Raw genomic sequence first — 71,186 nt, 5'->3', positions numbered from 1 at the left:
CTACAAAAAATATCAAACCCAGGTGGAACACGTTTTACTTTAAATGGGGATAATTAAGGCAGGAGTGAAAAGACTACACACTGGGCTGAGAGTGCTCTGTGTTTTTCTATTGCATCAAAGATGTAGTAACATTTTCGTTTGCTGAAATAATCTAGAAGATCAAAACCCTCACTGAATTCACAGATCTATGACAGATGAGCTGCTGGGACAGCACTGAACTCTGACACCAAAGACTTGCAATCACGTCATTAAAATTGAAGAGGAAGCCGTTATGGGGCAAACCTGTCCATTGCATAATATCCTAAGAAAGAGCTATTCATTATCTTGGAGTCTAGAATCACCTGAAATAAAGGTATTTGTGCCGAAAACATTCAGACATGTAACTATGTCACAGCATTTTTTAGAAGCAACATCAGCTCATTGAGCCTATCCTTATTTTCATTGATAAAAACCGTCAAATGTATTATGAAGGCTAAAAAGCCTTGTGTTGCAAGGACAAGAGTCATGGTACATGCAGTGAAAGCTTGGGAATGAGGGGGATTTGGACTTAGTGGGGAAAAATGTCAAGAGACAAAAACTGACAATGAAGTGTTGGATAAGAAATGGCACGAGAAGGAGATAGTGGGGGACAAGGGGAGGAAACTGTAAGGAAATATCTCCACATAAACTTTATAGAAGGTTTTAACTAGCAGAAAATATGAAGCATAAATGAGCACAGCTCCTCTCTGACTTCAGTGACCTCCTGACACACTACCTGGATTTCATAAATGAAAATGAGGTAAAATGACATGAAATCCTGGCTTCACTCACATCAGTAGAAGTTTTTACATTATCTTCTCCTCAGAGCAGGACTTTTAAGTTTCTTGGTTTTGCATTCACCAGGAGAAAGGGAAATCTGGCAGCAGAACGCACGGCCTGAGTACCCCATAGCCAGATAAATCATCTACGTCCTGTAAAGAATTGACAGATAAGCTTATTCCCAGTGGAGAGGACATGTTGGAATAGAGTTAATAAGCACAAGATTTTAGGCATTGCTTAAGCAGGTAATAAACCCTCTGGGACTTGTTGAAGATGTTGCCAGGTAGAGCACAACAAATATCATCTGCAGAGGCTGTTCAGGATGTTGCTTTGTGAAGAAACGTGGTCTGTTCTGAGGGTTATATCTACCAAGTGTGAAAACAAGCAGAGGCATACTGTAAAGAAAATGTGGTTGTTGAATATATATCCAGGGTAGCAGGTAAGTTGTTACGGCTGTCACTGTTACAGCTTTTTAGTTTGGATTCCACTAACTAATTGGATTATAGCTAGATGAATCGTGTTTCTCTGTTCATGTTGCAGTTGAATCTCCCAGGTGCCATGTCCTACAGCCAAGCTTACACTGGCTTCATAAAGATGAGAGCAGGAGAGGCTTATCAAGCTTCACTTTCAATTGAAAATGGACTTCTTATAACAGGAATTAATAGAAAAACAAGTGAACAAGAATGTAGTAAACAAGCAAGAGCACATAGTTCATCACAGCAACCTGAAGCGAGCACTGAGCAGGGCTCACACACTGAGCTCTGGAACACAAAGCTGCAAGAGCACAAAGACCAGAAAAGCAGGGTTATTTTCTAAAGACACAAGGTGAAACATTGCCTTTTATTTGGCTACCAGCTTTACTACTTCCTAAAGGCAGTTCTTTGCTAGCCTGGCTTGGTCAAAAAAAAGTATCTCTCTAGACAGAGAGATCATCCAAGACTTTATGCACCAAGTGAGGACAGTATGTCCCAGAACTACCACAAAAATATTATTGTTTACAATACTACAGTGAAAGGGAATGCAAAGGAAGAAATCTGTGGGCAACTCTCCCACTTTCCAGCCCCAGCAAATTTTCGCAGACCTGTGTTGTGTGTCTCATTCACCTCAGACTGCTTCGCTTTAAAGGTTCTTATGAAAAACACCTTCTGCAGAGGCTGCTCAGGATGCTGCTTCTGGATATGTGATACTGCCTAGACAAGGAGGGCTGCTGTGAGTGACTGCTGTATCAGATTTAATTAAAAACTCAAGGCTAGCACACACAAAACAGCAATGAGGAATTCTCCCAACTGCAGACACCAAGTTTGGCATGTCAAGATTTGTTACCAAATCTTATAATCATTCTAGGCTGGTAAATAGTTTCCTTTCCAATCTATATTCGGGAATTACTGCAGAGAATTCAAAGACAATGGAGAGATGGGGTAAGGAAAGCAGATGGCAATTAGTTTTGTGTTAAATAAGAATGTGTTTTGAAAGGTATAAGAATAAATGGTCTTCAGATGCAGCTTTAGAAATTGCAATACCAGTAGAAAAATAACCTCTTAAATGTTATTTTCCCTCCAGAAAAGTGAGCATTCATGCTGGCTGCTTCATTTCATTCCTTCTCCTGACTTCCAAGCTGAAATGTCAGCTCAAACTCTATTTACAGTCCCTCACTTTAGACTTTGCTATGTCACTGTTGAGGTAACATTTGATTTTCCATTTCAACAGCTCAAAGAAAAACAACTCCAAACTTTGGATATACAAGATACAGGGATTAAAACTGTAGACTGCTTACATGTCTCCCAGTTGTTTTGTCTGAAACAAAAGGGTTGGTTGGGTCCATAATTCTGTTGTGTGTAATATCTAAGCTATAAAGTAACACTGAGACTGGACCATACTCAGAAAAGTTAATCAAGGATGTTTTCCTGTAGGATATTTACCTGAAATCATGTCACTGCCCTTCCCTGCTCTACTTCTTTCTGACTATGGTATAAGTCACTTAGTGAGGCTACAGCACCAAAAGAAACATTTTGTAGCTTCTCTGCACAAATACTCTAGGTGTATACATTCATCTTCTACCGCAATATTTTTAAAAGTTTACAACCTCCTCCTAGTTTTTGTGCTGGCATCCATGCTCTAAAGCAAATAAAAGAAATCATCTGGGTTAAGAGCATCTTTGATAGCTTTTATCTAAAGTCTGGTCACTTCCCCGATCCACTTCCCTCATAACCTGCAGCAAAGGCACATCTGAGAGGTGGCAAATTCTGAACTTTAAATAGAGTTGAAAGTATCCCAAGATTTGAGGCAGATAGTTTTAAAAACAAGCACAGAAGTTCCTAAGTTGCTCTAGTTTCATTGGAGAGCAGATCACCACTGCTCTTAGGATACCTCGGTTTAAACTCAGAGCCATCCAACTCCACCTTGAAAATGTGTCCAAATCTTTTTCAGGAGTTAGTCTGGTGGTCCTAAGATATTAGGACGTATGCGTAGCAACTCTCAGCTTAGAGTGAGATGGAGTTAGTCTTGTCCTGTGACTCTCAGTGTACTTGTCTAAGTCGGGATGGCATCAAGAAAACTGTAAAACATCTGTATCAACTGGTAAGCCAATGGCTTTTAATTTAGACTCCAGGCTGTACTGATAATGCTGAATAGGGAGGACCAGGAACTAATACCTAGTTCTAACACCAGATTTTACTTACCAGCTCACACCCGCACTGCCTGCAGCTGGCCTTTTGTAGAGCAAACTTATCTTAGAGCCTGTTGAAGCGGTTGAAACGAGAGTCCAAAGAAACTGAACAAAAAAAGCATTATGGACAACCAGGAGTCCTACTTTAATTTTTCTCCCTTATTTCCTGGACCTCTTTTATTTGTCAGGACAGACCTGCTGACAGTGTACTCATGATACTCATATGATTTCAGGTGTTACTGAAACAAATCAGTAGCCAGCTCTTCTTAGTGAATCATTAGACACCAAACCTTGTCACATTCGTAGCAACAGTACCTAAACTAACATTTCCTGTAATCAGAATGGCTCTCATTACACTTTCTGGAAAGTATGGCACTAAAGGACGACCTTTACTTGTCAAGCCATTCCCAAAGAAACACAGGAAGGTGTTTATTGGAGCTGAGGTCAATTAAAGGGAAGCTCAAGCTTCTAAAACAGCTAAAGCATTAGGACTGAGTCTCTGAAATATGCCAGTGCAGAGTAGTTTAAAAATAAACAAGTACTCAAAAAAATTAAAATACCCATGTTTCTCATAGCAACACTAAATTACAGCAATCACTATGCACTAACGAGAACCGCTAAAGCAGCATTTCATCATTCTTGTAGATTTTACCACCAAGGATGGCCACTACACAATCAAGACCATTTTGTTTTCCACTAAGGACCAAACTCTTGACTCTTTGGATTGTGTCTTGGGAGCAAGGATTCCACTGGCAAGAATTAAAGCATCCTTCCTGAGTTTCATTTGCCTGCTAGTAAGGTGGCGGTGAAAGCCCTGCAGGGTTGGGATGTAAAGGCACTTAAGGGGTTAGTCCCTGAATTTGGACTCGAGATTAGAGTCCCCGGCTTTGGCATATCATCAGGATTTTGGGGTCACAGTCTCCAGTTTCAGCATATAATCATGATTTTGTTTCAGTTTGCCTGCGATTCATAACTGTCTGTGTGATTGTCTGTGTGAGCAGTCAAGAGTTCCAATTTGTTTAAGTTTGGGAAAATGACTTTGGCATGATTTGTTTTGTCTAATGTCTTGACACTGCAGGGGTAATTGCAATTTATTTTGGTTGGTCTGTCCATAATTGACTGTTTATAATATGGGTGTGGGATCATTGCAGAGAAATCCCTTTTGGTGTGTGTTTTAATGCATTGGAGACAACTCAGTGGACCTCCAAATCAGGTGGTAGCTAGAGAAAATCTTATTCAGTATTTCAATACGACTTTAGATTCTAATAATTTGCTGCAGATGATGTTTTTGTGAAGGGAACAGAAGTGGCATGAGGCAATATATGCTGATATGGTTTTCACTTTGCAGAATCGCCCAGAGCGGCCAAAAGAATGGGATCTTAGCACCTGGTAATCCCTTTCTCTTAGCCTTGGAAAAAGATAAGGGAAAGACTTTGAAAAGATATTGCTCCGCTTGTAGTATTGGACAAAGATGTTTGGAAGTTTATGAACAACAAAAAGTGGTGGACCTGAGGACAAAACTGATTTATTGATCATTTCTGGACACCACCTTAGAGGGTCTCACAATGAGGGATGAGAAGTAGATGAATGAGAGAATGATGCTCAGGGTGGCTGATCATTAATGGGAGCAGAAGGCTTCAGTCCGATAGCGGGACGAATGAGAGGTAAACAAGGAGAAGTTATACAAACTCCCTTATATCAGGCTGTGGGAAATGAAGAACAAGTGATTATAAAAGTCCCTTTTCTTATTACTGATTTGAACAATTGGAAGTTAACAGTGGGAAATCATAGAAATAATCCAGATCGGACAGTTAGCACTTTTGAGATAATGATTAAAATGCAAGACACTGACTGGGAAGACATTATGGTGATTAAGCAAGTAATGTTTGATGGTACAGAGAAGGAGCGGATTCATAAAGCAGGCATTGGGAGTTTTATGGGGAATAGTGGCTCCGTTGTTTTACAAGGAGCTGAGCACGAGACTCAGGAAAATTACTGGATGTTGCTTGAGTGGCATACAGAAATAGGGAGAGAAAGAGATTATTAGCAGTGCTGGAAGGGAATGCTTGTGGAAAAGGAGGATATAGGGGAGGATACAGGGGAAGAGGCCAAGGCTCAAATAAGATTTGGGCAACAGGAAACTGAGGTCTATATATCAGAATCCAAATATATCAAACGACAGCTTTGTTATTACAGGATGTCAGCTTTCAAGGAAAAGTAATCCCTTGAGAGGCTGAAGATGCTGTGGTCCTGGCAGTGCGGGCTAGAGAGACAGCTGGAAGGTCCAAGTAAACAGAAACTGTAAGGAGGCGATTTGAGACCAGGATTGGTCCCAACAAGAATTAAAAAATATCCTACAAAACTGGAAGCTAGCTTGGGTTAGCATCAGTAATTCAGAAATTCTTGAAATATAAGTTGTTAGTGGAATGTGAGTCACAATAGAATACTCTGATTTTACCAGTTTAAAGGCAAATGGTAAGTGTCACCATTTAGTATAGGATACATCCAATGGTTGTGAATCCATACACTCTTTTAACAGGTTTAACTGAAACACAGGGTAGGTTTACACTGTTAGACTTCTAAGATGCCTTTTTCTGCACTTCCCTTGAAAAGGGAAGCAAAGCGCTTTTTGCTTTTGAATGGGAAAGCCCCGAAACTGGCAGAAAACCTCAGTATACATGGACTGTTCTACTCCAAGGCTTTAAAAACAGTACAATTCTGGGGAATCAATCAGCTGAAAAACTAGAAACATGGAAAAAAGAAAAAGATGGGGGAACAATATTACAATATGTGGATGATATCCTCATTGCTACAACTGCTAGAGAGGATTGTTTGCAACTGATCATAAGTCTTAAACTTTTTGGGTCTACGTGGTTACAGAGTTCCTAGAGAGAAGGCTCTGCTGGCACGATGAACTGTGACTTAGCTTGGATCTGAGAACAAGAACAGCGGCAATTGGGAACAGAAAGAAAGGAAGCTATTTATCAACTCCCAGAGCCCCGTACATTCCACAAGTTGAGAGCCTTTCTTGGGATAGTGGACAGTGTTGGCTTTGGATTTCAAATTACAGACTGTTAGTAAAGCCTTGGTACGAGGCATTAAAGATATCTCCCCCTGAGCATTTGGACTGGACTGATAACAGCAGAGCAGCCTACAAATATTTAAAATTGCCTCTAATTAAAGTACCAGCACTCAGGCTACTGGACTTAATAAAGCCTTTTGAGCTTTTTCACGCATAAAAGACGTGGGGCGGCCCTGGGAGTACTATCTCAGTTTCTGGGAGAACAGTGACACGTAATGTCCTGTGTCTCAAAAGAACTGGATAACATCAGCCAAGGATGGCTGGGCTGCCTGAAAGCAGTTGCCACTACAGTTATGTCGATCCAGGAAGCTCGCAGATTTACAACCCCCAGAAAATGTCAGTGTATGTACCACACACGGTTATCGCTGTCCTGGAACAAAAAGGACGACATTGGCTCTCTCCTACTTGAATGTTAAAGTACCAGGTGGTATTTTTGGAGCAGGGTGATGTCCTGCTTAAGATCACTTCAGCTGTTAACTCAGCAGTGTTTCTTTCTACTGACCATGTAGAAGGGACTCCTGAGCATGATTGTTGGCAGACGACTGAAGAAGTATATTCCAGCCACCTGGACCTTAACAATCAACCACTTCAGAGTGCAAATTAGGGATTATTTACAGACAGGAGCAGCTCTGTGCAAGGAGGAAAGAGGTTGTCAGGGTATGCAGCTACCACAATAAGCTCAGTAGTGGAAGCTTGTGCTTTGCCATCAACCACCTCTGCTCAGAAAACCAAATTAGTGGCCCTAACCAGGGCCTTGGATTTAAGTCGAGACAAGAAAGTAGATATCTGGACAGACTCCAAACATGGGAGTTGTGCACACCCCTGGAGCCACATGGAAGGAGAGGGAGTTTAACAGAACAAGGGACTGGAATTAAGTATACAGAACAAATGAAAAAATTACCAGCCAGCATTCAGCAACCTACAGAAGTGGGTACTATGCATGGTAAGGCACATCAGCTGGAGAAATCTAATACCATATTGTGAAATCAATTAGCTAATAAAGCTGCAAAAGAGGTTGCAGAAACAGGCATCGTGGCCTTAGCACCAGATAAGGGCATAAAATTGCCAGAAACAGTTCCTAGATATGATGCTTGAATTGATTAGGACACAACAAGCGAAGGAGCAGGCGAAGGACTTTGTCATACCCCCTGGTGGTAATGCCTCCTATTCCTTTAAGGGAATTGGCCAAATAGAGCATTATAAAGTACACTGAGGAACAGAAAATCTTTTAGAACACTTAAAGAAAGTAGTTACAGGAAAAGCCATGACAAAAGTTGTTCCTTCTGTGTGGAAAAGCGTGGGGTATGCCAAAGAAACAATCCCGATCTCAATAATCGAGTAATACTTGGGAATGTTAAGGCAGGAAATTCCCCTGGAGAATGGCAAATAGATTTTACTGAGTTAGTCCAAAAATAAGGATATAGACACATTCTAGTTTTAGTAGAAACCTTTTTGGGCCAGACAGAGGCTTTCCCATCTCACACCGCTAAGGCAAGAGAAATGGTAAAAATTTTACTTAAATAAATTATTGCAGGGTTTGGGGTGCCTTAAGAAAGGTCTTCAGACAGAAGTCCTCATTTTGTGGCAGAAGTAATCAAACAAATAAGCAGTGTCCTAGGAATATCTTGGGATTTGCATATGCCTTACAGGCCTCAGTTTAGTGGGAAAGCAGAGAGAATGAATTATACTTTGAAGTTGCAGTTGGGTAAAACATGTCAGGAGACTTCTATGACCTGAGTAGAAGCTCTACCTTTAACATTATTAAGAATTTTAATTCAACCTTGGATTGGATAAGGAGGCCTTATCCCATGAGTTATTTTACATGGAGATGCCACATACCCCAGGAGATATCACCACTCAAGGGAACTTGGACATTAATAACTATTTGCTGTCTTTAGGAAGGACTCTCTAGGAGTTGCAGAAATTAGTGACTGCTAACAAATTCCAGGCCTTGATACACCAGCACATCCATTCCAGCTTGGAGACTTGGTGTATATCAAGTCCTGGGCCTCCGAACCCAGGTGGAAAGGACCGTACAAAGTACTTTTGACTATATACAGAGCTGTGAAGTAAGCTGGAAAAGGACCTCGGATTCATTATTCACCGACTAAGAAGGCTGCTGCTACATGGACTGCAGAACAGCAATCCCCAACTGCTCACCACATGGGAATCAAGGAGGTACAGAGGCCTGAGGGGAAAGCCCAGCTGGGCTAACAATGTTAGTGTCATTCTGCTTTGCTTGTTATCTTGTGGGGAGAAAGGTGTGGACCTTTAGATGAGAATCAACGGGTCCAAAAGAAAAGGAGGGATATGATGCAAGAAGTAGCAACTGTTGCAAAACTGGGATATTCTGGTTTGAGCTAATGTAGAATCAGTTTTCTAACTTCATTTAAGACTCATCCAAGTAACTATTTTGTTGAAAGCCAGCTGCTGCTTTTCAGACAGCGTGTCTCCCAGCATGTTTGTCAGACACTGTTTTCGCTAGGAATAACACCTTGTGTTAGGTATATTACGTGCTGGACAGATGTGTCTTATGTTATCATTTCCATTTGTTTATAGGTTCTCCTTACCTAAAGAATACACAGTTGAACAGACAAGGGAACTGGTACAAATTAGGGGAGATTTGCCTTTTGTGAAGTTCATAATGATATTAAAATTAATTCTTGGAAGTAACAGAATATGCATGAGATTACTGGGAAATGTTATACATATGCAGGCAGATGGGAAATCAATTCTGCAACAAGCTTGCGTCGTTAGGCACAATCGATGGAATTATTCCTCCATGCATCCAACACTGTAATCAAGGATGCTTGCTTTCTAAAACTCCATAATGAGTCTTAGAGAGTTTATTTGCCAGCATTTTCAGTATCATTCCTAGTAAGAAATAACAAATGTAGCTGGAAGGACTCACAGTGGATAACAGAGGAGGTTGAGAGCTACTAAGACAGCAAAAGGGCACTCCAGGAGAGAAATACAAAGGAGTAATGACCAAGAATCCCTCCTCCTGGAACTAAAGTGGGGTGGTTGTTTCCCAGTAACAAACCCAGAGTGATGGTCACATAAAAGAACAGCCACCCTCTTCCAACAATTGCATGGAAACCTACAGCAGCACATAAGCCTCCAGCTTATCAAGGTTCTCAAAGGTTCCATTCTGCAACGTCATTAGGTTTATAGTCAGTAACCTCTCATAAAGGCAAGTTGTTTGCTCCCCAGAGCTGTTTCACAGCCTGTGAACCCATTACAGAACAGCTGTGCCTCAGCTGGCACTTCAGATCCACTCTTGTGTCAGAAATACCTAGATAATTTTAGCTGAAAAGTGCCAGTTCCACATGGATAGGAGTCCCTCCACTGGTAACATCCTGCTACATCCAAGTCTGCCAGGTCACACGCAAACTAATATACAATAGCCCTCCTTCCACTTGCACTTTGAAAGCCTTTACAAGAGATACATTAGAATCATAGAATCACCAGGTTGGAAGAGACCCACCGGATCATCAAGTCCAACCATTCCTATCAAACACTAAACCACGTCCCTCAGCACCTCGTCCACCCGTCCCTTAAACCCCTCCAGGGAAGGTGACTCAACCCCCTCCCTGGGCAGCCTCTGCCAGTGCCCAATGACCCTTTCTGGGAAAAATTTTTTCCTGATGTCCAGCCTGACCCTCCCCTGGTGGAGCCTGAGGCCATTCCCTCTCGTCCTGTCCCCTGTCACTTGGGAGAAGAGCCCAGCTCGCTCCTCTCCACAACCTCCTTTCAGGTAGCTGCAGAGAGCAATGAGGTCTCCCCTCAGCCTCCTCTTCTCGAGACTAAACAACCCCAGCTCTCTCAGCCATTAGCATTCTTCTTTTTCATAAGACTCACAGAAGCATAAGCTACATAATATCAGTCAACATGAACACATGAGCAGAACTATTAAACATTCTGAGGGCCTGAAATGGTCAAAAACAGAATAATGAAAGCCAAAAGCCTGGAGAGCAATATTCTGTCTGGCCTGAAAGGGTCAGGAACAGAATATCATGCCAACAACAAAAGCTGCTCCTCCTGAAAGGGAGGATGTGGACTATCAGGGCTCTTGGCAACACGCTTAGTTTCTCATCATTCCAGGGCCCAAGTTAATAAATATATTTCAAGAACACCTGCAGGTCTAAGATAAGACCAGCACAAACAGAATAATGTGTGAATCCTTGGACAGACACGTAGTCCCTCACTTGTAGAACTTGCAGAACTTGTATTCTCACGGTAAGAATAGCAGTAATGTAAACAGTGCACTCAAGCTTGGTAGGAACTGACAAGTTCTCACAGGAGAGTATAAAAACTCTGGTTGAGAAATAAAGAATTGCTACTTGCCACCAGAGCAGTAGTCCGTCTGTCTCTCTAAGACGTCCCTGTGAGCTGGTCTCCGTCAAACACATCCAGACAGGCTTGAACAGAGACACGGCATTAGCCCCGATAAGATATACATTCACTAAAGAAATTAAATCCCAGGTTTAGCAATGCTATTCCATGTTATAGAATATAAGAAGTGTCCCACCAGAAAAAAAAACCCAAAAACAAACAATAAAAAAAGTCTTTACTGCAATGAATTCTATCAGCATTCCTCAGCAGCAAGGCAAAACAATGTCAGAACAATTATTACTTTAATGGGAGAAAGTTAGTTCTAAGTACCATTCTTGTTGTGTAATATGGAACTGCTAAGGAATACTATTGTAGACTTTATATTTATACTTATATTTTACCTTTATTTTCAGGTTTTTCTTTTCTTCCAACACAGCTTCATATTTTAATTGCATCTCTGCCACTTCCAAGCAAAGTGTCTCTATTTCTGGATTCTCAGGAACTGAAGCTCCCAGATGATGCTTCAGAAAGCTGATGTTCAGATGTTAAGTATTTCTTCAGTTAGACAGCAGAACTGCATTTTAGTTTTCACACTTACAATGAAGTCAGTGCTGCAATATGCATGACCAAAATTGCATTAAACTGCTCAAGATTACTACATTTTTTTTATTCTCCAGGAAGAAGTTACAAAAATAAGAAAGCTTTTCAAGTTCATTGGTCCCTAAGGAAAAAAAAAGAACAAAAACAGGACATCAGTTGACACAGCAGAAATTCTCATGTTTCACTACACCCTCCTCCTCTTTTCCTCTCTTAAATGTAGAAGTTTTGAAGTTACAAGGAATAAACAAGAAATAGAAGCGAGAGCCAAAAAGGGATGCTGCTTAAAACCAGCAAGAAACACAAGATGTTCCTTTCTTGTCCCTCTTGTATCATTAAAGACTTCAGAAGCCACAGATACTGTAAATACTCAAATCTAATGCTACAAGTCATTCTGTAACGGCCTATAACTTAACATTGTAATTGCTGGCGCACACACAGTTCTCTTGCATTCTGTCAAACTTTGTTAGCTTGTAAGAATGCAATTATTGGCTAAAAGACATCCATAAAAGCCATATTCTCAGCATATGTCTTCTAAATCAGCCTCTTCAGCTCTTCTACGAGTCAGTAGCAGTATTGCTGTTTGGCGTGAGATCTCTATGAACCATTCACAAGGATAAAAAGGATACTCCGGTGCATTACTTGGTTCCTCTGGTTCTTCATATAATGCTACCAACCCTGCAAACAGAAAATATTCAACAATTGCAAGAAGTTCATGCAACTCCAAAGTTTTTAAAACATTTACCAGCAGTCAAAAGGCATACATGTTGCATGCCACATTTGTAGCACAATTTCCTGTTTAACAAGTTTCTCCTGTCTACTTTAGCAGGAAAAAAAGAGGTCTGGAACAGAGCATCCCAGCCAGTAACAGGCAGACAAAAGCTTTGTTCCCTCCTAACCACACCCTCTGGCTAGTCTAGCACAGAACACCAAACAACCGGGATAATTTTCACGTATTCCACATGCAACCCTAGTCCTGCCTTTTGTCAGAAAAATTGAAATGCAACTATTTTGGATTCTCCCTTCATAAACTATTACTTCCACTTATGCTCCATCTTTGAATTGCAGCACTTCCATAACTTTCAGCATAAAAGCAAACCTCCTTCGAGCACTCATCTTTATGGATGGGCTCCAGTGGCCAACAGAGAGCCAGAGAGGTCAGGCACAAGCAACAACACCCTGAGAGCTTAACTGAAACGAGCTGTACACACCCCAACTCTAGATCTGGAGAACTCAGCCACATGATTAGTCAGAAAGCTCCCAAACTTCACCACTACCTGCTCCCCCCAGGGGCACACACAGGACTATAGAAGACATCTGCTTCCACAAATACTCAGATGGCCTTCTCCCACTTTCAGATGTTCAAACTGCACAGAGGAATTGGTTTCAAGCTGAACACCTCAGTCCAATTTGCTCACAGGGGTTACAACCGCACAGGTGTAAAAATTCAAATCAATCTGCAGGCTTTCTGGTGGATGAAGTCATTCAGGGGATGAAGGCCTTCAGGTGAGCTGTTGGAGAAGTGGGAAGGTTCAGTTAAACATTTTACTTTCCATAAGGCTAGGAAACCCCAGGCAGCTCCTGGTGGAGCTCCAGGAATAGCTGCGTCTGCATGAGCTACATTACATCTAGTGATCCTCCTGCAGTTCTGCACCCTCGGGTTTTACAGTCCCATTTTAGTCAGTTCCCATTCTGCAAGCTTTGCACTTCACTTAGATTACAGATTTAATCTTTAACTCTGGTGCTGCTAGCCATCAAGGAAAATCACATCCAAATTTCATCCATTTCTGTTGTAAATTCCTGTAATGTTAGGCCAAGTCTTAATTAACTTGGAAAATTAAATAATACTGTCAGGGCACTCCAGAAAGATAAATATTTTGCTGTGTGTAAGAATCAAATCCAAAGAAATTGAAATAAAATCCTTCTTGGAGAAGAAGAGAGACTGAACTTGAGGAGGCTAGAAAACCTGAGGGAAACTACATTTGTTCAGGAGTCCTGAATTAATTCCTCATCCTCCAGCTGGTTATGTCCCACTCACAGTTTTGTTCGAATACCTCTCTTTCTCCAGGGATGCTCAAACGCCTGAAATTCAGTAGAAAACTACCACCAGATGGCAGTGGAGAATGAGAGACGCTGAGGTCACACTGGAGGTCAATTCAAGGCAAGCATCCACAATTAGGAGACCTGGAAGTGAGAAAGGTAAAGGGTGAAGATCCTGCCTCCTGGGCACAGGCTGAGGACAGAGACTCGGTGTGTGGAGGCTCATTTCTTCCCTTTGGTTGCACCACAAAGCCCTCTCCTCTTACTCACAGTTTTCCCAAAGCTTATAGAAAGCAAAACAACGTAATTTTTGCAGTAACCCTTTAAATGCAACGAATAACTGAGTGAAGACTTAAATATTTCATTCAGTGGCAAAACGATGCATTCTGTATATTTATGAACACTTTTACACAAGCTCAGTTTAATTTCCACAATGTTTTGATCCAGTAGCTTACCATTTGTAGGACTTTGCTCTCTTTAGATCTCATGGGACCATTTCACAGAAGGAACATGCCAGAATTTGCCTACACAGTAACTATGTTTTAGAGGAAAACTTGTTTTGTGACTGCAACATTCAATAGTTCACATCTTACATCCCTGCTAACACCATCTATCTAGAACCACATCTTGTTTTGTGCTATCTTCACAATGAATGAATGAAACCAAGAGAGAAATCTTGGGTCAAGTTGAGTTTGTTGTCCATACAGCATACCTAATCCCACCAAAACAGTTTTCATAGAACCCTCTTTAAATTAGTCAAAAGAACAGGTTATTAATAAAAATGACAGCACTGAACAAAGAAGACCTTTTAAAAGGCAATGAAGACTTTACTACCTCACATACCTTAGGCTGAACATTAGGAAGGAAAAAGCGTTTCATGGAAAGGGTCATTGGGCACAGGCAGAGGCTGCCCAGGGAGGGGGTTGAGTCATCTTCCCCGGAGGCGTTTAAGGGACGGGTGGGCGAGGCACTGAGGGACGTGGTGTAGTATTTGATAGGAATGGTTGGACTTGATGATCCAGTGGGTATTTTCCAACCTGGTGATTCTATGATACTTTCTAAAAACTTTTGTTTAAACTGATCATATCTACCACTGCACTTTCTAGCCTCCCTGACCACATAAACATCCATACCTCTTAAAAGGCATATTGTGAGACAATAAGTATAGGAACAGAAACTGTGCAACCAAGAGTGATTTTTGAGGTACATGAGAACACGGTAATAAGCATAGTAGAAAAAATCCAGTCGCCAGGTGGTTTGCTGAGTAATTAAGAGCCATCCAATTATTCAGACACAAATTGTATAAAAATGGGACTAACAGTTTTTTTCTCTTTTACAAGAGAATATAAATATATGCTGGAATATAAATAAATTGCTTATGAGGTGGCTCCTACAGTACAGTAAGGAGAGGGGGAAAAGTATTAAAACTAGGAAGCTGAGAGAGAAACACTTTTAGCAGTGGTGCCAATCTTTTGGCACTTGTGAAAGTATAACAAGCAAAGTCCTTTTTTTAATCAGTAGGAAGGCTTATGGTTTCTGCAATTCAAAGAATAAAAAGCCTCACAGCTCGTTTGCAATAGCAGTTTCATATTTTTTAATTTCTCTTAAAAGGAGTACTATGCAGCATTTTAATTTTGATGCTACTGTGAAAAATGCTCAAGTTCTAGGTTTTCTAGACTTCAAATACAGAAGCACACTTCTGGTTCTAACCACGTGGTTTGTTTTTTTTGAGTATGTCACTGCAGCTGAGGACAGCCTTAGCCCCGGCAAAGTGACAGGGGACAGGACAAGAGGAAATGGCCTCAAGCTCCGCCAGGGGAGGCATCCTAAATACCACACCTGCGTACACCCTATCTATGACACAGAGGGGAGCAAACCGTGTGAATGCAGTGGACGTCATGCCTACACTAACCGTGGGCAGCTGTGCTACAGCCCAGTCCCTATCCCACTGTCTGGGCACCCTCTGCCATGCTCCCTGTGAAGGTATGTTTGCTAATGTAGGATGGCTGTCACAGAATCACTGGGTTGGAAAAGACCTCTAGGATCATCGAGTTGTGGGGGAAGATGGGTAGGCAGAAGAAGGATCAAATCAAATCTCATCTTCTTTAACAGAGTGAGAATGTGTTAAAAAGGAAGATGATCAGAACATCATTTAAATGTCTTCATGGCTGCTGTGTTTGCAATGAACCATTTCTGAAGGAAAAGCAGAAAAAGTCCAGAAGGGAGAGGGGAATTTGGGAAAAAAAGTGAAAAATAAACCAAAAAATAGCAACTCAAAACCCCCACCACCTGCTCTTCTGGTTGGCAAAATAAAATATTTTCTTTCTTAGGTAGCAGCTACCACAGACAGCAAGAATAAACAAAAGTAACATAAAATCCAACAAACACTTCTGACTAACAATAGAGGTGGCAGATCAGCAAATCTCTTCTGCATTCAAAATCGTTCCACTGCTTCAGGGATCTTTTCCCACTTTGCCCTGAATCCCTTATTCTATTGCTTTGCAATCTAGTCAGGCCATAAAGCCGCACACACAATTCCTTTCTTAAATCTCAAAAAGGGATGTATGCACTAGTTCTTAACAGACAGATGAGTATGCTCTATTACTTTGTTCCCACAAATGCTGGCTTATATTTATCCAGCTACTTTGTATACTTTTACAAGCATTTAATATCGCTGATACATAATCAAATAGCAATTACCAAATATATTGTGGAATTGCCTTCTAAAGAACATCATAGGCATCAATGGGGGTTTTTTGCAATACTCAGTTTTTGTATAATTTTTTTACCTAAAAGAGCTTTAAATACATTCTATATAGGACCAGATTAAAAAAAAATTCACTCTAAAAATAATATTAAAAAAAATAAAGGGGCTAGGGGTGCAACCGTGACTTTCTGTGCCATTGTCCTCACAGGTTGATATCTCTCACATCTGCGGGAGTGCTGGCCTGGTCCAGTTCATCCTTTGTCTTAGGAGGAGTGCTTTGCTGTTCCTGCTGCCCACCTTGCCTGTGGCACCTCAGTCTGTTCTTGACAAGCTTTAAGGTGGTCCTAGAAGACAGAAAGCAAACTGAACTATTAGTGGAGATCCTAGAATCATAGACTCATAGAATCACTAGGTTGGAAAGGACCCACTGGATCATCCAGTCCAACCATTCCTATCAATCACTAAACCATGTCCCTCAGCACCTCATCCCCGATGATAGGGTTTCTTCCTTACTGAACTAGTAGAACTAAGAACATCATTCTGGTACTCCCAAGGAGTGTCTGCTGTGACAGAAAATTACCTTGAATTCTCACAGGTAATCCTTCTTCTCTTCTTCTTGCATGCTCATTCTGATTACTGTGATACATCACCACTGTTTCTCCTCATTTACAACACAGACGCAAAAGAGCAATTACGTGTGTCAAATTTTAATTTACACTGAAATAAATGTATGTTAAATTACTGCATCTAGTAGATTTACATTATAAGCACTCAGAATGAGAGATGTTCTTTTTTCTGTGCAAAACCCAACTCCTATCTAAAGAAATGTGAAGCCCCAGAGCTGCACTTGCAAATTAAGGTCAATTTGATTAAAAGAAAAAAACAGAAATAGCAGAATTCTTCCCTTTTTGTTAAACTGGACTATATTCCTTTTTAACGGAAACACAGAATATCTGTTGGAAAAAACAAACCTTCTCTTGGCAATGTTATCACAGATCTAATAATTGTACTGTGTATTTATTTACTCTGCAAAATAAAAGTAATAAAAAGCTTTATAGATAGCATATGTTAAGAATGATACATTGGAAACTGATACTCCTACAGTAAAAAAAAAAAAAAAAAGCATTATCTTATTAGCGACCCGCATTTCAGAAAGCCTCATGCATTTTCTTTCCATTTGGGTGAATTTCATCACAGCAAAACCTAGCCTGGAGAAGAGGAGGCTGAGGGGAGACCTCATTGCTCTCTGCAACTACCTGAAAGGAGGTTGTAGAGAGGAGGGAGCTGGGCTCTTCTCCCTAGTGACAGGGGACAGGACGAGAGGGAATGGCCTCAAGCTCCCCCAGGGGAGGTTTAGGCTGGACATTAGGAAAAATTTTTTCACAGAAAGTGTCATTGGGCACTGGCAGAGGCTGCCCAGGGAGGTGGTTGAGTCACCTTCCCTGGAGGGGTTTAAGGGACGGGTGGACGAGGTGCTGAGGGACATGGTTCAGTGCTTGATTGGAATGGTTGGACTCGATGATCCGGTGGGTCTCTTCCAACCTAGTGATTCTATGATTCTATGATTTTATGAAGATGCCACTGCTCTCATCGAGACTCCAGCTCTGTGCACAGCACTTGGATCCACCCCACTGCTGCCTCTCAGCTAAGCAACCTCAGCCCTCTCTTGCTCTCTTCCAGCTCCAGAGATCCAGGGCACAACCAGGATCTTCTGCCCTGCTGAAAGGCAAATGCTGGAACCCAACCACCGTGCAGGGAGGGAAACCAACCTCTTACCCCAGATGCACCTACCACAGGGCACTCAGCCTTTAGTTACCAAATAGGGACTGAGTCATTTTAGTAACTATTCATCCAAGAACATCAGGGTGATTCAGTAAGTCCTAAAGCATTGCAGAGTTGGGGTCCAGACCATTTCCCATCCCTCCAAGTGTTAATCAATAACATGGATGCTCATGTCCCATGTCTCCATCCTCTCAGGAAGCTCTGAGTCTCTCCTACACTTGCTCAGTGGGTGTAAAGAGCATTTTCTCTGTTTTATAGGGTTTTATGCCCTGAGGCTTAAGAAAAGTCAGATGATCAGAGGAACTTTGTGCCTGTATACGTGATATTATCATAATAGATGACAGATGGCCAATTTAGCTAACAGAAACCGAACTCCTGTAATTTCATTTAAAGTTCTGAATGCCAGTCTGAAGCAGTGTGTATTTACTATGGGCATGTAGGAAATTACCTATTTAAATGTACCTTGTGAGCAACCCACAGGAGGCAAGCTGGAGGATATGCCTCCAGGAGCACAAAGGTTCACTGCAAGAATGAGAATAATTTCTAAAGAGTAAGCTTATCCTAAATTAGAAATCAAGCTCTTGACCATTGCACAAGCTGGACTAGAATGTTTTTCAAACTATTTCTTAGAGAGTGTAATATTACAACAGAACTTTTTAAGAGAATGGAAAGAGGATCATGTTGTAGGAATAATGACCTTACCAGAACAAGGAAAGAAACAAGGAATATTTCAAAACTCATAGAATCAAATGTAAATTAAGTGCTGTAACACTGATGATAGCAGAATATTTAGAAGTTAAAATTATAAATATAGAATCATGGAATCACAGAATGGTTTGGATTGCAAAGGACCTCACAGCCCATCCAGTCCCACCCCCTGCCATGGGCAGGGACACTTCCCACTGCATCAGGGGCTCCAAGACCCATCCAACCTGGCCCTGAACCCCTCCAGGGATGGGGCAGCCACCACTGCTCTGGGCAACCTGGACCAGGGCCTCCCCACCCTCAGAACAAAACATTTCTCTCTAAGATCTCATCTCAGTCTCCCCTCTTTCAGCTCAAAACCATTCACCTCATCCTATTTCTGCATTCCCTGATCAAGAGTTCCTCCCCAGCTTTCCTGGAGCCCCTTTCAGCTCTGGAAGCTGCTCTATGTTCTCCCCACAGCCTTCTCTTCTCCAGCCTGAACAACCCTGCCTCTCTCACGCTGTCTTTGTATGGGTGGTGCTTCAGCCCTTGGATCATCTCCTTGGCCTCCTCTGGACTCGCTCCAACAGCTCCATGTCCTTCCTGGGCTGAGGACTCCAGAACTGGACACAGGCTCCAGGTGGGCTCTCCCCAAAGCAGAGCAGAGGGGAAGAATCCCCTCCCTCCCCTGTTGGCCACGTTGCTTTGGATGCAGTTGGTTTTCTGGGCTGCAAGTACACATTGTCGGCTCATGTTGAGCTTCTCATCCACCAACACCCCCAATTTCACATGAGTATCATTTATATCCAAATTAATAAAAAGTGTATTATAAAATGTTTTCCTAGAAATCCACTTGCAAAAATTCCCCAGTTTTACTGACACCAGGTGTTTTGTGGTAACTTCAAGTCTCTACTTATTAAATGGAAAGTACAGCTGGAGAGACTTCAATAATAAACATAATTTGGTTCATTTCCAACTACACCATTAGCACAGCAAAAAAAGATTCCTTCATCTGGCTTTTGATGATTGGGGAAATTTCTCTTTTGAAGGGAAAGGATTTACGTGGTTGGCAAGAATCTGGTTTCCTCACCTCATCTAAGGCTCACCAACAGTTAATTAAACACTATAACAACACCTGGTCAACTTTGTGCTCCCCACACATTAAGGACAATAATTCTCCAAAGAGGGACTACTACGGGATAAGCCAATGTTCTCATGCCAGCTTGCGATATTGGATTATGCTGTTTCTGTACCTAAGCAGTGATTCATGACATCTCATTCCAAACACGCAGCAGTAGGGAAAGTTTATGCACTCTTTGTTACCTGTACATTCCTGAAGAAATTCAAAATACCATGAACAACATCATCCATTTTCACATGTTGCAAACAACAGAGCAGTATAGCCAGAAATTTAGCTTTTACGCTCAAAAATAGCTGCTGTTGCACAACACTTGGGTTCATATTCTTCACAGTAACACAGGTTCTCCATGCACCTCTGCTCAGCTACACTTTATCACTGCCAAGATGCAGAAGTTTAGGACACCACATAACACACACAGTGCTGGAAGAGCCAATATTGAGGAAAGAGCTCCTCAAAGATAAGCAAGACCAAGAAACACATAAGCCAAGATCATAGAATCATAGAACAGTTTTGGTTCAAAAGGACCCTCACTGCCCAATTGGCCCCCCAAATCCTGCCTCTTGCCCCCCAGTTACCCGCCAGGAACCCTAATTGCCCCTCCAAATTCCCTCCAGGAACACCAATTTCCCCTCAGTTGCCCCCCAGCATCTCCCAAACGCCCTTCCTCCCCCCAGTTGTCTGCAATTGTCACCCAGTTGCCTCTCAAGAACCCCAGTTTTTGCCCCCCCAAGTCCCCCCTGGGGAACCCCAGTTGCTCCCCAATTGCCTCCCAGTTGCCCCTCAAGAATCTCAATTCCCCCCCAGACCCCACCCAGGAACCCCAATTCCTCCACTAATTGCCCCCTAGCCCCCCCAAAATGCTCCCCTAATCCACCAATTGCACCTCAGGAACCCCAATTCCCCCCCAGCTGCCTCTCAGTTGCCCCTCAAGGACCCCAATTGTCTCCCCAGATCCCACCCAGGAACCTAAATTCCCCCCAGGTTGCCCCCCAGCTACCCCAATCCCCCTCCCCAATTGCCCTCAGCCCCCCCAAATGCCCTTGCCCCGCCCCAATTGCCCCCCAGGAACCCCAGTTGCCCCCCTTGCCCCTGAATTGCCCCTCAGGAACCTCAATTGTCCCCCCAAATCCCCACCAGGAACTTTAATTCCCCCCCAATTGTACGCCAGCCCCTCCTAAATGCCCTTGCCCCCCCCAGTCACCCCCCTAATTGCCCCCCAGGAACCCTAATGACCCCCCAGTTGCCCCTCTCATCCCCCAATTGCCCCCCAAGAACCCCAACTGCCCTCCAGTTGCCCCTGAGGCCCCCTCCAATTGCCTCCCTCACCCCTCAATTGCCCCCCAATTTCAAGGGGACCATGAAAAAGAAAACAGATCAATAAGTTTTCCAGACAACAGACTAGAAAAATAAAAGTCCCCTTGATAATCAAATGCAATTTCCAAATAACCAGGAACGTGTTGCTGGTTATTTGTCCTCATGGGTCGAGATCTGTGACTTAAACGAGGTAACAGTAAAGGTAGAGAGAGATTTGGATAAAACCTTTCCATAACAGCAAGAGGTTTTTGAGGAAATAAAGAAATCTTTATCCAATCCTAAATTAGCAACAAAAAAATAAGAAAATCTATGAAAACCAAATAATCTAAAATTCTATGGAAGTTGGTGCAGGCAGCCTGGTTGAAAAATCTGTTTTTCTGTATATGAATGAGGGCAGTTAATATTTCCCCAAAGTTTCACGAATGTGAAAGCCTGAAAAGAGGAAAAGGGGAATCCTGTTTCAGGCTTGTTGGCATTTTCAGAGGCACCCGAGATCACTAACAATCATTCTGCTTCTGTTTTCGCAGTTTGTATCTTTCTATGCCAACACTCAATTTCATAAGTAAATTGTGCACACAGAGTAGTTATTCAAATAATGAGATAGAGATAACAAAACACACAGTTAATATTCAAATACTAGGATAGAGGTACCAGAGGTTCAAAATGAAAGGTTAAAAAAAAAAAATCCCCAAATGTATCAAAGCACTGAAATTTTGCAATTCATTTTTTCAAAAGCAAAGAGCAGATGAAAAGAAGATTTAAAGAAAATCTCCCTTCAATTGGGATGAAATATTTCATTCTACTGAAGTGGTTTGGAGCCGTTTAGGTCCAGATCCCCACTTGGACACTGCATTCTCACCAAAATCAATTTGGATACCAAAATAATGCTCAATTGAGGTAATAATAATAATTAAAAAAAAAGATTTATTCCCATCAGAAACAATTTCTGGAGCTGCTAGGATGTAGATTTGCCCACAAAGTCACTCATGAGCTGTTCCAGAAGAACAGGTACCGGCCAGCATCCTATTGAGATGACACAAAGGTAATAATCTATTTCTTGGCACAGATTATTTATCTTTAACACAAGGCTGTGAGGCACAGACATTGGGACCACTCAGAAAAATCCCTGAGAAAGATTTTTAGACAGAGAAGGTATCTAAGAAATAAAGAGTTCCAGTCCTCTCTGAGCATCCCAGCTAGACACTATTCAGACTACTTGCCAACCTACGTGTAGCATCCTTTTATCCTACCAGCTCTACTGCAAGGGATTTCTGGTTTCCATAGCTCAGGAGAGCAGAAGCACTGATTCAGACTGGCATTAAAAAATAAACTAAGAAAAAAATGGAAGAAGAGATTCACACACAGAATAAGAAACACGCAAAGAACTTACTTTAGGAAATTACTACAGTGAAATGCTAATCTGTATACAGTGCTACAGTAAGATAAAATTATACACCGTGGGCTTTTTTAGATAAATCATTGTTTTGAAAATTGTTATATTTCTTTTGAAGAAAAAGAAAAGTGGCTGAAAAGCCTATAAAAACCCCCAAGGAAACAGCTTTTGAGCTACAAGCCACCTCCAGTGTTGATTCCGGATGGCGACTCTTGCTTATTAGTTGCCTCTTATCCCATCAAGCTGCCCGTGGAGCCTCTTTGAAAAGGAGTTGGGGACCTCTGAGAGAAAACATGTGTTGCAGTTAAGCAGTTAATTATTTTTGTTATGAGTTGTTGGGAGCCTGCATCTACTCTCAGTGATCCAGATGAGATCTTGTCCATAGATTCCCTCAGTGGGGATGGGAGATGACATTGTCGATTAAAAACAGCTGGGTTAGGGGCATAAGAAAAAGATACAATATGAAAATCAAGTAAGGCAATCAAGACATCATTGTAATTTATTATTGTTGTAATAAAAATTAATTAGCAAACTCATGTGACCAAAACCAGGGAGATGCAAGAACAAACCTTCAAAAGGGCTCAGGATATTTGCCATTTTCCAGCAGTGACCAACAGGAGGAAAATGTAGGAGTTTTCATTCTCCTTTAGGTGTTCGCTGGGACAGAGCATCTTCAAGTCTGCCCAGGGAAAGGGAGGAGTGAAATTTGGGTCTTCAATAAGCCAATTCAATTTATTTTTAAATCACAGTCGTGCATCAGAGACACTGAAGATGCTCATGATGGAAAGCAGCCAAAGTGAAGCAGCAGATGGGATCAGCCGTGGTCACAAAAGACCAAAAGGGATGGTTTGGCCATTTTGCTCATGAGAAAATCAAGTAGTAAGATGATGCAGGTTGGAGAAGATAAATTAAAGCATTTACTCTCTATACACACTCAGAAAAGGAGAAATGACAACAAGGGGTGGAGGAACAAGGTCAAAAGCTGCTGCACTCTCTCCTGTTGATGTTCTTACAGGAGTTTTTTCAGTCCAAAGCCAACTTTAGGGGAGAAAATTAAAATGACAACATTACACTTTTTCAGCTCTCTCTGCCTCTGAGTGAGGTGCCCAGGATCCAGTCGCATGTTATTCTGTAGGGTATCTCCAAGAAACTTTTGTTGATTTTGGCTCTTACACTCAAAATGCAGACACAGACGAATCCAAAAGAAAAACTTTGGTCTGAAAGCCATAGCAAACCAATTTCTGTGTGAGAAATGAAGCAAATTAACCCCAAACCAAGAAGAAGCCAAAGCAGCCATACAATTATCACAACATTTTTAACTCATAAATGACTGAGAAGGATTGAGAAGAGGAGCAAACACACCCTAGAACAGCTCCTGTAATAGCAGCTGGTAACCCAGGGCCCTGTTTCCAGTAGGAACTCGAGGTGAGCATGAAATGATCCTCAGGAGGTAGTTGTACACCTGTAACTTAGATCCTGTTAAAAATTTCCAACAGTATCAGTTTTAAATAATGATAATATAAAAATATCAAAATTCAGATAAGATAAACAGATAATTTGCTTGTAGCCAAAATTTAAAAAAACCAATAGGAACAACTTGAGTAATTCTTGATATAAATCACTTCGATGAAAGTTCACAGTGCGCATTGCAGCTAAATGAAAAGAACATGAAGAAGCTCTGTAACCTCACTTTTATTAATAGTCTTGCACTATAGGTCTATGGGATCGAAGTAGAGTAAATATATTAAGCTGTTCTCTTTCAGATATGTGAAGAATGCTTATTCATTAGGAAAAAAAGGATGAACTGAGCCAGGAGACACACGGTGACATTTTTTGAGGCTGGATCAAGAGCAAAGAGAGTAAAGAAATTACCTGTGAAGCTTAACTGCCCCCTTGTGATTGAACATTGTAATTCAGGTAGGATTTAGGGGTACAAAAGCGTTTATATTAGTCTCCCACTCCCAAAGCTTCTTCAACCTTTGCAGAAAAGATTTGAAGGCAAAGAATGATTTTCCTTGGACCTTCATGAAACCCAAATGAAACCGAGAACCCCATAAACATTTCTGGTCCTTAGGAATCTTCCATTTGATCAAATTTCTGAACAAGGACTGCACTTTCTACTTCATTATTCGCACTTCACTGTTCTGTTATTCACCTACCAACCATGAATTACCATAACTAATTTTTTTATTCCAGAATATTCCTTTCCCTAAGGAATTTCTCTCATTGTCCACAAATACGACACGGTTATGTGTAGGAGCGAACAGTCCTTCTGCTCACAAATAAAAGCACTAAGAGGATAATGTTTAATGGGTTCAAATACAGAATTGATAAACTATTATATTCCTAGCACACATTATGAAAAATGTTACTAAAAATTTAGGGAAATCTCTGTCTGTTACTGTGCATTTTATTGGAAATTCTCTTTTCACGCGAAGACAGTGAAACCCCAGAGACGCATTAAATTATTGTGAACGAAGTCCTGGAGGATTTCTAATTTAAACACCCTTTCTGCTAAATCCTCCTGTGAGAATAGGACCAGGACACCTGGATTTCACACTGTTGGGGCACATGGAGCCAGCGGCTCTGGGGCCAAACTTCAAGTACCCGGGGGCGATTGATCAACACAAACACCTTCCCCCCCGAGGCACTCACGAGGCCCCAAAATGGCCGCTCGGGGTCCCCCCCGAGGCGCAGCTGACCCGTTCCCAGCCCCGGCGGGTCCCGGGCGCGGGGGGGGCGGTTGGAGCCGTTGCCCCGTTGGGCGGTTCCAGCGGCCCCAGTGTCCGCGACCGGTTGGGCGCTTATCGGGCTGCGGGAGCGGCGGCGCCGGGCAGCGCTCGGTGAGCGCCGGGAGCGGGGAGGGCGGGGAGCGGCGGCGCCGGGGAGCGGGGGGAGCGGCCCCCAGGGGAGCTCGGACCCGCCCGGCTCCTGCCCGCAGCCCCCTCTGCGTCCCGGGGCTCCCGGGGCCGGGGAGGAGGAGGGAGCGGAGCGGGCGGCGCGAGGGCCGGGGCCGGGGGAGCGACCGGGGCTGGAGCTGGAGGGAGGGGGCGGGGGCGGCGGCCGCAGGCGGGGGAGGAGGGGCGGGGAGCGGCCAGATATCATAGAATCGCCAGGTTGGAAGGGACCCACCGGATCATCCAGTCCAACCATTCCTATCAAACACTAAACCATGTCCCTTAGCACCTCGTCCACCCGTGCCTTAAACACCTCCAGGGAAGGTGAATCAACCCCCTCCCTGGGCAGCCTCTGCCAGTGACCAATGACCCTTTCTGTGAAAAATTTTTTCCTAATGTCCAGCCTAAATCTCCCCTGGCGGAGCTTGAGGCCATTCCCTCTTGTCCTGTCCCCTGTCACTTTCTTCATATATAATTTAGTTTTTTTTAACTCTCTCACTTGTATATCTGTTTGGGGGTTGAAATGAATCACGAGTTATGTACACGGCTTATAAATAATTAAAGAAAATGATAAAATATTAAAACTTTTACAGTACAAGCTGATTGCAGCCCTAGAAAATAAGAAAATAAATGCAATGTTGGTGGGACACAATAGACAGCTAATTACCGTAGATATAGCCATAAAGACACACAGAAACAGGACTGAGTATCAGTAGAGGAAACAACTCTGAAATGCACATTTTCCAAGTGTTCCATACTGACACAATGCAACTGGCTGGTTTTAAGGGTCCTTTTTCATATTGTGTTTTCATTCTTTTAACTCTTACCTGGCTTTGTTTTGGTTTGGCTTGTTTTGTTTACATTTTAAAACCTGTAATACAGCATCGTGAACTACAATATTTAAACATAATGTCTTATTGTTCAAAGTCAGCTCCAGGTCAGCGAATAGTTCTTTTCTGGGAAAAACCCTGGGGCTGGAAAAAATACCAAGTTTTATGAATCCAGTTTTGGTAGCCCTATTTTTATCCTTTTTGTTATCTTAAGAGACACTTTATGTAGATTAGTGTGAAAATTCGATTTGAAGTTATAAGTTTCCTTATAGTGAAGGTGGGAAGGAAATAAAAATAAGAGACCCCTCTCTATAAGTATAAATCAATAAGTATTGACTTTATTAATCTAGACATTCGTAACTTTGTTGTTACACCTGTTCTTTTTAACAAGACTGAATTACACCATGAAATAAGCAAACCTTTAAGAATCCCCTACGGGATTAGAAAGTTACAGTCAAAAGAACAGCATTTTCTCCGTCTTTACCCACAAAATTGTTGATAATAAACACCTCCGTGCTTGTGTGGACACAGTGAATTAAACACTGCCAGACCGTGGCCTGTGGTTTTTCTTTTAGATCAAAATGGATTGAGTAAGTGGGCAAAATACGAGGTGTGTATTGTCCCTCGGTCGATATTGTCCCCTCCCGTAGTCTGACAGTGCAGACAAGGACTTCAACTCCCCACTGAGCTTCTCGGATGTGGTCCCTCAGTCTCCCAGTAGCTTTGCACGTATGTAGCTCAGTGCACTTGCCCTGATTATAGCAATCGGTAATTTATTCAGGTCACACAAGCTTGGCCACTGTCTGTGCTCCATCGCCCCTACGGTCCCTCAGGCTCCTGGTGGGTTAAGTTAAGCAGCACTTTGCCGTCTCTTCCACCTGCTCCTAACGTGTTGTCTTTGAAATCTGCTAGTCCTTTAAATTAATTAATGCTGCTAGAAACTTACTCGATGCCATCAAATCGTGGAAGTTCACTATGTACTGCATGAAGAAGTCGTCGTTTTCATCTCTTTGAAATCCACATTCTTAATTGATTAATGAAACATCTAGTTTCATTAAGTGCCCTTTGCTCTAACAGTGCTGGTGTGATGAATAGTTTTGCAAGCTTGCTCTCCAATACCTTCATGATTTTGTAAACTTCAATCATATCCCTTCTCAGCCTTCTCTTGTCCAAACTGAGTCTCTGCTTCTAAAACATAAACCCCTCAACAATTGCCTGTGTCTGTGATTTCTACAGCTCTGCTCTGTTCTTCCACACTTGCACAGACAGAAAACTCAAGAAATGGGCACTAAAAGGCAATAAACAGAGGCAAAGAAATGCCCACTGTTTTGTTTTTAAACCTCATTCCTCTACAAACTCTCGTATTTCAGGGCTAAATCATCTTTAGGACTAATTGTCAATTTTGTTTGTACACGTGTGAATTGATGTTTTCTCCTTCATACAAGGTCATGTATTTTTCTTCTTCAGCAATTTATCACAAGTCACTATTGCATTCCTTCTCCATTTTGTTTTTTAATTTGTTTTGCAAAGAAAGTAGCCTTTAAATATCAGTTAGGAAAAAGGAAAATGTCTTATGGACTACAGCGCCTAGTTTTTCAGCAAGAACGAGTTCACTCTCAACTGACATAACATAATCCTCCCCTCCCTTTTGGGAGAGCTGTGGGCTTCTGAAGTTTTCTTCCTTACCTATTTGTATCCTAAATATGAACAAAATATGTTATAAGCCCCAGTTTTCTGTCTTGTGTCTGCACAGGGGAAAGTCCCAAGATGACCTTGCAGGCAACTTGCAAGGGATGCACTAAGGATGCAGAATATTTATAAAACCTCTGCTGAAATGCAGGGCATTTTCCCACCTTATTCTGTTTTTAAAGAAAATAGGTACATACGTCGTTCCACATTGGGTGCAGGTGCCCAGCCTTCCACAGGGGGTGGTTGAGCCCCATAGCCAAGGTGGTGGTGCCTTGGGAAAAGGGGATGTGTAAAAGGGCAAAAAATGCTGTGCAAGAGTGTGTGAGAAAGAGGAGTGAAGGAAAGAAGCGTGAGGAAAGAATCTTGATAACGCCAAGGTCAACTCAACATGAATGTCTTATGGTGTATATAATATCGCTATTAGTTTGAGACTGGAGCACTAAGAATTCCATGAGGATGTAATTAAGAGATTTTGGAATATATATAGGAAGGTGCATAAAAATGTCAGGAGGCTATACAGGAATTATCCCTCAAACCATAAAAGCTTTTAAAATACATTTCCCTTTGTGATGATTTTATGCCATTAAAATCTCTGCAATCAAAGAAAATTGAAATGTTTATTTGTAAGTAATTTCTCTTTACTGTCAGAATGAGAAACTGGAATTGAAGAAAATCCAGCCAGCCTTTCCCTCTCCTTCAGGGGAGTGTCTGATTTTATATTCTCACAGCAGATGCCGATAAATTAGCACCGTTACTACCTCAGGAATAATTGCAGCACTGTCCTCGTGCCTACATATTTTAATCCCAGCAGTAGAGCAAGCACTTCCCTTTCAATTCATCAAAAATAACATTTGCAAGGGTGTTTCTGACCTCAGTAGGAATGTGAGGGGGAGTCAAAACTCATGTTTTCAAGGAGAATTCACGCAGGTTAATGACTGAGTAGCAGGCAAAGTTTTCTGCAGCTGTGGCAAAGTCTGAACTTGAATTAGCAGGGAAGAAATCTGAACTCAAGTAAAGAAATAGAAACAGAATCACCATTTTGAGGCATATGGCAAAACTGAGGACCTGGATTATCTGTTTATTTTAAACCTTATCCTTTCTCATCACTAACACTTCAGTTTCCCGATCTCCCTGCTGTAACTCCCACTCAAAATTTCATAATTCTTTAAAGTGGCCACTTACAGTGAAATCTTTATAATGCAATCGCTGTGAATTTGTCACAGGTAAGAGGAAAACCAGGATGTTATTCCATGTCTTTCATCTATTTGGCCATATAGACCTTCTCTTTGTGGTCATGACAGAGAAAAAGTAATCGTAACATGTGAATGTCAAATGGATCCTCCTAAATGAGTTAAAAATGTATGATCTAATAGTGATAAAGTCTAGATGAATGTGTTAAATGTGTTCTCTAATTGTCTAATTTTCTTTCCCAGGGGTGATTCAAGCTAGTTATCAGTTTAGTCCACGGAGATTCAATGCAATATTATTTCAATTACTAGACTAGACATGTACCTACTTCTATCTGTAATGTTAACAACAACTGGATAAGTGTCCCCAGTTAAAAATTGTTAGGTTTTTTTGCATCTACTGTCATATGATACGTCTTATCTCATTTTTACTTCATCAAACAATGTTTTCATTTGTGTCTGGATTCATCTTGAGAGATGCAGTGTTAGAAAACTGTTGGAAGAGGATGTCTAAGGAACAGTGTTAGTCATCGGCTGATTTTCGGTTTTTGTCTTTTCTATTTTAAGGTAAAGAAAAATCACATTTTTAACATAGTTGTGATACATTATTAATGACTACTAAAAATAGATTATTCCATCCCTCAATCCAAGTAAATTTTCTCTGTGTTTTTGCATAATATGTGTGACCAGGATGTTATTAAATAATAAATCTTATGATGAACAAATGCTTATTTATTTTGTACAGTGGATTTACATTTCTGATAAATAAAGTGTAATCAATCCATGAAAGATCTGTAGTTCTGGCCTAGGACAATGGTAGAAGCTTGGAAGCATTTTTTCAGATGCTCTTAGCACAGCTTAAAGTCATATTTCTGCCTACAGGTAGGCATTAAATACGTGTTACTGCTTGCACAAATCTTAAATACAATCGATTGTCTCTTCTGAGAGCTCTTCCATGTGGCCTGATACAAGACAATCTTTCCTTAGTAATAAAGACAGAATGCATTGTTCTATTAATGGCTAGCATCATGTATTATTTTTCAAAAGATTCTTTTATGGAAGGTAGTTATTTATATTTGTTTATGTTAATTAAACTAAATTTAGGATTTTAGCTTAAAAAATCTCTGTGCATGCTGGCTTTATTAGTTTATTTTGCTAGTGTCAGCACTTGAAATGAATTAAGAGCTTAAGATACTTACTGTAGTTGTGTCTTTGATACTAGTTATCTGCAGTCACTCTCGCATGTATGACATCAGGGTAAATTATCTTTTATTTCATATTAGAAGAAAGCTGTTCAGACTGATTATTTGCTTTTCCATAAGCATTCCCATGATGCATGGTATATGCTTGGAATTATGAAACACACTTCATATTTGTTTATTTTTCCATGATAAAGTACAGGTGATTTATTTAATTTAAAGAAGAAGTTATCTTTTTTTTTTTAATTCATTTTGATTTCAAAAACAAAAACCAAACCCAAACAAACAGAAAAACCCATAGAGGACTGTTTCGGTTCTTTATGGCTTTCAAGGTTTTGCAATAAGGAAAAATAAATTGTCAAGCCCTAGCCAATTCTTTGTGCTTGTCCTGTTCTGGTGAACAATCTAAAGAACATTCTTATTCATTCTGTGACTGGAGGTTAATAGTGTTGATTTTGTCTCTCATTGAAAGTTTTTAATAAAATAACATAAGTAAAGAAGATCATCTCTACACTTAGGCTGGAAATAGACTCAAACCTTTATTAAGACCTTTCTTTCTTTATTAAAACCTTTAGTAAGACAAAAAGTTGCTGTAGGTTTAGAATCTGAAATAAGCAGTGACAGATTGACTTTAACACGTCTCCCTCAGTTCTGATGTTAATATCTCCGGACACTAGAAAATAGAGCAGTTTACTTACTTCAGTGGTGATTTCAGAGGTCATGCTTCTGTCAGCCTTTGTGACTAATGAAAAATAATCTGATTTTATGAAACCTCAGAAGGGAGGCTTGCTTATAAATACTAATTCCATTCAAAATGACCTCACAAAACTGAAAAGGAAATAAGACTGAAAAACATCTTAACAGTGACAGAATATTTTATATTTCACTGAACTGCGTAACCAAGCCGTATGTACCTGACACAATGGAAACCGTGATGCTTTTGGAGAAACTATTGGCCATACAGAGCCGACTTTGGAAGTGTTGTATAAGGATAAACTCATATTTTTCAGATATTTAGATAAGGTGTCCAGTTCAATGCTATTATTTGTTTTCCACAAGGTGTATGATGGAAAAGACAGTTCTGCGCACTCTCTGGGAGCCTTCACCAAAAGTGACTTGATGGGAGTTATCCTGAATAGCACCTCTAACCATTTGTGGATAGAGAATACCAACAGATCTGATACTGCCCAAGGATCTCAGCTCACTTACACAAGTAAGTAGCTCACAAAAATATTCTGATCGACTGTTAAGTGGGGAAACGTGTATTTCCAGCTGCAGTGATTTCTCATGGAATGGTAAAGATAATATCCTAGAACGTACTGAAGTTCAGAGTCTGAATTTTACTTGTCTACACGTGTGGATAAGTTTCAGTAATTAGAGAGCATTACTAAAAGAAAAATTGTAACCTTTCAAATATAGAAAGCGTTGTTATTTTGAGGATTTAGCAGTGGGGTTTGAATAAGAGTGAATCGTGACATCTGTGGGTTGAATATATTAGTGTTGTACTGTAGCAGATGCAGAGCCAGGTATTAAAAATATAACGTTTAATTCCTGCAGACAAATTAAAAAATATAAAAGAACAAATGAGAATAAAAAGAATGCAGTGTGCTTGAGTGAACACTCTACATGTCTGCTTGTCAGGATCAAGGTGAAGTTTGCTGGAAGAAGAGCTGAGTAAAAAAGTTTTGACAAAGGGTGCACTTGTCCTACAGCTTGGATGTAATTAATTTAAGTACTTAAGCTGGCAAAACAATGAGTCTTTTGGAAAGGAAAACTATGGGGAGAGCTAGTTTGTTTCCAACACACATAACAAAATTTTGTCCACCTTTCAAGGAATCTTCAAGTTCCCTTTGCCTTCAATTTGTCGTCTTTGATATCAGTTTCCGTGAACCTCTACTAAATCCTTCAGAGCAGAGCAGCACATCATAATGTGACATAGAAATGGAATCACGGCTGTTTCTAATACATCTGCTGATTTCCCTTTGGATTGGAGCCAGCTGTGGAATAAGCAGAAATATTTTAATAATGTGGAATAAGCAGAAATAATAAGCAGTGTGCCCAGGTGGCCCAGAAGGCCAAAGGCATCTTGGCCTGTATCAGAAGCGGCGTGGCCAGCAGGTCCAGGGAGGTTCTTCTCCCTCTGGACTCAGCACTGGGGAGACCGCTCCTCGAACCCTGTGTTCAGTTCTGGGCCCCTCACCACAAGAAGGATGTTGAGGCTCTGGAGCGAGTCCAGAGAAGAGCAACAAAGCTGGTGATGGGGCTGGAGAACAGGCCTTATGAGGAGCGGCTGAGAGTTTTGGTGTTGTTTAGCCTGGAGAAGAGGAGGCTGAGGGGAGACCTCATTGCTCTCTACAACTACCTGAGAGGAGGTTGTAGAGAGGAGGGTGCTGGCCTCTTCTCCCAAGTGACAGGGGACAGGACAAGAGGGAATGGCCTCAAGCTCCACCAGTGGAGATTTAGGCTGGACATTAGGAAAAAATTTTTCCCAGAAAGGGTCATTGGGCCCTGGAACAGGCTGCCCAGGGAGGTGGTTGATTCACCTTCCCTGGTGGTGTTTAAGGCATGGGTGGATGAGGTGCTGAGGGACATGGGTTAGTGATTGATGGGAATGGTTGGACTCAATGATCCGGTGGGTCTCTTCCAACCTGGTTATTCTATGATTCTAAGAATGATTTTTAATGGTATTATAAGCTTCTCTACAGCCATATCTCCACTGAATTGTACTAGTTTCCTTGTCTGCCCAACTATACATTCCTCAGAGAAGGAAAAACTATAAACAAAGAGGAAAGGATAACAGGAGACCCGTCTGCTCAGCACATACTATAGCTGGCACAAGATGTTCACTTTCCTAGTGAGAAGACTGGCCGAAAAACAGAGGTGTCAGGGAGGTCCAGCCCAAAGCCAGGCTCCAGAACCTGCTTCTGTCTCACAAGAGCCAGCAGAGAAGTGTCCTCTTTCTGCCAGGGCTCCCTCAGGGGAGGGTTGGGCCCTGCAGCTGTGGGAAGCACCATACCAGGGACAATGCCAGAGTGGCCAAGGGGGATGTTGCTCCTACATGGGTGCCAGGATCCCTTTTATCCCTTCCCACAAGGGTCTCACATGGCAGAAGTCGCCTTCCCCATCTCTTGCTGCCTTGTGCCTGGATGCTGGCTGGGCGGCACAGGGAAGCAAAACCTCACACGCTTCTGCAGCTTCTTAGGAGCCCTCGATCTGTCTATAACAATGAGCTGGAACCTAGAATGTAAACAATGACACGGGAGTGAGGAAGGGTGACCCCTGCCCTCTGCAGCTTCCCACCACTAATCCTCCTTTTCCTTTTCCTGTGTGGCCATGCACAGGTTTTATCGGGAAGCTCCCCCAACCAGATGTTGGAGCTTAAAGTCCTCTCTGTGCGAGTTCTCTGTGAGAATTCTCTCTGATGGGAGTGGTGATGGGCTGGGCATCAGCTCAGAGACACAGTCGGCGTAAAACTGCATGCAGAGGCCATTGCCTTCACAGCAGAGAATGCCCATGTCCCGGAAGGGGAAGGCAACGTGCTGCCTGTTCCTCAGCTGGAAATGGTACAGAAGGATGGTCTTTCACATGCAGCTCTCCAAGATGCTTGTCGGGGAGGAGGTGGCTTGCAGGAGCCACCAGAAGTCCAGCAGCTTGATCCTGACATCGACCGGCGAGGAGGAGGAACATCACCAGCACCTCAGCAGCCACGGTTCCATCTAAGATTCACAGAATCACAGAATAACAGAATCAGTAGGTTGGAAGAGACTCACAGGATCATCGAGTCCAACCATTCCTATCAATCACTAATTCCTAACACAATGTCACAGTGAAGGTTGTTTGCAGAAAGAGTTGTTAGGGGTGGGGTTTGTTTGGGGGAAGCTCAAGCCCTGCCACGACCTTTGAAGGCAATTTTTGACTCTAGCATTTTCCAAGGAGCAGAGAGCAGACATCCCCCAAGAGGTGGAGGGGGAAAGCGGAGGGTGGCCGCTGCCTTCTCACGAGGGATGAGCACTGTGGGGCACGCCATCTCCCACAGGCAGAAGTTACCCATGTCCAGCTGGTCGTCAAAGCACATGCACCTTTTCTTTTATGTAGAATTGCTCCTGGAGCACAACGAAGGTGCCGAGTCCTGCGACCTGGACCCCTTGCCCAGGAAAAAGACAAACCGGCCACTGGGGAATACACTGGTTGTTACTGGTGCTTATTATTGTTAGGGTCCAGAATCTAAGAACGAGACGGCATGGCAAGCTGGTACAAAAATAAAGTACAGAATTTATTCTCTTGCGCAAGAGGTTAAAAAAACAGACTGGCCGCCAGGGACACTCTTCAAGGGGAGCGACCCCGGCTGTACCTGTGGAGTTACATTTATAGTAAAAGTAGGCACATACAAAATTGTTAGTTGCAACCTTCTTGGCTGGTCTAAGGGTACATTCGGTGTATTCGTGTTACATTCTGATGGATTCCAGCAATCTCTTATTGTCTGTGTATTCTTACCCCAGGGGGTGTATGCAGCACCCTCCCATCCGAGCATCATCTCAGGGGGCAGAGATGTGCCAGCAGCTGCCAGCCCGGCCGCCCCCTGCCAGAATGGCTTTCACATTCCTTCCTTTTCTTTGCTTAAGGACCCTCACAATTATTTCTCACGGGCTGCAGGGAATGCCAGAGCCTGTCCCTGAGAAGTGACAGCAGCAGACAGAGCAGCTGGGAGAGAGATGGAAACAGGGTGAGGGGCTGGTGGCAGAGCAGCCTGAGGAAGGAGATAAAGCCTGGAGACACAGGGGTGTCCTGTCTGCCACAAATGGGATTCTAGATTTTCACAGTCCCGTTGTTCTTTTTCCAGGTGACTGAGTCATGGCCGGATTACCCAGCTTCGAGACGTGAGTGAAGCCTCTTATCACAAGGTAGCCTTTTCCTGCCCTTCTCTTTGCTTTTTGATGTGACGTTTGCAGAAGGTGCCTGCTTGTGACAGGCTTGCCTCCAGCTCCTCCAGACCCCTTGGTGACTGGGCTCTGTGGTCCTTTCAGGCTGCGGGGGGGGCAGTGGTTTCCTTCTGCTAGGGGAAGAAGAAAGCATATTTTGCCAGTGGGACATTGCAGTCCTGATCTGCAGTAGGCTGATATAAATAACCTTTGCTGAAGGTGGTGGATCTTGCTGGAGTCAGCTCCCATCCCAGTTACCGTGGGTAAAGCGCAGTGCTGGGGGAAGACCGGGGCAGAACACAAGGACATGAGGACCCTGCCAGTTTCCATCCTCCTGCTGAACCTGTGAAATGCCTGGAGTCAGGACTCCCTCAGGGGGAGTAGCACTGGCCTCTTGAGGGGATTGCTGCAAGGACTACTGCCTGATGAGCAAAGGCCTTTATTTAGGCTTAATGGCTCCTTTACATATGTTAACTGGTGAGAACAGGCGATGTATTCTTTACAGTGATTGGGTTTTGCTACTTGTTCCCCCACCTAGGTCAGGAATATTATTGGCTAAGATTAACTGTTAATGCGCTGTGGTATTTCTTCTTGTTACTTTGCTTCTCCTTCTCTCAGCCAAAGTCTTTTCAAGGACAGCCTCCATTTCCCTGTGTCCTTCGGCCTGCAAAAACCTCCACAGCCTCTGAAGGCTGTAGGCCCTGTGATAATTGCTTAAGATTTAACAAAACCAATTGCATGAGTGTTTTGGGTTGGAACAACGTGTGGGAGCCTTAGAAGGGTGTTATGTTTGCAGCCTGCGGGATGCTGCCAGCTCTATGGGGGAATCGCCCTGGGCAGAGCGGAGTGGATGTGCTTTATCCTGATCAGTGGTTTCTCAGATATATGTTTAAATCTGCTTTTCTCACATGACTGCTCAGTGTCCAAACGTGTCGATGACTGAGGTGGGCTCTTGAGCAGAAAATTGCCGGTGAAAGACCTGTTACAATTGGTTAAGGATTGCCCTGGACTGCACAGGAGCTCGGGAACACATCAGACAAGCACACAAGTAACTAGCAACATGCTGCAGCCACTGGCTTCAGCATGACCAGGTTCTCTGTGGAGGAGCAGGGCACCCACCTGTGCCTTTAGAGTGGCGACAACGCAGCTGCAAGTGGGGAGAAAAAGCAGGGAGGAATATTCTGATGAATGCCTCTGTCAACACTTGGTGTTAGTGTATGTCTTCAGACATGCTTCTGCAGTGGCATTAAAGAAAACAGCAGTCATAGAATAAAAATAAATCATCCATTTAAAGTTTATGGAAAAGGAGATGCCAAGCCCACTCTTACTCGTAGCTTAGGTGCAAAGAGCTGAACCTTACCACCATCCAGCATTCACCTCACCTCTCTTTTCCCTGCCCTGAGTGTTACCTCCTGGGGTGCTGGTTTCTAGGCTCTGTATCAAAAGAAATACTGAGGGCCATGTGGGGCTTGGTGCCTCGGTCTCACAGTAAAGATCATCCCAAAGTTGTCTGCCGTGGAGCAACTTTGACTTGCTCCATGAGTGCTTGTGGCTGTTTCAGTAAGTGCTCTGGAGCTGTGTGACCACATCAGTAGAGGGCTCAGCTGGAGGTAGGCTCTGCTTTGCCTTTTTGAGAAGGAAGCCTCTTGGAGAAATGCCTACTAAGGAGATTCTTAGTTTGAGCCTGCTTGAAGTGGTCCAGAAATTATTGATCAGCTCAGAACATGGATGAGGAAGCTCCTGTTTCCCCAGAGTGAGCCAGGCAAATGTGCTTCCCAAGGGGCACTATACTTCTGTGGAGACCAGTCTTGGATTCTCATTCATGAATCTTCTTCCCAGCAGCTGAACCACTCACCACTGTCTGTCTTGTGTCTCCAGTTCTCAGCAGCTGACCGGCAAAAGAGCTTCTTCCAGCCTTTCCCGGCGGAGTTGGTATTTCAGAACTTCGTCGCCCCTGAGGTCTATGAAAAGGCGGTGGTTCTGAGAAACAATGACAAGGTAAGTGCTGGGACATGAAGGTTTGATCACAGAATCCCAGAATGCTTTTGCTTGGAGAAGACCTTTAAGATCATTGAGTCCAATCATCGATCTAGCCCTGCTAAGTCTGACAGTAGACCGTGTCCCCAAGTACGACATCTACTCGTGTCTCTGTTTTCCTGTGTTCCTCCTTTTTCTCTTCTTAAGCTTGCTTTTATTCCCAGTAAGGCCATGGTGTCTGTGGTCTCCTTCTCTTGCTGCTCTGCCTGCGTGGCTGTGTGGCACCGCGGCTTGACTGCCTCACTCACGCCCGGTCTGTTACAAGGGACTTTTTTCCTTCCTCCAGGATAAGAGATACTGTTTGACCTTCAGAGAACGCATTCCCCCTTTGGAGGTGTGACTGCATGGATGTGTGTAGGCAGAAGCAAGCAGGGTCTTTGGGCTGGTTGATGGTGTGACTGTAACTCCGTACTGCTGGTGTCTTCCCTGCTTGGCGCTTCCTTCCCAGAGAGGTGTTGCCCGTCTGCCTCTGGCCTAGAGCTGTTTGCCCAGGCAGAAGGGATTTGAGCCCACCCTTGTGTGGTCTGCACACTTACCTCTGGAGTGAAAGGTGCTCTGGCAGGGAGGCTGAGGAAGGATTTTGCCAGGGTGTGTCCGGGTCTCTTCTTGTGTTTCCATGAGTGGCAAAATTATAGTTTCATGTCTTTCCTTCAGGTTCCTCGGCTGGTGAAGGTCACCACGGAGATCTCACCATATTTCAAGTTGGTCAATCACGATCTTGCCTGGCACAAGGTACCACCTGGCAGGACTGCAACTTTCCACATCCTTTTCATCCCTGAGGAGAACAAGGTGAGAGTGGAGGTCCCAGGAGGGTCGTGCCTTCAGTGGAAGATGAACCTCCAGGGCTGGCTTTGGAACAGGGCATCTGGTTTTGAGGAACTGCGCTGGTTTTAGTGGGGTGGTACTGGATGTAGGACTGGGGGAACCTCTGTCCGTGTCGTGAAGAGGATGCTCTCGCAGTCTGAAGGCTCTTCAATGTTTCAGATTGCTTTTATCCTTCAGTGCTGGGCCATGTCCTTAGCTCCAACGAGGTTGCTGTGCTGCTGATGGCTTTGAGATGCCTGCCAGGAAGAGCGTGTATAGGAATAAGTAGGCAGACACATCACCCCAGAGCCTGAGGGCAGCTGTCTTGCTGTGCCTGTGTCTTCATGCACGTAATTGGGGTTGCTCTGCCTACAGGCCCCTATTCCATGCCAAATGCGCATTGCTTTTGCTCAGAGGTTTGACTGTCAGTGCTGTGAACCTTGCGTGTCTGAATCTCAGTGCTGTGACGTGAGGGGTCAATGCTGTTCTCTTGGCCAGTTACCGGAGGAGGATTTAGTACAGGGCATGGAAGGGAGGAAGCATTGCAGGGGAACAAAACCAGGCAACATCCTGCTACCTCTTAGCATGGCTCTGTTGGATAACTTTGAGCCAGCAGATGTTTCTGCACCAGGCCACAGGGGCAAGATCTCTTTGGGCATACCTGTTTTCTCATCTTTCATTTGGTGTTTAGATTTAGTTTTGCAACTTGTGCTACCCTCAAACAGCATGGATATGGAAAACTAAAGAGAAAGTACCCTGTGATCTCTAGCTCCCCATGCTTCTGGCATTATCTGTTTCTTTGGAGAGACTGAGAAATGATTGAACATCATTAATATTTAGGGTAAAAATTATGCTGGCTTAAGGGAGTTCTGCAAGCAACCAAGTGACACGAGCTTCATCTCACTGAGACAAGCTTTGCCAAATACACTGGTGCCTTTAAAATATGATTTATTAGTAACAAATAGTGTTCATTTTTGGGGTGGAAGAGAGAAATCGGTGTCCAGGAAAGGCAAAGTGCCGCTCTTCAAGTTTAGAAAGGCAGCAGAGCAACATATGAACATCGCCACAAACAGAAGCAGGGCGAGGCAACCCCAGAGAGCACTGATGTCCAATACTTTGTCCCTTATCTTACCCTTGAGCGGGTGAGTGTGTGGAGTAGGGAGCTCTGCCAGTGAGAGCTCCTCTGCACAGCTTCCGCCACACTAGGCGGTTTCTGCTGAGGAGCACGAGGGAACTGACAGTGGAATAGAAATGTTGGATAAATTGAATACAGTTTTGTCTTGTTCTTGGTGGAGTGTGAGTCACTGCAGTACCAGGGTGCTGCAGCTCGGCTGGAAGTGCATCAGCAGCGCGGTCAGGAGGGGCACAGCGCCTGCAAAGCCTCCTGTGCTGTGCATGCAGTTGCCTGTGTGCAGAATACCTGCTTTTCTTTGTGGGAGGTGTCCGAGTGCTGCCTTTGAGCTTTCTCTGCCTCTCTGCTGTTGTATCATCCCCAGGGACTGTGGATATCCCCATGAACTGGGATGAAGGTACAAACTCCTCCATCATGGCTGGAGTCCTCCTGCTGTGGGGTTGATTTACAGAATTCTCTTGCTTTGAATTTGTTCTTCCCTCGGGTAAATCTGACTTCAGCTGCCGGCTGCAAGGACTTGAGAGAAGTATTTAGGACTGGTTATGCAGCAAAATGGATGGCAGTTTGCTGGTGTACTGGGCAGCTGTAAGGGTCCCAAGCCGAAGCCCGGAGGGTTTTGTTTGGAATCCCCCAGATGATATAAAAACGAGGTCAATTGCTGTAAATCAAAAGGGTTTTCTTTATTGCAAAAAAGGCGGAAGATGAAAGGCAAGGTAACATGAGCAGTGATAGGAAAGTGAGGAACAAAGATAGAAACTCAAGCAAGAGTTCAGAATAGGATTGCAAAAATAGTTACCACCATGGGTCTTCAAGGGTCCATGTCTCAGCAGCCTGGTGAAAAGTCAGGGCTCCCGCGAAGAGTTAGTGGTAGGCAGAGGTGAGCGTGCGAGTTTTTTGGATGCTTTTATAGCTTCGTCAGTCCAAGTTGTCGTGTCTCCACAGCTTCACCCATCTGGGCCTGGGCATTGTCACGCAGTGTCTCCAGCTCAAGTCTGCGTCAGCTTAGCAACAGCAGCAATCCTTGAGGCAATGATGTTTTAATCTGGCTTTCTCACAGCAGTTAAGGTTGTTGTCGCTGTGACAATTATTATTGTTAGCCTGTGTTTGCAAAGAGCCGGAAATGACATGTTTTTTCAGTGGGTGCTCATTCAAATGTCAGTGGTGTCACTTGGAAAGCCAGAGCTCATAAGTGACTGCTTATCAGATGTGAATAAGAGAAGAGGAGCCTTGTCCCTGTAATGCTGTGGGGAATACGCGTGTGCCTGACACTCAGCTGACATTAAAACAGTTACCGTGTGCAGCTTTTTCAGTATTACCAGGGCCTGAGTGTTGATTGTGCACGTGAGAAAGTCTTTTTGAAAATGAACCTGAGCATCCCCTGCCAAGCTTCAGTGATGCTGCTGCATTTCTGGGATAGGATCCAGTGCTGTGCACAGCTAGGTTCTTAATGGTGCCTCTGATAGTCTGCAGTGGGGATCGAAGCTGGTTTTGTTACTGCTGTAATCTCCCACATGAAATGACTCTGGTTTGGTGCCTCAGAATCGAAGTATCGGTTTTGTCTGGTTCTGTCAGCTTGCTTCCAGAGCAGGTGGATGGACGGGGTTGTTTCTTCCTTGTGAGCTCACAGCCCTGTGCAAGTCCTGCTGCTGGAATGAAACGTCATTAAGGTAAAAAGTACCATTGCGCTACGCGGATGGTACCAAATGCCAAGTGCTGAGACTGTTTCTTTCCCTGCAGGATTATTTGCACGAGCTCATCTGCATCACAGAAAGGGGAGAGTTTATTGTGCCAATTCGAGCTATTGGTGCTCGAGCTGTCCTGGACTTCCCTGCCCACCTGGACTTTTCCGTCTGTCCAGTCAACTACAGCACTCGGAAGACACTGCTGATTTGCAATGTTGGTAGTCGGGAGGCCCGCTACCGCATCAGCCCTCGGAGGTAACAGAGCTTGTTTCTTCTGTGCAAACTACTGTTGTGTGATAAACAGTAAACAGAAACCAAAAGGAACCAGAGCGTGGGAGCTGCTCTGTTGCCATAGCTGGAAGTGGGCAGGATGGGGGTTCTGCAGTTCCTTACAGTGTTTGAAGCATGATGCACCTCCTGACAAAACTCTGCAAGCTGCAGTGATGTCTCCAACACAGCATGCAGCAAGACTGATTCTGTTAGATTGAAAGGGAAAACATAGGAAGGCACCTCGGCTGCCTTTGGGCTGTCTGAGATGCTGCATGGCAGCAGCAGCTCTGGGAGCTCGGCTCAGGCAGACCAAATGCCGTGTTCAGAAGCAGGTAAGCTCCGAGCTACTGAAAGAGACATTTAAGACGGTGTCATCAGCTATGTCTGTGTAAGCAAGTGCAACCAGAGATGGGCAATCAAAGTAATTGGCATTGAGGCCCTGACAATAACGCTTAGTGGTCTAGGAACTTTGTTTTGCAAACAGAATAAATAGTGCCTTTGATTTTTACCCTGGGAGTGATCTTATTAGCCTCTAGATTGCCACACAGCTAAATGAATCCACTTCCCCCACCCCAAGTCAGGCCTGGATGTGAGCGTGTGGCTCCGGGGCCCAGGGTGTGACAGTTGGTCTGGCCCCTGGGACCAAATATTCTTAAGCAGAATGAGCTCGAAAGTGGAGCTGAGCGGGCACTGGCTTCAAAACTGCACTGCAGCCTGAGAGCAGAGTGCTAACGTGGGCGCAGGCAGAATCATAGAATCATAGAATAACCAGGTTGGAAGAGACCCACCGGATCACCGAGTCCAACCATTCCTATCAAACACTAAACCATGCCCCTTAGCACCTCGTCCACCCATGCCTTAAACACCTCCAGGGAAGGTGAATCAACCACCTCCCTGGGTAGCCTGTTCCAGTGCCCAATGACCCTTTCCGTGAAAATTTTTTTCCTAATGTCCAGCCTAAATCTCCCCTGGTGGAACTTGAGGCCATTCCCTCTTGTCCTGTCCCCTGTCACTTGGGAGAAGAGGCCAGCACCCTCCTCTCTACAGAAGATGCAGCAAATGCCTGGTGCACAGGTTGATGGCCTTTTCTTCCAGAGCTTTGTCTCTCCCAGATTTCCTGGAGAGTGCTGGAATATGCTAGTAGCTGGCTTGCAACCTCCTGTCCATAAGTACCTCCAGAAATGCTTACAAACCTCTGCCAGCCAAACATGCCCATTCTCTGGGGTCACATGCACATGGTTTCCCCACGGTCCCCTCATCAAATGCCTGGCGTGGGCTGTGTTGTGGGCAGCCTGTGTTGCTCCTTTTGGTCTCAGAAGGCAGTCACCAGTTTTCCAGTTTGCTGGCCTGGAAATGGTAATGCTTTGTTGACACCACATCTGCAAGGAAACCAGTTCAGCTGGCTGGTGATGAGTGGAGAGTTGCTTAGTCCCAGAGGTCTTGGTGTCAGAGCCAAGGTCAAGACTGCAGCAAAGACCCTACGGTCTGACTGGGGCTGCCTGAGTTACCACAGTTTCTTCTCCATCAAAACAAGGCTCAGAAGAGGATTTGACTTTTCTTCTGTGAATTGTGAGGGTCCAAGAGAAGCTTCCCCCAAAGCCTGGCAAGGCAGTTGAAGCAAACTTCTAGGATGCTCTTTGAGCAGGCTGCTGCTTTTCACTGTGGGAAATACATAGGCAGGAACCTGTCAATCACTCCACAGTTTTCCTCTGGGATTTCCGGATCTCCTTGTCACCACCAAACTAAATACCCAGGACATGTTTTTAAGGTGTTTTGCTGTAGCCTCAGTACTGGTTCCCGTGGGAAGGAAAGCTGGTGGGGAAAGCTACTTTCTCAGACCTTTGTAGCCTGAGGTAAACACCACCCTGGTGAGGGGAGTTTCTACCTGTGAAACTGCATCGCTGTTCATCCATCCCTGTGCAGGGAAGGTCACCCGGGAAAAACCTTGTTCCTGCACGTGGCTGCAGGAAGGACAAGTCACGTGTGACCTCTTGGGGGGCAGAGTAGAGCCTCTAAATCCAGAAATGAGAACCAGCCTTAAGTAAAAAGCTACAAAGCTAAAGATAAATATTCATTTAGGATCATATCCTTAAAGGCAAAATTCCCAGCTGGGAATGAGGCATCCGGGTTGCTCTAACAAGCCTGCCTTGTTTGTCTCTGGGGGAAGCCTTGCAAGTGGGGACAGTGACAGCAGGTGTGGTTTGAGTGTGTCTTCCATGTGGCTTTAGAAACACCAACAGACTTACTGTGAGCACGTCTGAAGTTTAAAGCCTGGAATGTAATCGGAGTCACCTGGGGATGTTTGTAGATGTTAAGCTCCATGCTTTTTACTGATAGATGTTGGTCAAACTATAAACTCAGCTCTCCTTGGCAAAACGAGCCGCTGAGCTGCTCTCCTGAATCATTTGCCAAACTGGTGTCTTCATGGTAGTGGGAGATGGGGCAGGTTCTTCAAAGGGCATCATTGGTGAAGCTTTGCAGTTGTCATTTAGGTCAGCACAGAGAAACGCTTACAGCTGGGCGAGTGAGTTAGAAATTACACACAAAAGCTTGGGTGACTTGTGACATTCTTGTGTGACTTCTCAGCCTTGGGTGGATTTAGGTCTCTAGGAGTTAGTCTGAACCCATCATGGTTAGGAAACTGTCCTAAACTTGCGTGATATTTTTCAGGGCTTCTGAGCAAATAAGGTTCAGTGTAATTAGGTCAGAAATGCCTTGAAGGCCAAAACAAGTTTTCCACTGCTCTTTATTTTTAATTACCCAGTGCATGGCTTCCGTGGAATCTCAGTGTGTTAAAAGAAAACCTCTTGAACTTCTCTTGATACTTCCCCGGGCCATTCCTTTTCCATCTCTTCCTACCTGCCTATGTCTCAGAGTGGACCCTGAGTGATCCTCTTTCCCCTCAAGAGCAACCAGGTTTCCCCACAGTAGACATTGACCCTTGTTGTTTTTTTTCTAGTTACATTTGATCTTGCGCCAGTTTGTCCCCTCAACGCTGACCAGGAGGTTTTGTTCTTCCTTACTTGCAATCTTAGGGATGTCCATAGCTCCAGGGTGACTGTCCTGCTCTAAGAGAAACTTTTGAGGTCTTGGAGCAGGGCGGAGGCAGTGTGGGACTCTGCACTAGGATGTGACCCAAAATGACCTGGATTGTTATGAGGTCTGCCCAGGGATTTGCTCTGTCTCCCTCCTGCAGGACTTTCTGGCATGTAAAGGTGGAATTATTGTCTGTGGATGGGTTGAGTTGAGGGTTGTCCATCTCAGTGACTGGAAGCCCTCCCCATGCACAGCATCGTCTGTCAGCCCTGGAGAAACGTTTCCCATTGCACTGCCTGGGAGTGAGCCAAAGTGAGGGGTTTTGGTGTTGGTGACAGCATTTGCCCGTGGCTCTGTGTGCAGCTCCATGGCTGCGGTTCCTTTCTATCTGTGTTTGAATTCAGCTGGGTAGCGATCGCTATCCTGTTCTTACTGCTGCGCCTCCATCTGCTGCACATGCAGCCTTCCAGTTATCCCTCAGAGATGTCTCCTGCTGGTTATTCACGGCCAAGGGACGGGCGTGGGAAGGGAGGACAGCAGTATGCCAGCTGCGCTGCAGCAGTGGTCCCTTCTCTTCTCTTGGTTGTGAATGATTTCTGCTACAACTAGCAAGTGTGGGAGAGATCATCTGCATCAAAGCTCTGCGTTGAAGGCCAAAAAGGAAAAAGAAAAGGTGGTTTAAGGCTAGAATGAAGTGTCTGAATTCAGAGGTGATGCCCCTTCCTTTCTCAGGGCCTCTGTTTTCATGCATATAACCCCATTAAATTTCACCAAGTCGTTGCGATACCTGAATACATTCATTTGCTTTTCGAGTGTTCTGGGATCCTGTGCTGGAAGGCAGAACTTGTAAGTGTGGAGTAAAACTGCCTGCCGTGCCAGAGGGCAGCAAGTGGCAGTTGGATCCCTTGGGACCCCGTGGCACAGGGTCAGCCCCTTGCTGAGCTGCTGCTGTTCCTCCTCGAGTGCGTCGCTGCCCTTGTGCTTACCTGATGGTCACTGCAAAGATGTTGCTTATTAAATGATCTGCTTGGTTTGTCTCTCCCTGCAGGCTGTGCCGCGGCTTCCAGAAGCAGAGGGAGAAAGTGCAAGGAGACTCCCTGCTTTTCTCCAATGATGTTTTCACCATTGACCCAGTGGTAAGTGATAGCTGAGAAGCTCCCTTCCTTCTCCTTCTCCTCCTCCCCCTTCTCCCTGACAAGGTCGCTTGGCAGATCCCACATCAGCTGTTTGGATGTGCTGAGAAAGAAGACTCCGGGTTTCTCTCATGGGGCTGGGAGAACTTATTGCAAAAACCATTTCTGAACTGCGGGCATCTGGCAGGCGGTCAGAGCTGCCTAAAGCTGATCTCTGTTGCGAGGGCTATAAATTGAGGGCACTTAAGTGTCCTTACAGCCTTCAGAGGTATCAGGGTGCATTATGTACTTCTAGGTATCTGTGCAGGGGCAGGGTGTCAGTGCAGCACCTTTGCAACCTAGAATGGAAAAATACATTTGATTTGCTCGATCTTTTCTCATCTAAGTCAAAGCGTTTGTGTAGCCATAGTGGCACAGGGATACAGTGGAAGATTTGGAGGAGAGAGGTCCCTTAGACTGCCTGGTACTTCTGAAGAAATCCTGCCTGATTTGCTGGAGTATGAGTCAGTTTGGTTCCTTCTCTATAGCCTGAATTTAACCAAATGCTTCTCCCAGGTGCTGGTAAAGGTGGGGGACTTAGAAAGTTTATTTTGCAGCTTATTCCAAATGCTGTTATAAATTTTGGTGACAGGTGTTGTTGGCTACTTTCTCTGCACTGATGCTCTGAGTAAGTGCTCCAGGTGCGGAGCTGAAAACAAGAAATGTAATATTTGAAGATGCATGATTTGTCTTGTGTTTTAGGAGGGAGATGTCTTGCCAGATTCTTCGGTTGAAATTAACGTGATCTTTAAACCCCAAGAAGCCAGAGTCTATGAACAAACAGTCTACTGCGACATCTCAGGTATGGCTCCTTCGTCTTCTGTCAGGCACAGGGAAGGCGAGGCACAGTCTTCCAGCTCACTCTGCTCTTGTGTAATTGCTAGGAAGGGTCAGCGACCAGCAGGGTTGTGCTGGCACGTGCCCACTGTCCCTGTGGTTTCCAGGTAGCCTTCTGTCCAAGACCAGCCCTCAGGATGCCTGGCTCTAAGCTTGGATCACTGATCCCAGAACCATCAAAGCATGAATTTGCCAGGGCTTTGCCAGCATTTGCTCTCCTGTGAGGTGTCTGTGAAGGCCAAAGAACTACAGAGCAGAAGAGCTTTAATGGACAAGTACGATGCTCCTGTAGCCCATTTCCTTCCACGATGAGTCTTTATTACGCAGATGCATCATCAGACTACTGAGGTGGTAGGAGCTGAGTTACCACTGTGCTCCCAGGGCCCAGATCACCTCCCACTGCCCAGACGCTGCCAGACCTAAGGTGTCTGAGCCCTGCTGAGCACAGGGTGTCTGTGAAAGGACCTCCTCTGGCCAGCACATGCTTCTCTCCCTGTGTGGGCGTTGTCACCTTGTAGCTCTGAGTCCATGGTGCGTATGGGTAGCATTGCACAGGGCTGGCTGTGAACAGCAGGGTGAGCACCCTTCCTGGAAATCAGAGTTCAGGTAGTCTGGTAGACAAGCTTTATGTTCATCCCATCTTTCAGAAGTGCTGTCAAGTCTTTTTCTGGGAGCAGTTGTCATTGCCCTACCCAGCTTCGCCCCTCACAGCAAGCTGTGTGATTCAGGTTACTTTGTCCTTCCCCTGCATCTCTGCATGGTGCTCCTATGGGTGGTTTTCAAGAGCGGGGCATGGCTGTCTAACTTCCATCCAGGGAACGTGATGGTTTTCCCCATCTGAGAGGAAGAGGTAAGAGGCCCGTGATCCCCAGCTCCCATTCTGGAAGGTGAAGAAATTACTGACCCAGCTGCTTTGTTTCTTTCCTGACTGCTCCAAGCTGACAGATACAAATGTGATGGAGCAGCTTTAAACAGTAACTGTGCAGGGTTTACTGGGCAAAAGCTCCCTGTGGTAATTACACAGGGCTTGTGTCAACAAGAAGTCTTCCTGCCCACCAGCTGCAGGGGCTGTGGAAGGAAAGGGTTGATTTGAAAAGATGCTCCCAGGCGTTCCTCACTCAGTGCTGTGCTCCTGGCTCTGAGGTTCTTGTACTGGTGATAGCGGTGTCCCTCACATTGCTGCAGGGCTCTCTAGGGGTTGTGGCAGGAAAGCTTTTTTGTTGCAGAGAAACAGGAAAACTACTTGTGTGCAAGCTTATAACTGGTCTGGGAGTCACAAGAAATAGAGCTGGGTAACTGATGTGTGTTTAGCAAGAGGAGCCTGTTCTTGAGAAACCCTGATGGGCCCTGGGGAGAGGTGAACTCTTCCACTGGCTCCTTGGAAGAGGACCTCTAGCTGGTCATTTAAACGACGTGCCTGCCCCTATCCCTTACAAAATAGAGCTGATCCACTCGATTGTCAGGCTGGAAACTGTCCCAGAGCCGAGGTGCCTGGTACAAAGAGTTTAAAGAAGAAAATGATGATCTTTAACTAGAGGATCAATTAATTCTGCTTCTTGGCTTCTCTCACTGCCTTGTTCATGCATTTGGGTGCCAGTCACAAATCCCTTTGGAGCATGATGTGCGGGTGGCATGCATGCCTCTTGCTGGGATTATCTGGCAGCTTTGCTGCAGTTGCAGTACTGTGAATTTTGCAGCTGGATCTCCTGCCTCACTGGAAAGGGACTTTGCTGGCCTCAGCTTTTTTTGCAGGTCCTGCGCTAATGACTTAGCAGATGCTTCTGGATTGGTTCTTTACAGAACTGATCAGCACTGGTCACTTGGCAAAACTGGCAGTTAGGCAGTGGTCTGAAATTTGCTCTTGGAAAATATTTAAGCTCAAAATGAACTTTCTTAATTATTCATGCAAATAAAGCCGTGGCTCTTGGGCACTGGGAGGGAGCAGGCGATGTGGGGCTCAGCTTCTGAAAATTCATTTTTGTGTTCGTCTGTACACAGAACTGCAATTGGTTAAACTTTTAACTGATTGGTTAAAAATTAGGCAGCAGCCCAAGGGCGTACCTCCTGCGGGTCCTGTATCTTCTCCTGGAGCATCTAGAGCTGGTCCCTTCCAGCCTGGAGTCAGGGACTAGCGTGGAGGCAGCGTGGAAAATCCAGGATGACAGAGGGAAATATTGTACTGAAACAGAAATCTCTCCCCAGGCCGTGAAGCCAGGCTGCCTCTCCACATCAAAGCTGAGGGCATTGGGCCCCAGCTCTGGTTCAGCTACAAGCAACTGGACATTGGGGACGTTTCTGTTGGATCGGCCCGCAGTTGTGAGGTGAGCAGTAGGGGTACACAGGAATTGGGGTGGATCCTGATGGCTTTCTGGGCAACTGTGAGCCTTGTGGACCCACGGGATTTCTGGCAACACAGGCAGTTGTGGTCAGGGAATATTGACATAACAGTCAAATGGTGGTGGTGGGGGGGGTGGTGTCAGAGAATGTGGATGCTTTTTGATGGAGACCAAAATGTGCATGTGTTGTTCATGAAGCCCTAATCCCTGCCTTTGGGCAACCTCCCTTTGAAGTCAGCTGGGAGGCTTCATGCAAAAAAAACCCAGCACCTTGACACAAAAGCAACAGTGGACCAAAAAGCCACTTGAGTCTTGGGACATCTCTGGCTCTAAAGAGAGCAAAACATTTCTGGAAAGAAGCAGAGAACTGTCTACATATTTGCAAATTTGCCCCTCCTCCCCCCACTGTCAAGACTTTTGCAAAAAAACCAAGATAGAGCAAAGAAAAGAGGTAGAAAATGAGGTGATACACCATGCCAGATGCTTTCAAAAGATGGACTCTGGCTGGCGAGGACACATTAAGGTGTTTTCTTACCAAAACATTGTGCTCTCTGCATTTTTAATGCTGGTACTTTATTGACTCTCTCTGTATCAATTTATCAGTATCATTAACTGAGAAAATATGAATAAGTAGGTGATGTTGTTAGTGCCACACTGAGCAGCAAGTGGCAGGGCTTGCCCCTGAAGCAATTAGGAACATTCCAGCTCGGTTCTGTGTGGGCTTCTTGGTGACAGCATGCAGGCAGATGTGGACACTCCTTCCCTGACATGGAAAGAAGTTCATCTTAGCAAATGCTGTGGGATTGTGTCAGTTGTTCAAGGCAGCTGATCTACTGAGTGTTCAAGAAAATAGGCGTGGTTCTGAATTTGCAGTTATTCTCGCAATGGTAAATTCATTTGTGGTGGCTGTATTTAGGGAGGAGAAATTCTTTGGAGTAGATGGAGCAGCTCTGCGCCTCCCGCTCCTCCTTTCCTGATGTATCAGTCTAAACAAGGATGGAGAAACTGTCACATTGAAGTTAAAATTAAAAAAAAACCCCTGACTGATGTCCTGTAGCAGAGCTGGAGAGCTTTCCTGAGGTTGGTTTTAGTGCAGCCCCAAGGTATCTGCTGCAGGCAGTGACCTTGTCGGCTGCAGTGGAAGCTGAACGTATTCTGCCTTTGGCAGGACCAGACTCACCTGGGGCAGAAGCTGTTGTGGGTGAGTCACACACGAGGCTGCAGTTGGCCTTCAGGGTTCTTAGGGACAGGGCTGCATTGACGGGGTGATACTGTGCAGCTCCTCTGCACTGCAAGTCGAAGCAGACTGCTCTGTGTCAGTGGGCTAAACCCAGAGTGATTCTGTTCATGTGAAGTTATCACTGCTTTGCTTGAGAAAAAACAAAGGCAGAACTTGTCTTGTTTGTATTTTCTTTGGCTTCAGCGAAGCACAGCCCATCAGCCTTCTGAGAAATGGAAGATTTCTTAATGTATTTCTGTTTTGCATTCTTACTGCTGCAGGTGTTCCTGTTTAACGAAGGAGACATCGATGGTGCCTTCAGCCTGATACCTCCAAGTACAGCTCTGGGCTCCTGCTTCACCTTTCGTCCCCAGAAGGGCATTGTTTCACCGCATGGGTTCCAAGTCATCAAGATCTCCTTCAGTTCCACCACCCTGGGGAAGTTCACGGAAGAGTTCAGGTTCCGGGTGAATGGATCTGCTGAGCCTCTGAATTTGACTATTGGGTAAGGAGGGGTGTAGGAGCTCTTTGGGCACATCTGTAGCCACCTCTGGATAATCATCTCCCACCAACCTCATTTTGTGATGAAGCAGAGGTGTTGTCTAAGGTCTTAGTGTGGGGCGTCTAGGATCAAGACGAAGACGAAGAGCCAAGGCTTTTTAACCTTCACTCCAGTTTGAATCCTGCAATTCCAGCAGCAAATGAAGTGCGGTTCTTTATAAGGGGAAGTGACTGTGCCTCTGATGCTCTCAATACCCAGTGTAGCTCTGAAAGCCGTGAGTCCCTGTGGGAAGCAACTTTGCCTTCCTGGTGGGTTGCTCTGCAATTTTCCGAGATGCTGTGTGCATGGAATTTGGCAGCAGCGGGTTCTTTCTGTGACCCTTTGCTACCCCTGTGTGAGACCCCCAGGGCTTGAAGTGATTTCCGTGATGGGAAAGAGTTTGCCTGAAGGGGAAAGGTGTGGAGTTGCCTGCTGCCCAGCCCGGGCTCCAAGGACCTGGAGTGATTCCTTCCTACAGGGAGCTCATTCCCCCGGGGGCCCTGGCAGACAGTGGGATGGTATCAGCTCTGGGCAGCGATGGTCAGAGACGTCCCACCTGAACACACAGCAAGGCCAGCAGGGCCTGGGAGGTGGCTGAAGGCTGGGCCAGCCTGGGGCGATTCTGCAGCCAGAAGCAGTGGTTTTAAAATCCTCTGTTAAAAATCCATACAAAATGGGAAGCAGCAGCCTCGGCTTCATCTCTCATGCTATAAGCTGTCTTCCCAGCGCTTGTGCAGCGAGAGCTCCGGAGCCTCCTTTCTGCAGACAGAAAAGTGCTGATGTGGGAGTTGGGAAGCCCAGCAGCAAATGCTGTCCCAAGGACTTGGGTATCATCCCATGGGCTGGTGCCATTGCAAAAGAAAACCCTCGCCAAACAAGGGGGAGAAGGGGAAAAGAACAACTGATGATAGGAGTGGCAAAGCTCCTTTCTCGGGATCCAGGCAGCCTGCGAGCTTGTCACAGTCAGTCTTAAGCATGGGCTGGGGGACAAAGTGGTGTTGGCAGGAAAGCTGGTGCTGGATGCTCTGGAGCTCTGGGGCTGCCTGCGCCTCCTCAGCATCCAGGCTGCCGGGCTGCTGCTGTTGGGAGGCACTAGATCAAAACAGTAAAGAAATTAAGGGACTCCATGGTTGATATGCAGTGCTATAGACCTATGCAGTGCTACAGGCTAGAAGTCTGGCTTGAGAGCTGCCTGGAGGAGAAAGACCGGGGGGTGTTGCTTGACAGCCGACTGAACATGAGCCAGCAGTGGCCCAGGTGGCCAAGAAGGCCAATGGCATCCTGGCTTGTATCAGAAACCGCGTGACCAGCAGGTCCAGGGAGGTTATTCTCCCTCTGGACTCAGCACTGGTGAGACCGCTCCTCGAATCCTGTGTTCAATTCTGGGCCCCTCACCACAAGAAGGATGTTGAGGCTCTGGAGCGAGTCCAGAGAAGAGCAACAAAGCTGGTGAGGGGGCTGGAGAACAGGTCAGCACCCTCCTCTCCACAACTTCCTTTTAGGTAGTTGTAGAGAGCAATGAGGTCTCCCATCAGCCTCCTCTTCTCCAGGCTAAACACCCCCAGCTCACTCAGCCGTTCCTCATAAGGCACAGAGCCATCATTTGTTCAGGGTCCTTCATGGGGCCAGCAGCGACCTGAGGGCCAACCCTGCCTAGCACAGAGCTCTGAGTCGCATCGGTGGCTCTCAGATGCTTTGCCTGGGCTGCCTCCTGTCCACGTGGATGTCATGCTGAGCATGACGGTGACTGGTTGATTTGAAACTCACCGTGGTCCTGAGACCAGATTTTGCTGATCTGAGTGGTAATGCAAGCTGAAAGCTTAGCACGTCCCTAACCAAGCTAACACTTGTCTTTCTCCTCACAGGGGCTGTGTCTTTGCACCAGCTGTTCATTTTGCTGTACCTTCCCTCGATTTTGGTGATGTCCCCTTTGGTGAGTGCACCCCGGGCTGGGACCTTGAGTTGAGAGGTCTGTGTGTGGCCAACATGGAGCACTGCAGCATGAGAACATCCATCACTTGTGTTCCTCCTCAGCGGCCTTTGGGGTGTTAAACCAGGGCTGCTGGTTGCTTAGGCAGTATTCAGCCGCCATGAGATCAAAGGGGACCAAAGGAGTAGAAAGTCAGTGTGTCCTGATATCCCTCGTATCTGTCCAGCCCCAACCTCGTGATCCTTGGTGGGAGAATGACTGTGCAAGCCCATGTCCCAGAAGGGCCCAGGGCGTGGGACTGCAGGAGAAAGGAATTTACGCCACATACGAGCCTGTAGCTGCTCTGGGTGAATGTTCCTGATGCAAAGCAAGGCCACAATTTCCCACCTGACCTTCAGCGTGAGATGTTATGCAGCACTGCAAGGGCACCTTGATATCACCAGCCATCAAATATGCCCAAACGATGGCTCTTCATCAGGCACTGATGTCCTTGGAGATGTGGGCTCCTTCCCTGCTGACAGAGCCGATGGCTGAGCAACCAGAGCATCTCCACTGAAATGCAGATTCTGGTTTTGCATCTCAGTCTCAGAAAAGGCTTTTTACTGAGATGATCTCCAGTTTAGGTGCAAAATCACTTGTGGATTGATTGAAGGGCCGTTATCATTCTGTGCCCAGGGTGCTTCTGTTCATGGACCATTTAACAAATCGAAGGTCAAGTGGCTTCTTGTGGAGTGGCCTGCAAGTTGTCCCGTGCTCGGTCTGGTTGACAAAAACATGAGATGCCTTAAGGATCCTGCCTAAGGAAACCGCATTGGAATGCTTTTCATCATGCTGTAGTTCCCAAGCTCCTCCATCCTTTGTCTTCCTGTAGCTTCTCCTCAATGCCAATACGCTACTTGTTCACAGAGTTAAGAGGGGATTTTATGGATTCAATGTTCAGAATAAGTGGTCTGTCTGGGTGCGCACTCATAAGTGAAATATAATTCCTGCTGTTTTGGGTGGGGGTGTGAGAGAGCTCCTCAGTTAAAGAGAAAGAAACTTCTTGTGTTCAGCATTGCTAAGAGCAGGCATTACCAAGGAAGCAAGCTCTGTGATCAGTATCAAAGGGAACTTCAGGGACAATTAATTACTTGCGTAGTTTCTCAAACTGACTGTAATTCAGATAGAAAAGAGCTGAACTCCAAGCACAGTTTTATCATAACAGGGTATTCACACTAGGATTCCTTGGATAGTTGGGTACATAAATTCATACTTGGGTTGTTTTCCTAGGCTTCCCTTGCACATTGTCCTGTCGCCTCATTAACACCACCTTGAGGCCCATGACCTTCAACCTTCGCATTCCTGGGGACGGCTATGGAGCGCCCAGTGTCACCAGTTATGCTCTGATGTCGGACGACACTTGCCTGTCCTGGAGAAGTGGAGCTCAAGTGAATATGAGGCCAACTGAATTTACCATAACTCCCTGCAGAGGGACCATCCATCCCCAGGAATTCTTGGATATCCAGGTATGGGAACAGTCTAGCCGTACGTGCTGGAGCAGGTGGAGCTGAAGCTTTGCTGTTGTATGAGAGGGTTTTGGTGCTGCTAGCATACACAAGTCAGATACGTGCACTAGTGTTAGGCTTTTCTTGGCTGGGTTACTCTGGGGCATTTCTGCAGGAGCACCATTTTCTCTCCAAAATCATAAGCTGAAGGTCTTGTACTGTATTGTCAAGGAGAGAAGCCATTCGTGTTTTGAGAACTGCTTAGAGCAGTTTCTTTGATTTACTGTGGGCAGAGGAAAGATGAGGACAGAAGGTGGCTGTTATAAAAAGAGAGATGTCATTGCATGAAACAGTTTGTTTTTCTGCTTGGTCTGATTTTGCATCTCCTGTTGAGCAGAAGGAGCTGTATTCACTGCAGAGATCTCCAGAGCAGGCGGAAAAAGCTCTGGGACCTGTGAACTGCACAGTGTAGCTGGGCCACGTTTTGCCCTCAGCTTCCCACTGTAAAACTGAGCTCATTTTGGTGATGTCAACAGTTTTCCTCTGGTTTTACGTTATTGTAGTTGAGATTAAAAATTGGTCCCTTAATTTTAATGCAGTATTGAGTAGAGCAGTAGCCCAACTGTGTTTTGATTTAGCTCATATGTGCTCTGATAACTGCACGGTATATTTAATGAAGTAGCTATTGTCAGAAGACTGTTATCACTCCTTTAGACTGTGCTCTACACGTGGACCAGTAGAAGAATTAGGGCAAAATCCTCCCTTTCCTTACCATGGAAGGAGAACTGGAGGACACCATGCATAGCCAATGGCTTTTGGGAGTGATGAAGCATTTGCTGCTCTTCTCTTCTACCAGGTCACTCTGTGTTCCAACACTGTGAAGAGTTACAAACTGGCACTGATGGTGGACGTGGAGGGCTTTGGCAGGAAGGTGTCATCATTGCTCATCACTGCCAGGTATCTTTACTTTCTTTGCAGCTCATTGTCTCTCTTTGTGTGTTCACCACCAGCACGCTGCCTTGCACAAGCTTTGCTGACTGCAGCTTCCAAGAAGCAGCACTGCCTAGCTAGCCAGCTCTGCTCAGCCAGATGTGAGAGCATCAGTGCTTTGAAAGCAGCCCATGTTGTGAAGCACCTGGGCTCCAGTGGGCAGGCGCGGCCCTGAGCCTTCTCCTAAATGGAACAGTAATTATAGTCATTATTGGCCTGGATTTTGGTGCTTGAGGTGTAACAAATTTCCAAAGGGCCACCTCTCCTCCTTTGTGCAAGTGCTAGAGTTGTGCTGGGTTGCAATCAAAATGCAAGTATTGTTTGGGATGCAGTGAGCCTGCTGAAAGCTGCTGTCTGGTTCAGTTAATGAAGGTGCATGCAGGTGGGGAAGGGGCTTGTGGCAGGGCTGGTGAGGGAAAAATCGAGGTAAGATCTCATGAAGGGGGAAGTAGTCCTTGTTGTGGAAAGTGAGCTCAGGTTTTTCTGCTTCCCTCTGGTTCTTTTGAGCATTACCATACTCGGACTTAAGCTGAACCTGCAGCCAGGTTCAGTCCTGTTGTGCTGCAGTGATTATCTTTTTGATTACAAGAGGGATTAGTTTTCCTCTCCCAGACATAGCCATTCAGTCAGTATCTGGGCTGCAATTTTGTAAAAGTAGTGCGGATGGGAAGAGACGGTGTATGGGCCCATGGGGGTGGAATTAGGAGACGGCGATCACCCACTGCATAAGGGCAGGTGGTGGCAGGTGCCCTGGAACCCTTCAAGGTGCTAAGCCCATGCTGGTTTTGTATTTGCTTTTGTGCCTTTCTGCTTTGTCCTAGAGGTTTTTTAATATGTGTTAATTGCTGCTGTGGTAGTTGTCAAGAAGTTTAGTTTCCTCTGAAGCTGAGTTTGATTCTGTCCCTTACAGGAATACAAGGATGCTGCTGCTGTACAGTACTCCAGCCTCGTGCCATGTGGGATTATCCAGCCACACAGCTGGGTGCAAATCCCATTTACACTGCAAACACGGGTGATGGGAGAGCAGGACACTGTTGCTCGTGTCATGACGATTGGGAGGGAAGGATCTCCACTGGTGAGTGCTAGGGGAGATGCATGGGCACTTGTGCTGGGGGGGCCTAAAGGGTACAGAGATTCTTCCTGAGGAAACAAGGACTTGTAACACATGGCTGGTGTGGACAGGGACCAAGAGGATTCACAGCATGAGCAACAGCCAGTACCTCGAGAAGAGGAAAGATGGCATCCTTTTAGATGATGAACTGAGTGTCTGACACAGCATTTAATGATGGATCTATGAGAAGGGATAGCAAGCCCAGTCTGAAAATCAGCAGAGTCCCTGGGTCTCACACTCTGCTGCATTATTCGATAGAGCAACTGCTGCTTCCTTGGGACTTTGGTTGAGGAGCACACAGGGAAATCCCTGAAGCCTGCTAAAGCAAGCATTGTGTAAGAAACTGTGCTGATAGTCACATCTGAGAAATATCCATCACATCTCTCTGTCAATGCCCCAGCCAAGGCCACGGGCCCGGAGCGGTGGAAAAGCAAGCGTGAGAAACCGGGCTTGTTCATCTGCTGCTGATGGGAGCCTGTGGCTTTCAGACGGATTCACTCTAGGTCCCACACTTGCTCCAGGCTTTCTTTTTCGGTCTGTCAACACTGCAAGCTTCAAAGAGCTGTAATTATCCCTCAGGCTTGGAGCACTCAGAGCTGTCTGACCTTTTTAAACTTTCCCTGGTTTTTTTTTTGATCTTTCCTACCTGCTTCCTGGAGCAGGAAATCCATCTGGTGAACTTTGGAGAAGGACCAGTTGTCTGCGTGCATCCAAGCAAGATAGATTTCGGCAGTATCCAGGTCCTACAAGATGTTTCCCAAACTCTCCACCTGTCCAACCAGTCTCGCACCCCTGCATCCTTCTGGGCAGAGATGGTAGGTATCTGTGGGGCTAATTTCCAACAAAAGTGACTGGTCCATAGCAGCCTGTGAATTAATTTTTATATACAACATTTTCTGTCAGAGAGAAAGCAAGCTGTTCCACCACAGTGCAGCAAGAGGAGCCTGGCTCTGGGGGCAATTTTACCTGGAGCAGTCCTCAATAAAATAGGGAGTTTGCATGGCTGTTTGAGCAGAAATGAGCCTGGATCATTTTGACAAGTTCTTCCTTTATTTTGTGGAAAGGGCTTAGCTCTGACAATCATGCTTTTGGAGCTCCAGGAGCTCAAGAGAACCCTGTAGCCCATTGCTGCTGAGAGGGCATGGGTTCCCCTCTGGTTTCCCTGTTCTGTCTGCTTTTGCTTTGTGTCACATTCCTGTTAATGACAGAGACCAGGGTGTGGATGCTCTCTGAGGAGAGGTATGGCTTGGCAAAGTACAGCTGCACTTTTAATGCTGAGTTCTGCCTCCTCTTTCACTTGTGCAAGGCCAGAATGACCCAATCATTTTAATTAACCAACCCTAAGTAATTTCAAGAAAATGGAATGTGGTGGCTTGTCAGCCGTCCCTTAGGTCAGCATCCGTCCATCTCTCAGATGCTGCTGGTGTCTATTGTAAGCAAACTGTGGTAGCTCTTATTCCCAATGCTAATCTGTCCTGGTTTCCCTCCTCAGCTAGTGTCTGGCTTGTCTTACAGGCTGGCAAATGCTCATGCTGGAGGATTGAACCCAGTAAAGGAGTGATCCCCCCCAACGCCGAGCTGTCTGTGGCTGTCACAGCAAACTTGGATGACACTGAAATATTTAATGATGAAGTGAAGGTGTTCATTGAGAACAGCTGTAGCTACGTCATCCCCGTCCAGGCTGTTGGCACCGGCATCACAATTGGCACCGACAAACCCATTGTTCCGGAGCTCGACTTGGGGCCCCACTTCAGGTAGAGTATGTCTCAGCTCCTGCTCCTCCCGTGGGCTCAGCAAGGAGGCGTTTTGCCATAGTCCTTCAGCTCGTTCTCCTTCTGCACTCAGGGTCCCAGCGCCATTTCACTGACACTACAGGAATTCTTTTAGAAACATTTTATGGCCACGTGAATGTGGGTTGAGATCCTCAAAAGGCACCAAAATGGAAACCAGTTGCTAAATCATCTCTCAGTTACCCTTAATTTTAATGCTCTGTCCACTGTGACTGAGATGATGTTCTTCAAAAAGCTTTCCCTTGCTGTCCACACACAGACCAGCTGCTGGACGGGGATAAGCTTAGGGGCAGCCAAGGTCTGGCTCTTGCTGCAGGTTGGTGCTAGGTTGCTAGGTCAGCCTTTTGGGAGGTGGCTTTCTTGCCAAATGCACAGTCAGATAATGGCTTTGGGGCATTGAAGCTGGGTGACTGCTGTGAAATAGCAGGTCCCATGACATTTTCGATCTGTGCTTCTCTTCTAGCAAAATTCCATTCTGTTACCGCTTCAAGGTAACGAACAAAGGAAGAAAGACCCATTTGCTCTATTGGACAACCGAAGGGTTTTCCACATTTCAGCAGCATCATTGTCTCGATGCCCTCAGTACCACCGAGGGCGAGGATTCCTCCCAGAACCCCAAATCTGCCTGCCCCATGTTAAAGCTTCGACCGCTGAGCATGGAGCTGATGCCGGGCAAGAGTATGGAGATGGTGGTGGAAGGCTTCTCCAGCACTCCACAGGTGAGGTCCCCCATGAGGGCTGAGTCCTTCCCATTGGATCACCTCCGCTGGGACTTTTTCAGCGGCCCCTTGATATTTGCCTGAGAAGAGAGGCAAGTGCTTTCAACAAACTGTATAAGTGCCAGAAGTTACCACGGCAGCACCAGTTGCTTTCCTTGCTGGCCACCATCAATTGCTAAGGCTTTTCCATGTTTCTGTAGCTACCGTAAACCCAACTTGTTGATACCCAAATTTGATCTGAAGGAAGCATCAGTGCTTCAGGGGCAGACAACGGGTTACGAGGTGTCCTGTGCTGAGGCAGAAATGAAGGGCAGAGAGTTACGCTTAGACTAGGAGTGCAGGCAGAAAGTGAATTAACAAAAGCAAGGTAATTATCTGGGGGAAGCAGTGAGTGGACCAAAATCCCTTGGGAAGGAAGGGGAGTGTACGGGAGCAGCATTGATTTTCCTCTGTAGACAAAGACAAGCAGCGGGCTTGTCTAGCACTGAGTCCTGGAGGAGAAAATCCAGCACAGTGTGTCAGCTTTAATGATCAATGTGATGTTCTCCCTGTGGGAAACTGTTGCCAAGGATCATTATAATTGACAGCTTGATAGCTCAGCCCAGCCTCTCAACCAGCCCTGCTGTCCTAAGGGCAGCCAGGTCTCGCAGCGCCCCTGGGTGGCAGCTCAGAGGAGGAGAGTTCAGCACGGTCACTGGGTGTCCTCCTCCCTGGACCCTTCTTCCCAGGGGAAACGCAATGCTGTGGAGAAGCTGCCAGCTAAGCCTGGTGTGCATTCCCTGTCTCTGGAATCACTGGGCACAGATGTTTAAGTGAATGTAAGATAGGTATGCATTAAGCTCCTGCTGATAGGAGTGTTTTGGAAGGTGTTTTAAAGGGTTGCCTCAGTGGTAGTTTGAGGAAGACTTGACTGTGATGGGACTGTCCCTGTGCATTTCTGAGCTCCAAGGGTTTGCTGAAGAGGAGAACAAGATTCCAGAAAGGAAATAAAATGGTCTGGGCTCTGGTGAGGGTGTCTTGCCTGGAAAGCCAAAAGGGTGTCTGTGAGTACAGCTGGCTCCCGCAGTGAAAATCTGGAGGACTTCATGCTCTTCAGGCTGGTCAGAAGCCCAGCTCCCTGCACTGCACGTGCAACACAGATGACTTTGAAGACTGTAGGCTCTGATGAGGAGCTGGGTTGTGGCACTGTACCAGAAGGAAGAATGAGAAATGAAGGGAGGAATTTGGGGAAGTAAAACCATGAGAAATTGGGAAAAGGTGTTGAATAGAAGAGCCTCCAGCTTAAGCAGAGAGTTTCCCTCTGAAGTGCAAGACAACCTTTTCCTAGGGAGATTTCTCTTAAAACCATCTCCAGGAGGGCACAATTCACCCTTGGAATGAGTGCTGCCACTTTACTGGAAGGCAGGCTGGCTGTTTGGAGTTTTCCCATGTACCTTTTCCACTAAGCTTCCAAGAGAGGGTTTGCTGGCATTGGTCCTTCTGCCACCTATGTCCTTTAATATGGTTACATATTTTTAAATTGGTTCCTGCAGCTTTCTGTAAGCATTATGTTAGCAGCGGGGTACATCAAAGCATTAGTCATTTGGGGCAGTAGTTATTAGAGCTGTAGACAGCACCTGGCTCACAAGTGAATTTGTGGCTGTTAGGGTGTAGCGGTGTGGGCATTTGAGTGCAAAATAAATAGGATGCGGTATAAAAGGAAGCAGGGCTGCTGAGGAAAGCAATGGCCGTAACTTTAGGGCAGTACTACCTGCTGGTGGTTGATGGCCAAGTTCCCATGACACAATTTCATGCAGGCTATCAGAATCCGTTATGCCTCCAGTCAGGTGGTGAGCACATGCCGTGTGTTTTCTGGGTGCCCTGGTCACACCTGCTGGGTAACGTGCAGCTCTCGCACACGGGTGGTGAAGGAGCGGCTGCTGTGGCACGCCGTCGTGGGGAGCAAGGAAGAAAAGGTGCAGGTGATGCAGGTGGATGTCACGTGTGAGTTCATTGCTCCTGTTCTGCAACTGTCCTCCACGGAACTCATTTTCCGGGTCGAGAAGGTAAGGCTCTGGATTGCATGCTGGCAGTTAATTGTGTGGCTGATGACTGAAAGCCTGTGCGGGGTGTGTGAGACTGTGTTCAAAGGAGGAAGCTAAACAGCTTCTGCCAGTCTCTGGGGCTTTGCTGATTGATTTGAGTGGGACCAAGCTTTTGCCATTAGCACAGAGATGGGGCTGGGGACAGTCTTGCCAGGTCAGTTCTACTTTTCTTGATGCGGAGACAGAATTGAGCTGCTGAGCCAAGGGCATGAGGTGAGATGTGTGGGACCCACAAGAACATTGTGGGCTTTGCACAGGCAGTGACTGTGGGCAGGAGAGCAGATCGCTGCAGCTCAGCGACACTAAACCCATCCTGAGGTGCTTTGTAAACTCATTGAGCTTGTTTTTGGAGATGCGACTGCTTTTTAACTTCATCTTGGTTTTATTTCAGTGACAGCTGATCTGTCAAAGGGGATCATGGCCACCTCTAGAGAGACACACTCATAGAGGGACATTTGCAAGGATGCTTCAAGGCCCAGTGAAGTCTGAACACCAATCACGCAGGGCAGCTGAGAAAAACCAGTCAGCTCTGGATTCCTGTCAGCTCCCCAGGCTGATGAGGAAAACCTGCCATCTCTTGTCTCTCTTTGCCTTCTCTGCATTAATGTGGATGCAAGCTTTTTGCATTTCCCTCAGCCTTGCTTTCTTCAAAGGACCTGCAGGAGTCCTTCTGCAGCAGTGGGAACACCAACGCAGAAGCCCTTCAGTCTGTGGATCCTGACTCCTGCATTATCACCCTCTTCCTCGAGGTGTCTAAAAGAAGAGAGGCTACTTCATTGTTTAGTTTCTGTGTTTTCAGGTCTCTCCTTTAGTTCTTAGGCGTCCAGAGAAGCACAAAATGCCATGAGCAGGCAGTTCAGGTTTAATTAGAAGGTTTTCAGCTATCCCTGATGTCTGCCTGTGGTCTCTTTGGTGTCGTGCACTCTGATTTATTGAGTGCTATAACACTGCAGCTGTTTGATACCAATACATGCAGAACTAGTTTTGCAAGCACTCTCTAATTTATAGAAACCATGCAGGAAGCCCAGAGCAGCGCATAACCAAGAAGAAACAGCTTATGCTTTGCTTAGCTTTGAAGCCACAGACGCGCTGTCATTGCAGCAGGGGCATCAGGAGTCATGTTGCAGCTGGACTGCCGAGGTTTCTAGCTGGCTGTACATGCATGTAGAAGTTCAAAACTAACCTTCAGCTACTACAGGCTCTCCTGTCTCCTCTGACCAGCTTCACTGCTTTTGATGAGGCTACGAAAGATAATGAGGTTGCAAGAAATTGTTGTATGGGAGTGAAAAACATCTTGTGCCATTCTACCCAAGAGAAGATAAAAACTGCAGACAGATGATCTGGGTTCACTTTCTGGGTTTGATATTGTTCAAGCAGCTGCCTCTGCTCAGGGTCCCTTTCTCTGATCTGTGCATGAAACTGTTGTCCTGTTCCCCCAAGGGATACTGTAGTTTCTAATCATGAAAAGCATCTGATATATTTAGACTTTTAGAAGCGTACAAACTAATAGAAATAGTAAATAGAGATGAAAATTCAAAATACATCAGAAAGGGAACGAGGTCCATGGCCGGTTCAGGCTGTTTTCTCTCATTTTCTGTTTCTGTAGCAACCGAGTGACGTCTTGACTCTTCAGTATAAGCCCTTTTCTTTAAAAAAACACCTGCCTCCTGCCACTCAGCGTGTTCTTGGCCTTAGAGGAACCCTTCTCAATCTTCCATGCGGACCGGCAGCCCTTCCCTGCAGATACTGAGGTGAGCAGCTCTGGAGCTTCCTGCTGGTGGGGACTGAAGAGGAGACGCGTGGTGGTGTGTTTCTGTTGGGAGGCCCTCCAGGAGAGAATTTTTCTCTTTGGAGTCAGCAGGAGACTGGCCTGGACTAAATGACTGAATCATAGAATAGTTTGGGTCAGAAGGGGCCTTAAATCCCATCCAGTTCCACCCCTCTGCCATGGCAGGGCCACCTTCCTGTGGATCAGGTTGTGTAGAGCCTCATACAACCTGGTCTTGGACAGTAGATTTGAAGCTGCTGAAGGTCCTCTGAACTGGGGAAACGCATCTTGGCTCTAAGACATGAAGAGAAAGGAGCAGGCTGCTGGGTCTGGGCAAGCCATGTGGTAAAGGTGTCTCTTGGAAGCAGTCCTAGTGCTCCAGCAGCCATCGTCAGATAACCGCAAGAGCTGCTTGGTCTCTTTGAGGGCAGGCCTTCCTTCAAGAAGGCTGAGGAGCCTGGCACCTGCTCTATTGCTAGTGGAAGGCGTTGGACACCGTCTCTGCTAAACGTGTTGTTGTCGGCACAGCCACCGCTTCTGTGCTGTGCCTGTAATTAGCCCCAGCAAGAGTGGGGATGCAATGCCACGGGGCTTGTGTTGAGCATGAGGGTAAAGGAGTTCCTCTGGGGTCAGGGCAAAAGGCCCTGGCTTGCCAGGGTGCCAATTTGGTTCTGTATCTAGCACACAGCTTTTGTAGGTCCAGAACTCAGTAGAACAAGATTTATTTCCCTCTTGTACTGATGAAGAGCACAGAGGTATTAGCCTAAGATGGTGTCAGACGCTAGTCTCGTGGTGCTTGCGGGCAGGCACACACTGTAAAGGATGTGAAGGATGAACTGAGAAGCCCACATGGAGGGCCAGCTTTGAGCATTAAGATATTTTGTGCCATCAGACCTTGGGGCTTCATCACACAGTGGTTAATACCCTTCCATCTCCTTGCAGCCTGTGAAGCTGGAGGCAGGGGAGGAACGTCATCTCTCCATCAGATTTAATCCTGCTTATGAAGAGGGTTTGACTAGCAGGGAGGTGGAGAAGGTTCTGAAGATACATGTTCTTGAGCACCCTCATAAGGAACAGGTCACTGTTCGGGGAGAAGTCTACTTTCCGAACCTCCATATCCAGACCACGGCCCTGGACTTTGGCTGCCTCTTGAATGACACTGAAGCTGTGCGTTCCATTGAGATAACCAACTGCAGCCCAATTCCTGTGCAGCACCGCTGGTTCCTGACAGAGAGCCCGGCAAGCCAGATGAGGTATGTGCACCTTTGCCCTTTCCTTGAAGCTCCTCTTCCTGATGTGGTTTTTTCTTTGGAAAGGCTTAGTCTCTTTTCCTGGGATCTGACAAACTGCTTTCAACTTTTGCTTGTGGAAAGATTGCCTCCCATCTATGGTCAGTGTAGATGCTTAGGGAGCAGGTGATCTCCACCAGTTTGATGCTAGGAAGGAGGAGCTCTGGAGCTTTAAAGCCCCTTTTAGGCACCTGGAAGGCAGATCTATAGTGACTTCTCCTTCCCTGCCAACCCAGTTTGTTGTCATCTCATCCTAAGAGCCTACTCAGGCACTGCCACCGGAATGATTTGCTGCTGTCTCGGCTTCTTGCTGCCGTTTTGCTGTAGCCTCAGTACTGGTTCCCGTGGGAAGGAAAGCTGGTGGGGAAAGCTACTTTCTCAGACCTTTGTAGCCTGAGGTAAACACCACCCTGGTGAGGGGAGTTTCTACCTGTGAAACTGCATCGCTGTTCATCCATCCCTGTGCAGGGAAGGTCACCCGGGAAAAACCTTGTTCCTGCACGTGGCTGCAGGAAGGACAAGTCACGTGTGACCTCTTGGGGGGCAGAGTAGAGCCTCTAAATCCAGAAATGAGAACCAGCCTTAAGTAAAAAGCTACAAAGCTAAAGATAAATATTCATTTAGGATCATATCCTTAAAGGCAAAATTCCCAGCTGGGAATGAGGCATCCGGGTTGCTCTAACAAGCCTGCCTTGTTTGTCTCTGGGGGAAGCCTTGCAAGTGGGGACAGTGACAGCAGGTGTGGTTTGAGTGTGTCTTCCATGTGGCTTTAGAAACACCAACAGACTTACTGTGAGCACGTCTGAAGTTTAAAGCCTGGAATGTAATCGGAGTCACCTGGGGATGTTTGTAGATGTTAAGCTCCATGCTTTTTACTGATAGATGTTGGTCAAACTATAAACTCAGCTCTCCTTGGCAAAACGAGCCGCTGAGCTGCTCTCCTGAATCATTTGCCAAACTGGTCTTCAGACAGTTTGGATTTGGAGACATCTGGGGAGGTGATCATGCCATCAGCAAGTGCCACATCAGTTATAACCTTGCTCCAGCAGAGCTGCTGCCCTTTTAGCATGAAGTGCTGTTGGAGCTGTTGTTTTGCAGCCAGGGAATATCTGTAGCACAGCAGGGAGCTGGATCTTATCGTGATCTGCAGTGTATTGGTTAAAAGCGGCCAAAGCTTCCTTCCCCAGAGTATGCGTCACCGCTGCTTTGGCGCCTACCAGGGCTTGATGGGCTGCTTAATTGTGAGTCTCTGCCTGGAGCTGCTTGACATGTCTTTCTGTGTTGCTGGTGGCCTTGCATGTGTGAGGGTGTCCCATGTTGGGCTCTGCGGGTGCCCTTGAGTGGTGCTGGGCTCTCTCTGGCCAGGGCACAGCCGTCTGGGACTCCATTGTGGCTCCTGCCTGATCACCCTTGGAGAAAGCCACCATCACTGCCACTTGCTTGTGCTGACCTGCAGGTGCAGGGAACTGTCAAGGGAAACATTCGGGATAAATATCCAGCACAGCTTCAGAATTACTTACTTTGGCCCTCTGGGTGAGGGAAGGGAAGTTCCACGGATGTGGGTGTTTTCAGGAGGATACTTACAGGTGGGTCTGTACTAGCTCATCTGTCTGGATCTGCCCTGGATGTCTCAGTCTCACTATCTTGCACAAGCTGTGTCTCTTTTCCTTTCCTGCTGCACTTTTGACCTCCCCACATGGTGTTCACCTCTGTCCTCTTCTATTTCTGGTTGCAATCAGTTGCCAGATTCCTGCACCACCACTATAGCAGCATTGTCCTTGGGCAGGAGCCCCAGGCGCTGACCTGCTCCATCCTGGTTTTGGAGCTGCTGGCTCAGACCCACTGCTGAGCTCCAGTGCCCACCCAGGAGCCACGTCCTGCTGAGGAGCAGCTCGTGCAAGCTTCTCTCCTTCCCACTGCAGGTCTGTGATCAAAGTCAAAGTTAAGCTATTTTCCAGGTTCAGCCCTCCTGGAAGTCAGCGTTTCATCACACCCCAAGCACCACAGGAGATCACAGCCCAGTCACAACACTCAGCATCTGCAGAGAGCAGCCCCAGGGAGGAGGCTGTGGAGGAGCCAGCCAAAGGCCTTGGAGCAGCAGGAGATCGTCTCCAAAAGCCAGCAGATGCAGATGATTCTCTGGAAGCAAAGGTAGATTTTCTTCTATAGCCACAAGCGTGCTAGGCAGCAGGGCCAGCGACTGGACATGGGGCTTCTGCAGGGGCGGAACACGAAGCTTAGGGACAAGCTTCCTTTTGAAAGGTGGCACCTCTGAGGTTAAACATGTGTACTCAGCTGCTGCAAGACAGAAAAAAATATCTCAGCTGCCTTCATCAGGAATGTGCCTTTTGAGAGGAATGCCCAAGCAGAGACCCTCAGCTGTCCTGCACAGCTGGGTGCGTGAGATGAAACCTCACCACCATCTGAAATGGAAGGGTCATCTCAAGCGCCTTCAAAGACCTTACTTGCCTGGTTTTAATACATTTCCCTTGCAGCTACGTTTCTCTTTTTGTCACGGAGAACCGAACCTCTCCTGGCATCAGGTTCCTAGCATGTTCCTTGGGCAGGGGTGTGTGAAGCCAGGCTGGTATGAGGGTGCAAAATGTCCTTGAGATCTCTGCCGGGACTGAGTGCTGGGTGCATCCAAGTTGCCTGGGAAGCTTGAGAATAGGAAGTGCAGACGGCCCCTGCGGCTCATCTGTGGGTGGGCTTGGACCCACACTCAGCTGAAGGTGCAGACAGACCCCTGCTTGAATTGCACCCAGGTCCCATCTTATCTCTTCCTGGCTTGATAGGTGATGGCACCTGCAGCAGAGCAGTGTTGCCCAGACCAGCCAGCTGCTTGCTGCAGCCCACGATCCTTGTTTTCCAGCCACCCTGTGGCTCCAAGGGCTTTCACCTCCAGGTCTCGTGTTTCTCTAGAGGAAGCAAAGGGTGTCTTTAAAGGCAAGTTTTGCAGCAGAGAGAATCCTCTGCTGTCCAAATTGGGCAGTGCCAGGAAGAAACTGTCCAGTTGCACAGTCAGCTGCAGGTTCCCATCAGTGAGCCTGTGGAGAAGGTAAAGCACAGACAACGTGTAACATGTAACTTCTTGGTTGCATTTTCTGTGGCTCTTTTGCCTTTTGTGCCCCTGTGATTGCTTGAGCACTTGGCCTATAGCTTGTTCAAGGATGCTTTTGAGGGTCCAGAGCAAGGCTGGTTCACCTGGACCTGTTCATGAGGTGATCCTTTGCTTCTCTGCCACCTTCCCCTGTTGCTCGTCTTCTAAGAGCAGTGCCTTCCCAGCTGCTCGCCCTGCATACGTGTTTGCTGTCCGGTTCCAGGCCAGTGGTGTCCATGGCTGCTTTGAATATGGATGCTCTTGGCACCGTGACAGCATTTCAGAGTGACGCAGGAATGAGGGTCTGTCCTCCCAGACCAAGGAGACCTGACACCGTTGGTTTTTCTGCTCAGGTGGACAAACGTGTGACAAGGAACGTGGAAGAGAAGCTGCTCCAGGACTTGACTAGCAAGCTCCATGTTTTCACTGCACTGCCCTTGGCTGGAGCCCTCTCGCCAGGACAGCGATGCAACGTGCAAGTCGGGTTTTCACCCACAGAAGAGGTGAGATTGGCGATTGTCATTTTGGGAGGTCTGGCAGGGCAGGGTGGTAGTGAGAGCCCAGTCTGGGGAGCAGGAGAAGAGGTCTGCTGCCCCGTGGAGCTTTCTGCAAGCCCCATACCCACGGTGCCTCAGTTTCCCCTGCAGCACCCTCTTCTGAGAGGCGTTTTGAAATCCCCTTGGGGAGCTTGCACAGAGAGCATCAGGGCACTGCAGTGTGGCTCCCTCTCTGCACGCGGGGGGAAGTCAGGCTGTTTTCTCTCCTCTTCCTCCTTGTGTGGGTGCATTTGCAGGCTGTAAGCCCCTCGTGCAGAGCAGCTGGTATGCTCCCAGGGGATGGTAACCTCGGGAGGGCTGTGCTCGGCTAATCCTGCTGCTGGTACCCACAGACACAACGGCCACCAGACACTGTTCTGGGCATGGCAGAAGAGTCACCCGCAGTGGTGCGCTGCCAGCAGCCCCTGTGGCGATGGCCCAGCCCACCTGCACACTCCCAGGCAGTTCAGGAGTCAGCAGAAATGATAGAGCAAGTGTTCCCAAAGGCACTTTGCATGTGGCCACAATGACTTGGAAAGTGGCAGCATGTAACAGTGTGGACACAAGTGTTTCCATGCCTTGGAGCAGTCCCAGGGATGTTTTAACTGCTGGCAGAGATGTAAACATCTTGTCTCTGGCTTTGACCAGGGATGGGGCATCTACCTCATCCCCGGGCAACCTGTTCCAGTCTTTCACCACCCTCAGCGTGCAAAACACACAAAACCCCGTGCTCCAGCAGAGCTCTCCTGGGCCTTACAGGTTGTTGACACAGTGCAGTCCTGGCTAGCATGGCTGCAGGATGCTGCACCGGGGGCTTACAAGCTTGTGTCTGTGATGGCCAAGGGATGTGACCCCCAGAGCTGTCCCCTGGCGCTGCTGGCCTGCAGGTCTGGTCTGGTCTGGTCTCCCACTAGTGAGATACCGCCAGGCCTTAGGTACTCATTGGCAACCAGACTTCCCAAAGAACCAGCCCCCCACAGGAATGCTCCGCACACCGGAAAGCTGTGAGCCTTCATGAGAGGCCTTTCTACCTGCATTGCCATGCCCAGGCCCTTAGCAACAAGGGACTCTCACTGCAGGATAACAGCAACCCATGAGATAAACAGGGTAGGAAAGCTTGGGAATCCACAAACGCTTGCCAAGCAGGGGAAGCCATGGTGCAAACAGCTGGCAGAGACAAGGACTCATGTGTTGTCTGCCAAAAGGGTTTAGGAGAATGGTCTAAGTAGTGTTTGTTTCTCCCTGCCCCAGGTTTCAGATGCAGAAAAACTCCTGGGCACTGCTTCCAAAGTAGAGCTGGAAACTGGCTCTGGAGGAGGCTGATGGGGACCTGGGATGGGGGCAGGGGACAGAGACAGAGGTTGGCCTCTTTGCAGTATTTAACAACCCTTCCCCCGGCTACAGGTGATTGATCACAGCATCTCTGAAGGAGACAAGATCACCTCTGTCATCCCGATCCAAGAGTCAGCAAAACCTGCATTCAGCGAGTACAGAATTTCCCCCGCCTCCTTCATCAACTTTGGTTCCATGCTGAGGGGCACCAAGAAAACCTGCACCTTCACCCTGGAGAACAAAGGCGTCCAGGCCTTTAAATTCCAGATCTGCCGAGTGCCGCCAAAGCCGAGGTGAGAGAATACCTGCGCCCCCCTTCCTGCTGAGGAGGCCCTGTAGCATGGCTGCGTGGGAGAGGCAGCCAGGAGACCTAGGTTATTGTCCGCTCGTGTCACTGGCTTGTGAGCAGAACACCTCACATGTGAAGGACAGAGCTGGCGATACTGCTGACCTCTCCGTAAGCTACAGCAATGGGTGCTGCAGGCAGTCTGGGAGCCGTCAGGAGCAGGAAGGCTTTCCTCTGTGGGGAGGAAGGCCAGCTTTGTCCTTAGAGAAAGGCAGGGCGAACTCAGCATGATGGATGTTTCCTGCTTTCTCCTCTCAGTGCACATCAGTTGAAACCTGCCCACCCCTGCAAGAGTAAAGACACAAGGACTGTCTTTGGCAAGAGAAGCAAGCCCTTGCTGAAACAGGATGCAGGCCCTGTCATGGAGGTAGGTGGCTCCTGCTCCCCAGCGTGTGCTGCTGCAGGTGGCGTGAGAGGACGCTGCTGTGCCCAGGCTGGGGGCTCATGACCATGGGGTGGGACGACGTCTGCATGACGGACGTGCTCTGGCTCGGACCTGGAGTTGTGGGGTCAAGGGAAGGGAGCAGGTCCTGTGTTTGGTAGCTGCTAGCCAAAATAGGTCTGTGAATGCCACAGATGAGAATGTCCCTGTTTGAACTCCCAGTCCATAGGTATCAGGAGACTTGGCTTTTTCTTATTTCCAATCCCCTCTCTCCTCTCCCATCGTTTCTGACAGCTCTTTCCGCTCTCCTGTATTACCCATAGAGTCTGAAGGATCCTAGCTACCGCCTTCACCCTTTACACCCAAAGTCTTTCCTCTATGCCACTCAGAACAGGCCTGGAGCTCCTCCTGGCTTGTTCTTCCTGTTCTGAGGCTGCCACTGGGCTATGGAGTCATCTGTCCCTGCCCTGGAACTGGGCTTGGGCCCAGCCGGAGGGCCAGGAGCGGCATGCTCCTTGCTGAGGATGCTCAAGGTAAGGCTGTTGGACATCAGTCTCTCCTGGGACTCTTTCTGCAGACTCGCGTCACTGTCGGCATGTTCACCGTGTACCCTGGCTTTGGATCCATCCCTCCTGGGGGCCAGAAGACAATCACGGTCGAGTGCTATGCAGGGATGCTGGGGAAATGCAAGGGGCAGCTCTCCATCGATATCCAAGGCAGAGCCCCCACGGACAATCCCCATGGCATTCCCTATACCCTGTTTGCTGAGTCCTGCCTCCCAGGTAAGCCTCATCCACAGGTTCCGGTAGCCAGACCTTCTGCTGATCAGACCTGAACTTTGATAGAGAGGTGCCCTGACCCTAAATTCCTCTCTTGAAATGCTCAGAGGTTCCAGTTACTTCCAAGTCCGCCAGTGGGGGGAGGCTCGGGGAGGATGCTTGGAAGGACAAAAGGAAAATCATGCCCTTTAAGGCTGAGGGTGACTGAGCCTCCATCCTCACAGCCAATTCCCTTACCCAACGCTGGGCTTTGCAGTGACTTGGGCAGAAAGGGCTTACTGAGCCTTCTGAGAGGCCAGCGGGGCTCCCTCTGACTTTCTGGAAGAGGCTTTTGTGGGAATGTCTGCTGGTCTAACGATGTGGCCTTATCAGGTTTCTAGGGATAAGTATGGAATACATCAAGGTCAAGAAGCAGCTGCAGCGTGACCACAAGAAGGCCGTCTACATGCAAGATTATTTCTACAAAATCTACTAGGGGAAACTTTGGGCTTTAGACAAGATGTCAGAAAAGTACAAAAGGCTTGCTCGCTTGCTAATAAAGGACTTGATTTCCAGTCATATTGATTGTCTGTGATCTTGTCCGGGTTACGTGCACGGGTTCAGTCTCCCACAAATGGTGACCAGCGACGTGATAGGAGCGCCGTGGTAGGTCGGCAGTGTGGAGCTACACTGTCCAAATTGGAGATCAACAAGGCAGGTGGAAGGGCTGCTGTAGTATTTAGTAGGAAGAGGAAGAGGAAGAGGAAGAGGAAGAGGAAGAGGAAGAGGAAGAGGAGGGCCAGCGAGATTGAAGGGCCGGTGGTGAGCAGCCATGGGAATCGCAGTATCCACGGAAGAAAAGTCGGTCCAAGACATCTTGATGAAGCTTGCGACTCAACAGGGCGTGAAATTGAGCCCAGTAGCACTGTCCTGACTTTTAATACGGTGCAGGGACTTTTTTGTGTGTCCTAATAACATTTTCAATTTCATAGAATCATAGAATAACCAGGTTGGAAGAGACCCACCGGATCATCGAGTCCAACCATTCCAATCAAGCACTGAACCATGCCCCTCAGCACCTCGTCCACCCGTCCCTTAAACCCCTCCAGGGAAGGTGACTCAACCACCTCCCTGGGCAGCCTCTGCCAGTGCCCAATGACCCTTTCTGTGAAAAATTTTTTCCTAATGTCCAGCCTAAACCTCCCCTGGGGGAGCTTGAGGCCATTCCCTCTCGTCCTG

The 71,186-nt window shown here is 46.3% G+C and overlaps 1 protein-coding gene across 1 annotated transcript; it reads left to right on the top strand.

Annotated features, from left to right (window-relative positions):
* Nucleotides 1-36,197: 36,197 nt before the first annotated feature.
* Nucleotides 36,198-69,836, top strand: LOC138732451 (hydrocephalus-inducing protein homolog). The gene is made up of 20 exons (XM_069879064.1): nt 36,198-36,206; nt 37,141-37,260; nt 37,954-38,088; nt 40,973-41,172; nt 45,272-45,359; nt 46,098-46,197; nt 48,435-48,553; nt 50,069-50,292; nt 50,548-50,563; nt 55,643-55,807; nt 56,506-56,658; nt 57,359-57,597; nt 58,097-58,124; nt 58,191-58,352; nt 60,149-60,397; nt 63,147-63,457; nt 66,817-67,096; nt 68,534-68,754; nt 69,066-69,174; nt 69,513-69,836. Exons 1-20 carry the CDS (start codon nt 36,198-36,200, stop codon nt 69,618-69,620), a joined length of 3,036 nt encoding a protein of 1,011 aa, XP_069735165.1. The 3' UTR covers nt 69,621-69,836.
* Nucleotides 69,837-71,186: the final 1,350 nt, after the last annotated feature.

This window comes from Phaenicophaeus curvirostris, chromosome 32 (assembly GCF_032191515.1).
Source record: "Phaenicophaeus curvirostris isolate KB17595 chromosome 32, BPBGC_Pcur_1.0, whole genome shotgun sequence".
In the NCBI taxonomy this organism is placed as follows: domain Eukaryota; kingdom Metazoa; phylum Chordata; class Aves; order Cuculiformes; family Cuculidae; genus Phaenicophaeus; species Phaenicophaeus curvirostris.
The sequence above is the reverse complement of the archived record's forward strand: the minus strand, read 5'-3'. Positions and strand labels throughout refer to the sequence as shown.

Bases quoted from the DNA above. Each gene is read 5' to 3' on its own strand.
- LOC138732451 (XM_069879064.1), top strand. The intron at 45,360-46,097 runs GTAAGTGATAGC...CTTGTGTTTTAG, and splicing joins TTTTCACCATTGACCCAGTG to GAGGGAGATGTCTTGCCAGA. The intron at 68,755-69,065 runs GTGAGAGAATAC...TTCTCCTCTCAG, and splicing joins CGAGTGCCGCCAAAGCCGAG to TGCACATCAGTTGAAACCTG.